This window comes from Malania oleifera, chromosome 13 (assembly GCF_029873635.1).
Source record: "Malania oleifera isolate guangnan ecotype guangnan chromosome 13, ASM2987363v1, whole genome shotgun sequence".
Lineage (NCBI taxonomy): Eukaryota > Viridiplantae > Streptophyta > Magnoliopsida > Santalales > Ximeniaceae > Malania > Malania oleifera.
Window position 1 is genome coordinate 28,786,290 of NC_080429.1, and position 72,089 is coordinate 28,858,378.

Genomic DNA, 72,089 nt, shown 5'->3' on the forward strand with positions numbered 1-72,089 from the left:
CTTTTTTAATTTTTGAATAATTTTTAAAAAATCCTAAGATCTAAGGAAAATTTTTCTAAGATAATTATAAAATTTAAAAATATATACAAACATTTAATTATCAAGCTTGCCCTTACACTCTTAGAATGAACTCAACTACATTTATAATCTGGCCAATGGATCAAATGGTAAAGCCCATTAAACCCCTAAAATGCCCTCCTCACCATACTTCCTATATTTTGTTAATCCAATGTTGAATCAACTCAGCCCACAAGGTAAGCCCCATCACTCTTTTTCCAACCCATTATAAATTCTCAACCCAGTCGGCCCAAATGGAACCCAGCCCAACCCATTACGAAAACCATTCTGGCCTGAGTTCCAAACGACGTCGTTTCTTTTCTCCCTTTCTTTCTCCCCTCACCGTCATTGTTAGGCAGCTCACAGCTGGGGAAAAAGGAAAAACAATGGCGCTGCGACTGTTTCATCCTCTTCGCCATTCATTCCTCACTCAAGCTCGTTCGATTCAGTCCATCCGCCGCCACAGATTCTCACTTCTAAGTTCCATTTCAGTGCCCAACGATTCCCACAAGGTTCTGATTCCTCTTCTGCCTCGTTTCTCTCTTTTCTTCTATGCTCCACAGGCTTGGGAACAAAAAAAAAAACAAGTCAGATTCTCAGTGAGCGTCTTACGCTTTTTGGGTTTTTTAAAATAGGAAAAAAATTACCCAACTGATCTGAATAGTCATTTGAGATAATAGTGTGTTGAAATTCAAAATTTTTATTTTCGTGTTTTTCTGAAATTTCTCTGCAACTAGATAGTGCATTTAACGTTATTAACCTCAAAGTGGGTCCGGATTGTTTTATCTGCTTTTGTGTGCTTGTGTGCATGCTTTGGTGGTTGAGGAATTTCTGTGCTCTTTGCTTGGCTGTAGTGAACATGAAATGATTGAAAATTCCTTAGCCAGTGACTTAAATTCTTCGAGTCTTTTAGAAGGAATGACTAAGATTCTGCTTGCTTCATTAGAAAATGAAATCTTTGGAAAAGGTTGCTTGTCAATACTGTTTGATTTTGAGGGTTCTGCAATGATTGTGATATTGAGATGTGTTATGCCTTGTTCTTCCGGTTGTATCTTATATAGGTAGTGCCGTTGAAGTATAACTGTATAAGTACCAAATGAGATGAGTAATGTTCTTGGAACCACAAATAGCTATTACCTGTTGGATATCAAGCTCAAAAGAGGAAACTATGTCCATCATTGTGGAAAATTTCCCACAAAGAATTGGTGTGATTTCTGCTGCGAACAGAACTGCAAAAGAATAAACAAATTTACTTTTGTGTGTTTGGGGGAGAGATTCAAAATTATAGTGTGCATCTGTCTCAAAATTTTCTTTTCAATTTATCCTTCTAACTTGCAACCTAACAGATAGGAAAATAAAGCAGAAACTCGTATTACATCATTTAAGGTTCTTAATAACTATTTGCCAGTATTGCATTCTAATTGCTTGATCTACATTTTCCACCCATTATTAACTGCCCAATAAGTCCTTATAGTCTTGGCTTACAAGTTCTGCAGCTAATAATGGAAGTAAAGGAGAAACTTGAAAAAGATCATCATGATCTTCCTCTTGGCAAAAATGGCAGAGATGATGACAACATGATCCTCTGGTTTCTAAAAGATCGGAGATTTTCTGTTGAAGATGCTGCAGCAAAACTAGCTAAGGCCATTGTATCCACAAACTGAACATGCAATATTTGTTTTCTGTATTCGTACTTGGTAGTGTATTTTAATATTATTATTTTATTTATTATCTTGGAAAAAGCATGGAATGAGCTATTTATCTGCATTTAATTAGGTCATTCATTCATGTATCTTATAAATTCATAAGATTAATTATGTAAGTGTATCTTAAAATTAGGTATGTACCTATTTAATATTTATACATCTTATTTATTAAGTGCATGGAGAATGAAAATGTCATTTGTGCCTATAAATAGAACCTTAAGGCATTGGCAATACACACCAACCTCTTCATATCATTCTCATCATGTCATCCTTCTTTCAAGTTTAGAGAGTTTGATAAGCAAAGAAAGATGATTTTTTTTTTTTTTTTTGTGTGTGGAGCTTTTGGACTCCTTCATCCTTCTTTCAAGTTTAGAGAGTTTGATAAGCAAAGAAAGATGATTTTTTTTTTTTTTTTTTTTGTGTGTGGAGCTTTGGACTCCTTCATTTGTACAAAATGGGAGAGATTTATACAATTCAAATCGGGTTGTTGTATCATGGGAAAGGCAAATCTTGAGGATTTTTGTTGCACCGGTTCGTGGGCTAAGCCAAAAACCACAAAGGGCTTGAATTTCCTTAAAGAGAGCGAGATATCCATGTCTTAGCCTATTTGTGAATCGTGTTTATATTTGTATTTTTATTTGTGTTTATTATTTTTATTTTATTAAATTTCCTAACAATTTTAAAAAATTCAAAATATGGAGCCTACAGTTGAGAAACTGAATGAAAATGTTGGAGATCTCAACAAGTCTTTTTGGTTTAAAGGAGCCCACTTCAAGATATTGAAAGGCAAGGTACTCTTCTACCTTCGTCTCCTCAAAGTTGCTTATATTCTCACCAAGAAGGATAAAAAAAAAAAAAAATCGATACCGAAAAAATAAATGAAGATGAGTTGGTTGATCACCATGAAAAATTGAAACAATACGAAAAAATGAGTATAAATGTCGGTATTACATTTTAAATTGTCTACCCGATCATTTTTATGATTATTATGATACTACTTACTCCCCCGTAAAGAAAATTTAGAAGACTCTGCAAAATAAATATGATACTGAGGAGGCAAGGGCAAAAAAATAAGCATCTAGCTGATTTTTTTGCTATCAAATGGTGGACGAAAAATCAATTGTGGAGCAAGCACAAGACTTTCAAATGATGGTGGCGGAGGTTACATTGGAAGGGATCAAGATTGGAGACAATTTCATTGTGCCTGGAATTATTGACAAGTTATCCCCATCTTGGAGAGAATTCCAGAAGAGCATGCGCAAAAAAGCATTCTTGACATCCATATGATGCAGTGGCCACTCACTAGAAGTAGCAATAGCCAAAATCATACAAAGAGTAGTCATCGTGGCCACAGGAGCAAAGATCTCTTCATAATTGACACCATATTCCTGATTATTCCCATGTGCAACAAGGTGAACTGTGTAACGATCCATACCTCCATCATATCAGACCTTGACTGAGTAAACCCATTTACAACCCAGAGGAACAATGGTGGGAGAACAAGGCTCAATGCCCCAAGTGTGATTGACCTCTAGAACGACAATTTCTTCCTGCATAGCTTGTCACCAACAATCATGCTTGGCAGCGTGTGAGTAGGAAGTGGGAATATCTAAATTGGACAATGCAACAGTAAGAGCTGAAACAGAGTTATTAGAACTTCAAGACAGAAACCCATGCCTGTCTGGGGGTACAAACAGTCGAGATGAGCGACGTACCAAAGGCTCTGGAGGTGCTACAACTGATTGAATCTGGAGCGTGGTAGGATCAGATATCAGATGAGCTACCGGAAGAGACTGTTGATGGGGGCGCCGTGTATGCATAATACCTGGTTTAAAACAAGAACTAACTGGATGAGGATTTGAGAACTGCTCCTCAAAGGAGGGGAGAATCACAGTAGGAGAGGAGGATACAGAGGACATAGGAAAGAAATGTTAATTTTCAAAGAAAATAACATTCCTAGAAATGCATGTACGATGTAATGTAGGATCATAGCAAACAAATCCCTTTTGAAACACATTGTATCCCAAGAATGCACATCAAATAGATTGAGCAAATAATTTATGTCGCTTGTGAGGAGGTAATGAATAAAATATACACAACCAAAGGTACGGAGGTTATCGTAACTAGGTTGCTTAGCAAATAAACGAAAATAGGGAGACTCCTTAGTAGGACTTGAGAAGGTAAACAATTAATCAAGTAAGTAGCAGTTTTCAGAGCCTCAACCCAAAACAAGGATGGAACAAAGGATTCCAGTAAGAGAGTACGTACCACATCTAGGAGATGACGATTTTTTTGTTTGACTACTCCATTCTGTTGGGGAGTAGCAAAACATGAACATTGATGAATAATGCCTTTAGAAGCCACTAAAACTCAGTAGACACATATTCACCACCATAATCTGTGTGTAATGTCTTAATAGAAGCAAAAAATTAATTGTCAACATACGCTAAAAACTCAGTGAAAGTACGAAAAACCTCAGATATAGAGCGAAGAAAGTATACCCAATTAAATCTGCTATGATCATCAATGAAAGTCACATAGTATTTAAATTTTTCATGTGAACTAACCGGGAAAGGTCCCCAAACATCACTATGGATAAGCTCAAACACACATACAAAGGGAAGGGAAGAGTTTTGCTTTTACCAAGTTTGCAAGAGACACACTCAAGAGATAAAGAAGTACATTCTTTATTACCAAGTAAACCAGAGTTTAATATATGAGATAAGATATGAATATTGGGATGGCCTAAACGATGATGCCACACCATACTAAGATCTGAAACATTATTACAAGAAAAAGACTTAATAGAAGAAACTATAGAACGTGCTGGAACAGGCAAAAGTAGTGGAAACAAGCGCCCCACTTTAGGTCCCTTCGCGATCGGCTCCCTCATTATCTGGTCCTACACAACACAACCATTACCAGAAAAATTAACAGCACAATTGTTATCAACTAATTGACCAACAGAAATAAGATTCGTGGAAATTTGAGGAGCAAGAAACACATTAGTGAACTTAGAAGAGGCATCTCCGACAGCAGCTATTGGCAAAGAACTATCATTGGCAGTCTGAATAGCAGATTGACCAGCACAGGGCTGAACATGACACAAGGTAGTGAGATTATTCGTCATGTGATTAGAGGCACCCAAGTCCACATACCAAAGATTAGTAGAATTGTTACCTTGGAGCCCTATTGCTGATAATGCCGAAATTAGCATTTGTTGCACCATTTCAGGTGTGCAGTAATTCGCTGGAGGAGGTGCGGGAACAAAGAAGTCACTTGAAGAAGAGTCAAGGGCCGCAAAAGTCACTATGGGAGGTACACTAAAAGAAGTCTGGAATTCCTGGGCCTAATGATTTTGCGGGCGGATACGACATTATTTGATAATGTGACCCTTCTTCTTGCAATAAGAGCAAACTTTTTTGGAACAATTAGCAACGATATGTCCAAATTCTTTGCAGCAAAAACACTGCAAAGTGCTAGAATGCGCAAGCGGGCCTCGTCATTGAGCAGCATAAGCCACAGAGACAGACCTGGAACTACCATGAGATTGTGCCAGAGTAATTTGAGTACTAAGCCGTTGTTCTTCACAAAGTAACTCACTAAAACAAACATCCAGAGAAGGAACAAGAGAGCGATTTAGCAGAGATGAGCGAACAGATTCATACTCGAGGCAGAGTTTCATAAGAAACTGATCACGATGACTAGCCTCGTGAAGACGCTGAATAATGGGAAGAGAAGCTACATGAATATCCGCAATAACCAAATCAGAATATTCATTCCAAAGAGTCAGAAACCCCAAATAATAGTCTTGGATGGAACGATTGTTATGTTGAAACATGGCAATCACATGCTCTAACTAAAAACGACGGGCACCGTTACCTTGATGATATATTGTTTTTAAATAAGTCCACATGGATTAAGCGGTGCAATAAGGTCGCAAGTTGGGGACAATACGTGGCTCAATCGAGCCAATAAGTCAAGACATAATCCGAGCATCAAGCACAGCTCATGAAGGACAAGCTCCAGACTCCTTGGATTTATTTGGATTGGGTGCACAATCTGTGTCATCAATATGACATTATGACCCCAAATATCTTTTCCCTTCAGGAAAAGTTCAAACTGAAAAGCCCACGTAGAATAATTGTTGCCCATAAACTTGGTACGCACAGGTGGGAAGTTCATGCTAAATAATGGAGACAATCGAGAAATCCAAAAAAAAAAAGCAGACTATGCCGAAAGAAATAGACCACCAGAAAATCTAGAAACCCAAAATAAACAACGCAGGTACGAAGAAAAACCAAGAACAACCTCCCTGCACTAAAAAATTAAATCTTGAACCAAAAAACTGCACTAAAAATTAAATCTTGAACCAAAAATCTGCTGTGCCGAGAAGATAAGTGCCAGAAACAGCAACAAAAAGCTGTTGCCTACATGCCGAGAGTCACAAATAGCAACAGAAACTGGAGAAATAAGTGGCAAACCAGAAATCTGTTGCGCCTGCTTGCCGAAAGTCACAAACAGCAACAAAAACTGGAGAAATAAGTGGCAAACCAGAAATCTGCTGTGCCTGCTTGCCGAAAGTCACAAACAGCAACAGAAAATTGTTGCCTGCTTGCCGAGAATCACAAGGACATAAATTGAAGAAATAAATGGCAACCCAAAAACCTGCTGTGCCGACAGCCACAAAAGTACCAAAAGAACAGAGAAAAATTCCAGAAGAGAAAATAAAACCACAACAGCCGTGAAACCGAGAAAACAAAAACTCAAAGGGAAAAAAAAAAAACTTAGCAGTCGGCTGGCTCTGATACCATGTCAAATAATTTGTGAATGCCCAAATGGATTGGCCTTGAGTTCTGTATATTATATATAGACTTTACAAGAATGCTATACATGGAAAGTAAATAAGGTCTAGCATGATTCTAGCCCTATACAAGTAAACTATAATTTGTCAAGCCCTACACATGTAAACTAAATATATGCCAACTATTCAAAATAATGAATTGAAATATAAGGAAATAAATGTGGGCTGAAGTAAGGAAAGAAATCTTTTGCTTTGCTGTTTGTTGTTCCGTTGACATTTACATCACTTGCTGCAATTTTTTGGAAAGAGGCTATAAATGATGAGATGGAATCTCTAATTTCCAATAAAACATGGAAATTAGTAGATTTAACATTGGGTTGCAAAACCATAGGGTGCAAATGGGTCCTTAAAAGGAAACTCAAGCTGGATGGGTCAATTCCATCCATTAGATAGTTAATTGCGATTGTTGTAATTTATAATCTACAAATTCATCAAATGGATGCAAAAACTGTTTTTTTACTTGGGGACCTAGATGAAAAAATTCATATTTATCAAATCCAAAGGTTTTATTGAGCCTAGCTAAGAAAAAAAAGTGTGCAAGTTAAATAAGCCGCTTTATGGCTTATAACAAATACCAAAATAGTGACATGAAAAGTTTGATTCCTGCATGATTGAGAGTGGATATAAAACCAATGAGTCTAACAAGTGTGTCTACTATAAATCTTGGGAAGATTCACATGTTATTATTAACCTTTACGTGGATGACTTGCTCATTTTTTGTTCAAATTTGCATGTCATAAATAAAACTAAAACTATGCTCAAAAAAACATTCTTAGATGAAAGATTTATGTGAGGCTAATGTTATTTTAGATATGAAAATTACAAGATCATGTGATGGTATATTTCTTGATCAATCGCATTACATTGAAAATTTTTTGAATAAATATGGCTATGATAAGTGCAAGCATGTTACTACTCCTTTTGATTCAAGTAATCACTTATTTCCTGTTGAGAATGAAAATGGAGTGGTTAATCAAAAAGAATATAATAGCATTATTGGTAGCCCCGAGATATGCAACTAATTTAACTAGACTTGACATTGCATATGCAACGGGAACACTTAGTAGATTTTCGAGCAAGTCGGGGAACATTGGAATGCTCTTGAACGTGTAATGAAATAATTTAGTTGGTACCAAAAATTATGACTTGTTTTTTACTAAGTATCCTGTTGTACTTAAAGGTTTTTGTGATGCTGATTGAAGTACTTTGTCAGGTGATTCTCTCTATCACTGGTTATATTTTTACTTTAGGCGGTGGTACTATTTGTTGGAAATCTAAAAAACAAACAATAATTGCTAACTCAACTATGAAAGTTGAGTTTATTCCTTTAGCATCAATTAGTGAGGAAGCAAGTTGGTTGAGAGATATATTGTTTAAAATTCCATTTTGGGAAAAATCAATAGCACCTATCCTAATAAATTGTGATAGTACTACTATAATTTGTAGAGCGAATAACCGTTATATAATGGTAAATCGAGCCATAAGAAGAAAAACACAGTACTATGAGATCATATTTGAGTAGTGGCATCATTAATGTGAGTTATATAAAATCTTCTGAAAATCTTGCAAATCCATTAACTAAGTCCTTAGCAAGAGAAAGAGTCTAGAATACATCGAGGGAGATGGGATTAAATCCCATAAAATTATGAACCACGTATGAGGATGCCCAACCCAAGGGTCAGAGATCCTATAATTGGGTTTAATGGGAAGAACAAATCATATGGTGGTCGTAAGAAATGCACTATTATTTTTAAACTCATCCCTATGGTATAAGTGCATTTATCCTGTAACGGATGAAGTTGAGTTTTTAAAACTCTTAATGATAATTTGTGTCTCTTATGAGTGGGGTGTAGAGTTACAGGAGCACCCTTGACAGATTTCACCTATGTGAGCATGAGAGTAGGGCCGCTTTCTATGAGAATTGGGCTTATTCTCAAATATGCTCATGAAACCGGGATTAGCACAAGGCCAAAACGTGCTAGCTGTTAAAGCTTATGTCAATACTTGAATGATTATGTGTGAGTAGTAATACTTTATTTTCCTTAAGCAGTCATAGTTCAGGTCTGAGACCACTACTGGCTCTAGAGTAAAGATTATTGTTCACTAAGTGAAGGTTCAATGTGGAGCACAGCTTCATTGTGCATCTTTGATTGTTAAACTCTCTACATGCATGGTACATACATAATATTTTGAAATGAGGGGAGGAATTGTTAGTGTATTTTAATATTATTATTTCATTTATTATCTTGGAAAAGAGCATGTATCTTGGAATGAGTTATGTATCTACATTCTACATTTAATTAGGTTATTCATTCATGTATCTCATAAATTTATAAGATTAATTATGTTAGTGTATCTTAAAATTAGGTGTGTACCTATTTAATATTTATACATCTTATTTATTAAGTGCATAGAAAATGAAAAAGTCATTTTGTGCCTATAAATAGAACCTTAAGGCAATGACGTTACACACCAATCTCTTCACATCATTCTCATCATGTCATCATTTTTTCAAGTCTAGAGAGTTTGACAAGCAAAGAAAGGTGTTTTTTTTTTTTATATTTAATTTTTTTTTTAGGAGCTTTGGACTCCTCTGTTTGTGCAGAATTGGAGGGAATTATATGATTCAAATCAAACTGTTGTATCTTGGGTAGACAAATCTTGAGGAGATTTGCTGCACTGGTTCATGAGCTAAGCCAAAAACCGCAGAGGGCTTGAATATCCTTAAAGAGAGCAAGATATGTGTGTCTGAGCCTATTTGTGAATCGTGTTTATATTTGTATTTTTATTTGTATTTAAGTTTTATTATTTTTATTTTATTAAATTTTCTAACAATACTTCAAATCTTTTTATCGCATTGGGATTTTTTAACTAGAATAGTGCAAGTGCTCATTGCTAACTAGACATTGAGATTTATTTTATTTATGTTCGAGGAATCACATACCTTTATGGAAAAAGTAAAGAGCTGCATCTTCTAGGATTCTCAAGTTTGTTTTTTCATTTTGTGATACATTCACAGCTGTATGTGCTCTGCATGCGAAAATATATCTTTATTGGGAAATCATGAATAGTTGTTATAGCTTGGATGTTTTCCAGTTTTCCTTCTACCCCTCTTAGAAATGGCGTCGAGAATTTGGTGTTTCTGCATTATCTGAGGAGTCAGTGAAGAGTTTAGCTGAAACTGGAAAAGCATATGTGCATGAATTTCATGATGTGCATGATAGACCAGTGCTCATAGTGGTAGCCTCCAGGCATTTTAGTGGAGTAAGTTTTAACATTAATAATTCTCAAAACTTTGTTGGCTCTTTTCCTTGAATTCAAATAATTCTTGTTTGTTTATAAGTTTTTGTTGCTCAAAAATATTGAATATTATCCCTGCGTCTTCTACTAAATATTCTATCCCTAAATTTTTATGCTGTCAGGATAGAATTACATGGGAGTGAAATTTTTGGGTGGTTAAAATCATTATTTGCAATTATAATGGTTTTTGTTTATTCTTCTATGCTTCACCCTCCTTTCTTCCCTTTTTCTTTTCGGAGGTAACTTTTTTACACAATGAGTAGATCACCCAGAGGATTGGAGGAGTCGTCAAACAAAAGGAGAACGGAGAAGGATGTTCTTCTAACCAGTGGTCAGAACAGTTAACATGGGGGATTATCTGATTCAAAAGAAGAGTCCCTAAATAAATTGTCACTGAATTTTCCCATTGGATATTTTGTATCTGATTAGGTTCAGTCAATACCAGTTACCGCACAATTGTAAAACGTTTTTCATTTTCTTGCAAACTTTGATGACTTTTTAATTAATCGTCATCCTGCTCACTTCTGTTTCGAAGGTTCATCAGAATTTTATTTCCTTGCAAATTATAGTGACTTCTTAATTAATTGTCAGCCTGACCAACAACTTGTGATTGGATGAATAGTTTTCATTCCGAAGGTTTTGCTTGTTCATTTGACATTTATTTTCATGAAATATTATTTAATAGATAAACCTTGTATGAGATCTCTAACTTTTTAGGTGTTTTTTCCGTGTGCCTTTTTAATTTGCGTTAAATGTGTTGGTCACTGATGCAGGATCCTGTTGAAAATCAGAAGCTTTGTGTGTTTTTAATTGAGAAGGCTTTGAGCAAACTCCCAGTTGGGAAAGAAGAAATACTTGGAATATTTGACCTTCGAGGATTTGGCCCTGAGAATGCAGATCTGCAGTTCATAACATTTTTGGTAATTTCAACAGATCTGCCACTGGGTGTCTGTTGGACAAATACTTACCTTCTTTTCAAATCCAAATTAAGTTGGTTGTGTGTATGTTGTGTTAAGGTGTGGGTGTGCTTACCAAAAACATCAATACCTTTTCAAAATTCATGTTAGAATTTTCTGCCAATTCTTTTAAGGAATATACTACCCTTTTGAAGTTCATGTTTGAATTTTCTGCCAATTCTTTTAAGGAATATATGAGTTGATTTTGTATTCTATTTTTGGCAGTTTGAAGCATTATACAATTACTACCCGAAGCGGTTGGGCCAAGTCCTCTTTGTGGAAGCTCCCTTTGTGTTTCAGCCTATTTGGCAGCTAGCAAAGCCCTTGTTAAAGTCATATGCTTCTCTGGTAAAGTATTTTCTGTGCTAGCAATGACTAGTATTTCTTGGTGCACTCTATAATCTGTGCACTATTTATTGTGTGGAAGGAACACGATAGAAAGCCTGACAGTGTGGGGTGTGTAACACACTATTGGTTGTTGCATTTTGTAATTATATCGTAGTTTGTTTGCAATCTGTTTCGTGATTTAGTCTCATGTATTATGCTTATTTGTTGCTCACTCGGAAACCGTACGCTGGATTTGGACTGAGGAGCAGCTGCAATTTGGTTAAAATTATGCATTTTTAACAAAGGCATGCTTTGGTTGGTCATCGTGCATGGAGGGGGAGGGGTAGGGGAAGCAAAATAGATGATGAAACAGGGGCAATTGTTTCAAGGATCAGAGTGTGGGAGTGCCCTGGGGAAGTTTTGTGGCATTGTCACAATTGTCACTAATCTTACTGCTCATTTAACTTATGATGCCTTCTCAACTATGTGTTTGAGACTCTTATTTTTGTGTGATTATCTAATAGGCCATGGTTATGATTTGGTTAACAATGTTTGTCTATTTTCACATGGAATCTGAGCATGGGAACAAATAATTTTGTTGCTGTTTGGTTATATGGTCCTTTTGATTGTGTTTTTCAATTCATTTTATTTATTAATCTATTTTATTCATTTTTCAAAGGTGAGATTTTGCTCTTTGGAGACTCTGAGGAAGGAATATTTTACAGAAGCAACCCTGCCAGCCAGGTTCAGAGATTGACAATATTATCACTAACTGAACATTCATGGCCTGGGGCATGGAAGTATTTGATATCAACCATTGGCTGAAATGGTTGATAATTGGAAAACAGGTGCACACTGTCATACATTTCCAGGCCTTGTCCAGGCAATTTTTCTCAGAGAATGAAGCAATTGTGACCTATATCAAGGTTCACCAGTATCAAAATTGGGACAAATTTGGTGGCGGCAGATTTTCATGGGTTCCAAGTTTTTCCAGGAGCCTAACCTTCCAAGAAAGGTGTTTGGAACTTATTAGCCATGCAAAAATGCATGAAAATAAACCACCCCCCACAAAACTAGGGAGAAGTAATTTCATTTTTCACCTTTCATGAAAAATTGATCTGTACCAGATTAAGTTTGATTCAATAACTCAACATGTAACTGCAAGTTGCATGCAAATGAGTTGCTGCCGAATGCAGAATGCAGAATGTAGAATGTTTGAGGTTTGTCTTGTGGAATGGGCTTGGGTGGTGCAGTCATGAGCAAGGACATTTTGGTTTTATCATAGTTTTCACTATATAAAATAAAATAGTTCTTGACCGAAGATGAGTTACTATGAGCATTTCTCACAAGTTGACAATTTATGTTATTTGATTGCCTTCAGTAAGGGATGATGAAGGCTCTACAGATATGAAATTGTTCTGTTCCAAAGTGATCTTGCCTCAAAATTCTTATTGCTCCAAATGAGACAATTTCATTACATTTAATCTGTGAGCAAAATCAGATGCACCAAGAAATTGAAAAATTACTCTCTTGCTTAACTAGTTTTGTGCAACACATTCTTTCACCGGCCATGCAAGTTCATAGAGCATGCTCTCGCAGTGGTAGGTTCGAATTTCATAAGCTGAAAACGACATGGCCAACGCTACTCATTTGCTTTTTTAGCTATTACCCAGGAAAAGAAAAGGGATAACTCATACTTCTGATTGATTAAGGCGAGTTGAAACATCATAAGATTGCATTAAAAAATTATTAAAAAATTGCTTTTTAAGGCTGCACATGGTTCAGTTGATAGAACTATAATCCTCAAACCGTTTCAAATGGAATCAAATTAGATGAATATTCAACAATTAATCAAAGTGAACCAAATTATTGGATTCAATTTACAATTTTAAACTTACCACTGATCAATTTTTTTCCTCCTTAATAATAGACATGTAAATTTTGAAGTTCAAACATTAATAAGAAGTCACAAATTTATGAACTTTAAATTAACATTCAACATAAATTTAGAAACACCTATTGATAAATTGAACATGGACGAAATTTATAATTCAAGTTCTAATTCTTGAAAATAATATCAAATTTTAGATTGCCAAAAACAATTTTTACTTATATATATATATATATATATATATATATATATATATATAAGTATAATAACATATTTATTTATAATACATCACTTCAATATGATAAACTGTGGTTGTTGAATTGGATTAATTGAAATGGAGCCATTAATCCAAAAAAAAAATGAGAACTCTGACGAGAAAATAGCTAACTGGTTTTTCGATTTTATTTGGTTCAATATTTCAATTTTTTCTTGCCCACCCGAAAACTACATTGTGAACTTCAAGTAATCAAATATTTTTCAGTATTACTAACAATTATAATGATTTGTTTGGGAATATTCATACCAAATAAGATCATACCTTACTAAAGTTTTATTTTATAAGTTAATTCGTCTTTTATGAGGCAGGCTACAGAATTAGCCACACCAAAGTGATTCTGGGATAACACCAACAATGCGCAATGATATTTTGCAACTCAGAAATCATGATGGACAATCTCATTTGCATGGATGCTTCAAACGCCAAGCCCCATAATTGAGTCAAAAACCAAACTTGTACTACTTGAGGAAGAACAAAAACTGTTCTAGCAGGAAATGTAAAATCTCTGCACTGGCAGCAAGCAAAGGCTCACTTCAAGAGATGTCCTGTGCTCATTTGGCATTAAGCATGGGCTTAAAAGTTGTGTTAACAGGTAAGAGTCATAAGAAACAGTTTTGGATTGAGTTGCCACGAAACCTACTGACTTTGAACAAGAGGAATGTAGGCAGCTGGCTTCTCATTTTCCAGAAGAAAATGGTGCAAAATGTGAAGGTATGATAGTGAAGTGAAATGCCATTGAATTCCAACTAAAGCTATATAGGAGACGCCCAAGACCAGAAAATGAGGTGAACACAAGGTGGCCCTGTTCCCATTTGTAAGCAATGTGCAAAATATTGATAGGGAATAATGTCAAAAGAGTGATTATTTCTACACCAAAACACATGTTGATCATAATCAGGTCGGCTAAAGTCAGCAATTCTGAGGATGAGATCGTCCTCCATGCCCCTGCTAAAGGCAAACTTTGGCTTCTCTTGTAACCAACACTTTTCTTTTGGATACAACTCTTATGACCATCTCAACAAGGAACAAAAGCAACAATCAACAAAACCAATGATCAACAATGAGGGAAATTCTGATCAGTGTTGAGAAGACATGGGAAGCCAATTTTTACTAAGAACAATGATCCAAAAATTATTCCAAGCTTATTTCTTACATGTTCAACACTTTCAGCTTCTTTTCCTTGAGAAAAGCATTCCATTCAACGGGTTTACGAGCTCCCCCTTCATAGGCAACATACTTGGGCAATTTCTTTCCATATGAGAGAAATGTTCCCCCACTAGTTACTGCCTTGCAAACAGCTGTTGCTTGATACCCATCACTGAAATTCAAACCTGCAGAAGGGCTTAGCTCACCAGCCAAACGCTTCATATACCTACAACCAGAAAACATCACAAATGAGGGCACGGAAAACCAAAACAATACCAGGTCTATCGAGCATGGTGTGTGCGCACAGGCATGCGTGTGTGTGTGTGTGTGAGAGAGAGAGAGAGAGAGAGGAAAATAAGTCAACCAAGGAAGTACATATAAATTTTTAATTTCATTATAATAGATTGCGAGTTTCTGAAAGTCATAGTAAATTTCACAACATAAGCCTATCTGCCTTCCTACTCTCCTCTTTTAAGCACTCTAACACCTGAAGAGTTCCATGTGTAAAAACAATATATTGAAATGATGAACAGCATCAGTTTACCAAAAAATCAATACCAAAGACTATTGATACTATTTTCATGATAAAACTGACAGTTAACAACTCAATATAACAGCGTAGTGCTTAGAAAACATACATTATTTCAGCGTCACTGTGATGCATTTTTCTGCCTGGAAAATGTTCAAACATTTAATCACTTCAATGTAAAATAATAATAACACAAACTCCTCTCACTCAACAGTTAACAGCCTCAGAATCTCTCTCCCGTGCCTTCCTGTCTCCCTATTATACTCTTAAGTTTCCCGACCCACTCTGGCAGCTGCCACACCCCACTCGCACCCCTTTTGTGTGCAGGTGTGGGTTTTTCTGTTTTCTTTCTTTGGGGTGCGGTGGTTTTTTTTTTTTTTTGTGGGGGGGGGGGGGGGGGGGGAGTTCATGATTCACCAATTTAAGATCATTTTATATTTCAAAAATTAAGAAAAATTTAAATAGTTTGATCTCAATTAGAAAAAAATTAGTTTGAACCAAAAAATTAAAATCATACTGGTTTATATTAAATTAGGATTTATATTACACACATAAATCATATATGCCAATTTCTAATAATAATAATAATAACAATAAAGTAAATGTACTTAACATTCTACATAAACAAAGTATGCTATTATATATAAAATGTTATTTACTGAGGAAAAAGTAGAAATTTAAATGCCATAACTTAAAATCCTCGTCGAGTGATTATAAATGCACACAACACTTATTGCAAGTGAACCATATGTTGGATTCTTCGTGTGCACTTGGTAGGGGAGAAGGGTAAAGAACATAAAAAAACCTAATAGGTGAGGAGAGATGAGACAAGAAAGTAGTATCTTTCCACTTGTCTGCTTTAATGAGAGAGTGAAGAAATAGGGGGGAAAAAAGTTAATTGTCATTTACAAGAATATCCCCCACATGACCACTTCTTAAAATTGCTTAAGGGTGTTTTTATCTTTTTCTTTTTTCACAATTTCTCTCAATTTCTCTCCAATTTGGGGAAAAAACAAAGTGGGTCCTTTTCAAATAGGTTAATACCTTCTAAACCTTCAATGGAGGAGGTGGCACGTAAGTTAAATTCCAGAGGCAAAATTCTGTCCTTAACCTTTTTAACATCTTTGGGGACCTCCTCTTCAAATAGGTTAATACCTTCTAAACCTTCTAATGGAGGAGGCAGCACATAAGTTAAATTCCAGAGATGATCAATGGAAGAATCGAAAAAATATCCACACTGTTGCCAAATATGACATTTTTCACATTCAAAATCACTCCCTATGCTGTCCTCATCTGAAACATCTCCCAGTCTCTTACTTACTCAATTTCGTCCTCTCATTGATTGGTTCTTCCCGTATACTTAATACCCACTTTGAAATTTATAATTTTATGTGTTTCCTCACTAGATAATTCTCGCTTATCTTCAATAAGTTTCCTCCCTTCAAAACCCATCTGCATTTCCTTACGATGAGCGTACACCTTACCACTTGAATTATCTGAATGGACACCCTTTTCAGCTTGATTGCAACCAAACCAAAAATGAAATCCTAGTTTTCAAAATCACCATAATTAAAATTCTTAGAACCAAACTCCCCCCTTACATTCCTAGAGCTCCCCCTATGTCATTATCCTTTAGCTGAGGAGAAGAAACATACCTATTAGTTCTTCCTCTTTCCATTGCCTACACTATACTTTTTCCAGAGCATCCCTCATCATGGCCATCAAAGATGTTATTAGAAGAAGAGCATAATATTGGATCACCTTGTACGCCATTCAGAGATGGATGTTGTTCGGTTTGTTGCTCCTTTGAAGGACAATGACCCCTCGTGGGCAAAGAGGCTCCCTTATGTTCAGGAGACTGTAGAGACTCTTGGGACTTCCAAGTTAAGTGGCCCATTTGCTCTTCTAATGAAGCTTCCCCACTACCCAAGCCCAATTTTAAATAAAATTACTGCTTTGGGCCTCCTTAACCAATAGGCCCAACAGAGAGTTCAATAGACTCTTATTATTTTCGAACAGTCGGCCCAAATCAATGATAATTGACAATAAGAAAGGCCCAGCCCACTCTATCTTCATCAACCTATCTTCCACACAAGAAATCCTAGCCATCTCAATCTTCATCTTCCCATCATCCACACAAGAAACCCTCGCCACCTCTATTTTCAACTACTTAGCCCGCAACATCACCTTCAACATCGTCAATTGTTCTTGAGAAGCTAACTAAATGAACTCCTCTTGCTATCTTCCCCGCAACAAGCACAAACCATCTCCTGCATATTCTTAGAAGCATATCGACCTCCATCATTGCCTACACTTCCAGAAAAAACTTGGCTCCATAAACCACATCTTTTGAGGAGGAAGAACTTTTGAGGAGGAGAAAGTTAAGGCAATTGTGCTTGGGATGGAAAGGGATAAAGCTTCAAGTCCATATGGGTTTAATTTGGCTTTTTGAATTAATATATTAACAATGCTTATTTTAGGCCTATTAGTATAGTGACTAGTATGTTTACGATCATTGCTAAATTACTAGCTAATAGGTTTACTGTGGTGTTAGATGATACTATTTAATGCTCAAAGTGCATTTGTGGGGCTAGGCAATTTGTGGATGCTATTTTGGTTGCCAATAAGGCTGTAGAGGAGGTTCATAGGAAGAGGGAGAAGGACATTCTTTTCAAATTGGATTTTGAAAAAGCTTATGATAGGGTTAGATGGAATTTTTTAGATAAAGTGTTGACTAGAAAAGGGTTTAGGGAGAGATGGAGGACTTGGATGAGGGGTTGCTCGTCTAATGCTTTTTCCTTAGTCATTGTGAATGGAGAAACTAAATCTTGGTTTAAAGCATCCAGAGGTGTTAGACAAGGGAATACATTATCTCCTTTTTTGTTTGGTTTCGTTGAGAAGAATGGTGGAGAAGACAGTTGGTAAGTGTTTAGTTAAAGGGCTGGAAGTGGCTAGTGAGGGGGTTTGTGTGTCCTGTCTTCAGTTTGCAAATGATACTTCGTTTTTCATTCATGATCATAGATATTCTTTTTTGAATATTTTGACACTTTAAATATTTGAGAGGGTTTCTAGGCTTAAAATTTATTTGGGAAAGAGATGTACAGCAACCATCAATTTGACATCTAGTAGGTCGAGGAGTTGACTTTGTTAGTGGGTTGTGGTATTTTGGATCGACCCTTGTCTTATCCAGGTGTCTCGTAGCAAGGTAATAGTAGCCTAAGCGTTTGGATGGGTGGAAAGGTGCATTATTTTCTTTAGGGGGCAGTATTACTACTATTCAGGCTTGTCTTGCTAGTATCCCTCTTTAATATTTGTCAGTTTTTAGGATTTCAGCGAGGATGGCCAATAAAATTGAGAAGATCATGCGAGATTTCCTTTGGTCAGGGATTGGGGATAAGAGAGATCATCTTGTTAGCTGAAAGACTATTTGTAGGTCCAGGTTGGAGGGGGTTTGGATCTTGGTAAGTTGGTATCTAAAAACACTGCTCATTTGGCAAAATGGTTATGGCATTTTCCCCTAGAGGAGTCCTCTCCTTGGCATAGAGTCATTAGAAGTAAATAATGGTTGGGATATCAATTTAGGAATTAGATGTTCTTCGAAAAGCCCATGGAAGTGTATTTTTCAAGTCTAACCCCTCTTTGTTCCTCATATTAAGTTTGTCTTGGGTAATGGTTCTTGTATTTGTTTTTGGGAAAACTTCTGAGTGGTAATGGGACTTTCATTTCCATAGAACTCTTATTGATAGAGAGGTAAACGAGTAGTCTTCCTTGTTGATGTTATTGGGGATTTGTTGTCCTTCCTTTGGGGTGGATGGTCATTCTTGGTCTTTAGACTCTTCGGGGGATTATTCCAGCAAATCTTTTTGTGACTACTTGATTAATGCTAATATTTCTTTTCCATTCAATAGAATTATTTGGAAGGCCAAAGTTCCCTCAAAGATCAAGGCTTTTATTTGGTCGGTTGTTCTTAATAAAGTAAACACTAACAATCTGTTGCAGCGTAGGAGACCTTCAAGGGCACTTTCTCCTAATATATGTTTTCTTTGCCTTGATAGTTTGAAAACGGTGTCCCATTTGTTTTTTCACTGCTTTTCTTGGAATATATGGAGTAAGCTACTTGGTCTTTTCGAAGAAAATTGAGCTTGTCCAAAGTTGGTAGAGGATTTCTGGTCACTTCCTTCATTGATTTTGGTAAAAGGCAGGCACTCATGCTTTGTGCATGAGTGTGGTGTTTGCAGTTCTGTGGGGTTTATGGATTGAAAGAAATGCTTGTATATTTATGGAAAAAAGCTAAATGAATCTTCATTATGGGAGAAGATTCATTATTGGCCTCACTTGGTGCGCTTCTGTTGGTTGTTTTGAGGTTTTCTTGTATCCAACGAGATTGGTTGGTTGGCTTTGTCAGTCTAATTGTCTGATTTTCATTTTTTTTTTTGTTTTAATTTTTATTTTCTCTATTTTCTTTCTTCTGTTTTGGAGGATTTCTTGTCTTCCTTGTACATTCTTCTTTTTCTAATATATAATCATCTCCTTTTTCTATCAAAAAAATAATTAACAAACTCATGAGACTAAAATTTATTTGTTCATACAATTAAGTATTAATGTTTCAGTATTTTCATATATTAAAAAAAAAAAAAAAGTAAGGTTTATTACATGAATATACCCACAAGTGTTGAAATAGCCCTAGATAAATCTGTGCAGGCAATTCTCTAATTTTTTTTCCCACAAAAGAACATGATCTACTTTCAAATTAAGAATTGTAAATTACACCAGCAGGGACAAAATTATACCTGTTTTCTATTTCAATCGCATAACTTCCATTTTTCCAATTGAAATGTAAAAGGCATGCATAAATTACAATGTTTGGGAATTTTGTCAAATAACCAAGGTATAATGGAAAGCCATCAAAAATGGCACGTCGCCGAGCAAAACCCATCCAAATGCCCAAGAGCCAACCCTTCTTTTATCCATCCTCATCTATTCCTTTTCCCTCCAAGCCTAAAATTTGCAGGGAGAGAAATTAATGAGAGAAAGAGAGAGTGCAATTCAAGAATATATTTACCAAGGCCCAAAAAAAGAGAAGCATACCAATTTCATAGCCAAAAAAAATATTGTATAAAAAAAATCTAATTGTCCACAGATTCCTGCAACCAACGCCATGGTTCTTGATGCCTATGGTAGTATCATCTTCATCAACCCTTGGGAATGTCCAAAAACAAAGCACAGAACAAAAGTGTAGCATTCCAAAGATCTCTCAACCATCACAATCCTATATCCTAGGTGACCAACCAAACCCCATATTGACCATTGAAGCCACTCAAGTATCAATATATGAAAGTTGAAAGTTCCAAGCTACATTATAAATATACCCCAAAATTAATCTCAACTGAACTAAAAAAAATTTTATGGCAAGGCAAGAATTGGAGTGGTGGGCATTGTGGACTCAAACTTGACAAAGGTTTGTTTCGCTTCCCTACTCCATTTGAATGCATCCTTTTTTAGTAGAGCAACTAGTGGAGCGCTAGTTGTTTGACAAACTTGTGGTAGTAACCAGCCAATTCGAAAAATCCTCGCAACATTTTTATTGTTTGTACAATAGGCCAGTCTGTCATCACTTGTGTTTTAGAAGGGTCAACTGAAACACCTTCTTGGGAAACAGTATGCCCAAGGTATTCCACATGTGGTCGAGCAAAATAGCATTTACATTTCTTAACAAATGGATGATGCTCACAAAGAGTGGTGAATACAGTTTGCAAATGGCCTAAATGATCTGGCAATAGAGGAATGCAGTGATTATGTGTTCACTGAGGTGACAATCCTTGTGGCTTCGCAAATAGGTCAAAAAATTCTAAAATAAGAGATTCTAGCTCTTCATCTTGGCCGGATTGATGTTGTAACTCCTCTAGTACTTGAAGTTGTACCAAGCAACCATGTTGCTCCTTTTTAGGGACCTTCTCTAAATGATGGCTTGAAACTGTAGTGATATTATCACAGTGTTTGTCTTTAAGAGTCAATCTCTGGCCATTGACGGTGAACTTCATAACAGTTTAGAGAAATTCCAACTATATCACCTAAAGTCCTTTACCATTCAATACCCAAAACAGCTTCATAGTTTTCTAGTGGCAACAAAAAGAAATCAATATGCAGCCTACAATTTGCATAGTAAGTTTAACTTTCATACACTTGCTCTGACATGTCAAGGTCCCTCCATTTGCAACCCTCACATCAAACTTTTCACATTGCTCCACGGGATAGGCTAGTCATTTAGCAATTTTAGTGTCCATGAAATTATTAGGGCTACATGTATCAATTAAGATAGTGACAAGTTGGTGTTATAGGAAGCCACTAATTTTCAGGGTTTGAGGATTAGTATAACCAACTAAAGCATGAACTAAAGAAGTGATAGATTCATCGTTATCATCAGATTCCATACCTTCCTTATCTGAATAAGGGATGTCATCTTCAACCTCTTTTGGCACCTCTACTGGTTCAATCATCAAGAGTTGTCCTTTTTTGCAACAATTTCCTCTATGCCACTTTTCATCACAATGCTAGCACAAACTTTTGTCATTCGCTTTTAAGTTCCTCTTAAGTCAATCATTTGGAAGGAGAATTGTGAGGAGTATACAAGTCGAGTCAAGTTGACATAGTAAAATATTCGAACTCGACTCGACTTGAAAATGTTAAGCTCAAAAATCAGTTTGAACTCAATCGATTTCATAATTGTAAAACTCGAACTCGACTCAGCTACAAGTTCATAAAACTCGAGCTTGACACGATTAAACTCAACTCGATTATAAATTAAAATTTAATACATATGTAAATATATATAATGTACATATAATGTTAAATATATTTATAAAATATATATTATATAATATATTTAATATGAAAATAATAAAATTAAAACTTGATTAAGCTCAAAACTCAACTCGAGTACTATTACTAAGCTCAAACTCAACTCGAACTCAAATAGAATCGAGTCGAGCTGAGTTAGGGGACGAGTCGAGTCCAAGTATCTCACAAGTACACTTGACTCACTTACACCTCTAGTGAGGAGCGGGCGGTGCGATAGTGTTGCTAACATTCTTCTTGCTAATGGTCTTGTGAGAGTGATATCGTTCTTCTCCCAACTTCTCTTCTTCTAACCATGCAAAGGAAACTGCAGCAGTCATAGTCCGTGATCGATGCACTTTGACCTCACGCCGAATGCCAAGTAGGAGGCCTTCAATAAAAGTACCACAAATTGGCTTTCATTACAATGTTTAGTCTTGCTTGATAGCTGCTCAAATCTTATCTAATTCTCCAAGGTAGTGCCAATTTGGCATATTTTAGCGAGCTCTCCATCGATATTCTAATGTCTAGTGGGCCCAAATTGGCGAAGTAATCCAAAAACAAATTTTGCCCATAAAGGCATTCTATAACAAGCCTCAAACGAATCATACCATTGAATAGAATCACCATCCAAACTAATAGAAGCAATCTCAACTTTAGATATTTTTGGAATGCAGTGAAAAGAGAAAATATTTGTCACCCTTAGAAACCCAACCGATAAGGTCATCATTGTCCCACCGAGGAAATTCCACTTTCATATGTAAAGGACCATGATCACACTCTCCTTGGTAACCTCCTTCACACTTGTATGGCTGCCCCCTATGATTAGCTGATGTAGAGACATCATCTTCTCTCTCTTTATGGGAAGATGTAATGAGTAGATTAGAGAGTGATGCTAGGATCTCTCTTTAGCCTAGGGTTCCATTCGGGACACTGCTAAATTTGCCGAGTCCATTGTGTATGAGTGAAGATCAACAATTCCACGATCTTGCTTTTGTCAAAGAGTTAACGGCATCCAAAAGAACCCCAACTTTGATACCAAATGATAAGTGATGTAGGACGGTTCTAAGTAGCCCTAGTCCTATGGTTGACCCTCTTTGCAGCACACACACAATATCACAATCTACGGGAAGAATTGAATTAACCAAGCATGAACATCACAAGCATATTCTAATGATCACAATTTGTTGAGATTTTGAAAACATATATGATTTGGTTTAAAAGCCCTTAGTTGATCATTTCATTCAAGTAATCAAGTTCACTTTAAAAGATGTAATATTAGAAGTCTTAGATCACAAGTCCTAGCATACAAATCAAATATCCCTAAGAAAAATATTAGCAAGCATGTTTATGTTGAAAATCTATGAAAATTCAAAGAGAATGAATAAAGTTTTTCAATCAAGGATTCGGGTATAGTTTTAAGGCTTACAAGGTACTTTTAGGGGCTGTTTTAAATGATCACAAACAAGGAATTGAAACGAGCTTACCAAAAGGATCGGAATGACAAACACCAAGACACACGAGTACTCGATCGCACAACAAACAAGCTTGTTGATCCTCAGGAATCTTGAGACAATAATGAAACTTGAGGCAGGTTGTGGCTGAGAGCTATGAAAGAGGAGTGGGCTTGTAGCATTGATGATGATGTTGATATTGTTGTGGTCTCTCACCACCCAATCTCCGGGGAGAGTCTCACACTACTCACTCACAAGGAGAGGAACAAGATTCACAAGTTCAAGCAAAGGCTTCTTTTTCAATTGATAATGCAAAGATCCCTTTTACAATACAAGCGATGGCATATTTATAGCCTTACATGAGTATGCACGTGACTTGCACATGGCTTCTTAAGAGATTAAATAAAATACAAAAGTAAAATAAAACATTTAAAACATAAGTAATGAGGTTCCTAGGAAATAGTTTGTCATAGGAAATAGGTGCCTAGGGACTAGAATAAATATGATAGGGGAGTCTAGGAACTTAAAATGAAATAAATGCTTCTTGAAAAAATAAGACTTTGACTTGCAAGTTGTCATGCTTCTTGAAAAACCAAGACTCTTTGACTTGCAAGTTGGCATACTCTTTCCAACCTAACTTCCAAGAGAAGCTTCAATTGCCACAATTAAAGTTCATATCTAATGGTGGACTTCAGGTGATCGTTCACGTGTCACAATGTCCACAAAAGATACTCAAGGTGCAAGTTGATCCCCATCAATAAGACCCTAGGGTTTTATCGTGGAGAAATTGGGGAAATTTAAAGAATGGACAATAGTAAGAGAAATTAGGTTTGATCACTTCGAGGGGGTCTGCCTCCAAATTAGCCAAAAGCTTTGAATTATGTTGTTGCCTCATTGATTGAATCAATGCCAAAAGCCCCCTAGGGGTCACATATATATAGGGTAGAGAAACTTGCTCCTATCATGACTATAAAATATCCTCTCAAATTCTAATTAATTTGGGAATCCTAACAAACATTAAATAGAATCCCAATTGATTTGGGAATCATAACACATTAACTAGAAATCCCTATTGATTTGGGAACCCTAACAACATTAAATAATCCTAATATTAAATAGAATCCTAATTAATTTGGGAATCATATTAATTAAAAAGCCCAATTTATTTAGGAATCCTAAAATACAAATTGTGACAAATAAGGATCAAACTTAAGATCTGCGCATGGATATAACAATTAACAACTACTAAGACATCAAATTTAAAGCTCAGAAATCAGAATACCATTCTAACATTCCAAACATGTCATGTCACAGTAAATAGAATAATGCCTCTTCCTTCAAATAGAAGGCTTTCTTGTCACACACCAAGAGTTCCATTGTATCCAGAAGTCATCACTCATAACAGCCCTATCACATGATTCTATGGTTACAACTACTAATTCATCAAATCCTTAGTCCAAATTTCTATTAATAACCAGCCTGCCTCCCAAATCAGTGCAGGGAAACCATATGGATATATGTTCTTTAGAAAGAAATAAAGCTTCTTCTGAATCCAACAGTAGTTATAAGCTCAGATTCCAAGAGGGTCAAATGATAATGTAGTTATCCACTAGGTTTAGTTCCAAACATAACACCCTAAGGGATAAGGAAAATTCTCCCAATCACCAAGAAAGCAGATTCATCCGATTGTGTCAGAGATAATGCTAAAAAATCACACAAAAAGAACCACTGGTTACAAAAAACTGTGCATGATCTAAATACAACATCCCTACAATCATCGTGGAAGAAGTAGATTAATAGCCCCATATTCAGAAAAAGAATGAACCACACACGCATGCATTGGGGTGGAGAAAGTACCATGTTTTCGTGTAGCTCTCAGGTACAACTATATCCCCACCAAGGGCCTTGAGCTCCTCAATTATATCAGGGGTCCCGGGCTTGTCATCAATAATGCTTACGGTTTGAAGCTTACGCTCTTTCGCCAGTTGAATCACGGCTTTCCCAATTTCACTATCCCCACAGTTCTGCACTACAGTCGCACCTACACATCACCAAATTCACCATCCAAAATCTAACCATCAGATACGCTCCAAAACACTTGCACAAATGCTTAAACTACTCAGAATTTGTTCTCTCCCAAATTACGATAGCAGATCCATTTCGAAGACTCTGCAACCCATTCGATAACTAAGAAATTAAATGAGAATCTTAAAACACAGATGTTCAAATATTGGATCTTTCAATGGGCCAAACAGAACAATTTGACTTCAATCAAGCGAGACTTCACTTTCATTCAGAAGCCGTGATACAAAACCAAGATTACCTGGCTTTAAGGAGAGAGCATCCAACATAGAAGCAACGCTCTTTCTCACAGAAGCAGGATCCGACGTGGCTGAGAATCCTCGGATTCCGGCGAGGAGAGCGGGGTTCCGGGAGCCGGCAGCTAGAAACTTGCGACCCGAGGACAGCATATTTTCTCTCGATTTCTCGCCCAGGAGAGAAAATGTCGGAGTGAAAATATTACAGTAGAGCTTGTTCAAGGCGAGTATGGTTGCAGTATTGGTACCGTTTTTGGGCTAAGGTGCAGCCCGGCCCATCTTTCACTTGTGTATCATGGGCCCAAAACAAGCCCATGGAGAAATTGTAGAGGGCCCGGCCCATCTCCTCCCACGGCCTGGAAGCACGTTGGTAATATGAATTTGTTTTTCATTTTTAATAATTTTTATAAATTTAATTAAGTGAAAATAAATTAAGCACATAATCATCTATGGGGATCAACCCTGAAGAAAGGAAGAAAACAGAAAATAAACAGAGGGTAAAAGATGAAAATGAATTCTTGTTGAATGTTCCTTTTCTCTTTTTCAATCATAAACTCAGCATAGTGTCGTGTATATATATACAAGGAGGAGGAAACCATAATATTCTCTATAACAAACTTAACAAAAAATATAATAAAAAATGGAATATCAGTAACAGAAAGTATTCGTTTGAACTGAAAGTTATTCCTGAACTGAGGGTGGTTGTGTATTGCTAATACGCCCCTGCGAGCCAAACATGTGTGGAAGAATAGTGAGGCTCGAACAGAGAGAGGCAAATCTAGAAGCAGATAAAGGTTTTGTGAAAATATCAGCGAGTTAATCCTTACTTGAAAAAAAAAGAAACCTGAAAAACGTCTACTTGAATTCGATTGCGAACAAAATGATAGTCAACATCAACATGTTTAGTTCGAGAATGCATTACTAGATTCATAAACAAGTAGGTTGCTCCCAAGTTATCACAAAAAAAAGTTGGAGAGGTGGACAAGAAAACACTCAATTCAAATAATAAAGATTGTAACCACAGTAGTCCACAAGTGGCATGAGCTAGGGCCTTGTACTCAACCTTTGTGCTGGATCTGGCAATGGTAGATTGCTTCTTTGAGCTCCATGAAACTAAGTTGCCAACATAAAAGACACATTAACCTCTAGTTGATTTTCTGTCATAGGGACACCCTGCCCAGTCGGCATTGGTGTAGGCAGCCAGGGATGAAGTGTTGGAAAGTTGCAACAGTAAACCATAATGCAGAGTATATTTTAAATAGCATAAAATGCGCTTAACACTCTGCCAGTGAGATACGCATGGAGCATGCATGAACTGACCAACACGATTGACAGAGAAAGCAAGGTTCGGTCTGGTGAAAAGTAAGTACTGTAAGCTGCCCACTACACTTCGATATAGTGTAGGATCTGGAATAGGAGTGGAGTCAAAAAGCAGACAATTTTTGGAGGAAGACATAGGGCTGGTGACTGGTTTGCAGTTCATCATGTTTTTCTTGTTGAGTAAATCAAAGATATATTTCCGTTGAAAAAGCATGAGCCCAACAGAGGTACAATGACATTCAACACCCAAGAAGTAGTGTAAAGATCCTAGATCCTCAATAGGAAAATCAGAGGTCAAAACAAATATGAAATGAGAGATAGCACTCGAACTGGAGCCTATAATCACAATATCATCGACATAGATAAGGAAGTAAACTGTTACTAATTGTTGCTGATAAATGAATAAAGAGGTATCTGATTTTGAAACAACAAATCCTAGTTCTAGCAGCCGAGAGCTAAGCCTAGCATACCAGGCTTGAGGAGCCTGTTTAAGGCCATAGAGAGCACGATTGAGTTCGCATACATAGTGAGGAAATTGTGGATGAATAAACCCGGGAGGTTGAGTCATGAAAACTTGCTCATCTAAATTGCCATGTAAAAAGGCATTCTGAACATCCAATTGATGAATCGACCAGCAAGACGAGACTGCAATGGAGAGAACTAACCTGATTGTAGTAGGTTTGATCACAAGACTAAAAGTTTCATTGTAATCCAAACCTTCAAGTTGGCTATAACCTTTGGCAACCAGTCGTGCTTTGCGTTTCTCAATGGAGCCATTAGACAAATGTCTTGTCTTAAAAATCCAGCGACAGCCAACGACATTTTGATTGGGGGCAAGAGGAATAAGAGGCCATGTATTGGTGGACCTCAGGGCATCAAACTCAACCTGCATCGCATGCCTCCATTCAGGAAATTTGGAGGCCTGAGTAACAGAAGTGGGCTCCTTTGGAACAATAACGGCAGTGGTATGGGCGCGAGGTGGCGGCCAAGGAATGGTGCCATCAGTTTGGATTTTAGGGCAGGATTTTTGTGATCAGGCTCTTGTTTGCATGGGATGAAAGGATGCGGAAGGAATTGTGGAGGGAGAATAAAAAGAAAGTGAAGGAGAGTGTGGAAACGATGACGAGTCGAGGGAAGCCCTAGAAACAGGAATGGATTGCCAAGTAAAAGAAGCGGGAGCAAGTGAGACTAGCGGCAGCTAGGTTTGGGAGCGAGGGATGGAAGAGTGGGTTAAAGGCCCAATGTTATTGGGAGGAGGTGATGGGCCAGGCCGAGTTGGGGATGTAGTAGCGGGGGAAGATCTAATGGGCGGAATGAAAGGAGGTAGTGAAGTGTGAGACTGAGTGGGCTGAGCTGGACGATGCTGAAGTGAGCTGAAACTAGAAGTAGAAAATGGAAAAAAAATTTCATCAAATAAAACATCCCGGGAGATGTACATACGGCCAGTAGGAACATGAAAGCACAAATAACCATGATGAGAAGAACTATATCCAAGAAAAACACAAGGAAGAGATCTGAAGTCTAGTTTGTGTTGATTATATGGCCTAAGATTAGGCCAACATTGACAACCGAAGGTTTTAAAAAAAAATGTAGTCGGGTATGCGATGAAATAAAACCTCAAATGGTGATTTGTTATTTAAGGTGGGGGAGGGTAGACGATTGATTAAGAAAGTGGCAGTAACAAAGGCATTGGACCAATAAGATTGAGGCAAAAAGGAATAAGCAAGAAGGGCAAAACCTGTTTCCACAATGTGCCTATGTTTTCTTTCAACCGAGCCATTCTGTGAATGAGCATGGGGATAAAAGATGCAATGAAAAATACGAAAGGACTTTAACACGTTATTAAGAGTTTGAAATTCACCACCCTAATCAGATTGTAATGAAAGGATTTTTGTATTAAGGAGAGTTTCTACATGGCATTTGAAAAACAAAAAAATAGAAGCTACATTAGATTTACATTTTAACGGAAAAATCCAAGTAAACCGATTGTAGTCATCAACAAAGGAAACATAATAACGAAAACCACCATGAGAGATCAACGGTGCAGGGCCCCAAAAATCCGATAAAATGAGATAAAGTGAGGCAGATGAAAGATGAGGTGAGCGACATATGGGAGTTGGTGAAGTTTAGCCTTGCAGCATAAAGAGCATAAACCCAAAGAGGAAGAGGATTTGGTGGGCAAAGACATTTGTGAGATGAGTTTATGTACTAATTGCATGGAAGGATGACCGAGATGAGTATGCCATTGAAAAGAGGAGACACACTCACCAATATGAGCTTGAGGGGATGAAGGTGGGAACACGTACATGCCATCTTTAGTAGAACCGCGAAGGAGAACCTGTTGAGTTTGTGAATCCTTCACACAAAAAAAGGAAGAGTGAAACTCAAAAAATACAGAATTATCCTCACATAATTTTCCGAACTGAAATTAAATTCATAGAAATTGATGGAACATGATAGAGTTTGGAGAGGAGAATACTGCCATTGGAGGACGAGATGGTGGAGCTGCCAACATGATGTATTGGGAGAGAAGAGCCATCACCAACACGAACTTGTTCATCACCTTTGTATTCAGATGGGTTAAGAGAGAGATTAGAAAAATCATGGGTGAAGTGGTGGGTAGTAGCAGAATCGGGGTACCAGTTAGGGTCTGTAGACATGGAAGAGGGTTGCTGAAATTGTGGGCTTGAAGTAAGGTGTGCTGAGAGGGAAGGTGGTGGGGGAGATTGGTAGCTATAATCAAATATGGGGTAATAGGAGATGGCAGTGTGGCCTCTTTCATGACAGACCTAACAGATGGGTCGATTAGGTGAAAAAGGAACTGGGGAGGAGGAGGGATGATGACCACCATGCCTGCCACAACCACCACGACCTCTGAAATTGCCCTTGACGTGTGAGGAGCCACAGTCGTGAGAGAAGCTGGTAGCAAATTTTGTTTGAGTGGAGTTAGCAGAAAATTCAGGAGATGCTGTAAGTGTGGAACTCTAATGGTTCAAATGTGCCTCATGAGTCAGGAGATGGCTGCATACTTGCGCAGGAATAAGTGGATCCACACGAGTAGTGATGGATGTAATAAGGGAGTCGTAGTCGGAGCCTAAACCAGCCAGGAGAAATGTAATGAAATCAGATAATGGAATGATTTTACCAGGCATGACAAGAGAGTCTTGAAGGAGCTTTGCACGACGATAGTATTCAGGAATGGATTCTAAACCCTTCTTGAGGGGGGTGAGCTAGAGTTGAACTTGCATAGTGCTAGCATTTGATTTTGCAGCAAACAAATCTTCAAGAGTTGTCCACACTTCACGGGAAGAAGTTGTTGTGAGGACATGTGCAATCAGTGTTTCAGAAAGAGATGAGATCAAAACACCGATGATAGCTTGATCCTGCTGTTGCCAAGCGAGAAACTCAGGAGATGGTGTGTTGTTTTTGCCGAACGAGTGAGGAGGGACATTAGAGCCATCTATGTATCCAAATAAGTTATGACCTTTGAGATAGGGTATGAGTTGTGTCTTCCACAGTAAATAATTGTCATGAGTTAACGTCACTGTAATCATATGGAAGGGAGAAGGAAGTGAAATAGCAGGAGGTTGCGTGTATGAAGAGGATGCAGTAGGAGACTCAGCCATGTTGTAGATGAGAAATTGGAGAAAATGGACGTGAGTCCTAACAAAACTTTGATACCATGAAGAAAGGAAGAAAACAGAAAATAAACAGAGGATAAAAGATAAAAATGAATTCTCGCTGAATGCTCCTTTTCTCTTTTCCAATCATAAACTAAGCACAGTATTGTATATATATATATATACAAGGAGGAGGAAACTAGAATATTCTCTGTAACAAACTTAACAAAAAATATAATAAAAAAAATGGAATATCAGTAACAGAAAGTATTTGTTTGAACTGAAAGTTATTCTTGAGCTGAGGGTAGTTGTGTATTGTTAATAAACCTCCTTCGTGTGTTTGAAGTTGAAGTATGTTTATTTTATGTAATTTTTGTTATTACTTCTCTAAAATTCCTTTATGAGCAAAATGTAATAATATACATTACCTAGAGCAATCATACAATTTTTCTTAAATTTTTTTTAAAAAAATATATTTTTCACATAAGAAACAAAAGGCATAAGAAAAAAGATGGACTGATATTAAAATGAAAAAAAAAATCACAAAAAGGAAAAAAGTACTGAATATTGAACAGGGATGAAACGGTAAATTCGGAGGCTGAGCTCATTGTGACTATAAGTTAGGACGTGCCAGAGGATTGAGCGTTTGTTCTGATTAGAAAGAGAGAGAGACTCAGAGAGACAGAGACAGAGAAATGGGGGAGGGAACGATCGCAGTTGCCGGCGTTTTCTCATTTCTATGCCTCGTCGGTCGATGTATTGCAATTGAAGTGCCACAGTATACAGTGATACACTCAGAATCGGACTTCGAGATCCGACTCTACAGAGAGTCTTCGTGGATGTCTGCTCCTACTCGAGACATCTCCTTCGATAAGGCCACCAGAAACGGCTTTCACAGGTACGCCAATTCATTGATGATTGATTGCTATCCGTTCGCTTGCTAAAGAAACCTAGGAAAAGAAAAAGAAACGAAAATGAAGAGTTTATAATTTTGGTTTCCATTAACCTTTAGGCCGAACTCTCGTGACTACTACAGCAGAAAACTTTAGAAATGGAAACCAGGATTTTATAGTTGTAGTTAATTGATTGTTGATTGCTACTAAATGGTTAGTTTGTTGATGATGTTTTGTCGTTAATTTGTTGATTTCTTTTTTATTTTTTTAAAAAATATAAATTGACGTCGTTATGAAAATACTCAAGACGAGGTGATGATGTGAATAACGGTGACTCCACCATATGAACAGAAAATAACAATGAAGTAGCGTGGTTTAAAAATAAAATATACATTGAGGTAGCATTTGGTTCACAGCTAGAGTTGGAGTCGGAATTGAAAACAGAATGTCAGATTCTTCTATCATATTTAATTCAACACAAAATCAGAAACGGAATTATATTATTGTGTTTGGTGTAAATGGACATCAGAATCGGAAATGAGTCTAATTTATCGATTATGACACTATATAATGTAAAAATTAAAACTTATGCTATTAATTTAATATGGAATAATATTATAAATATATAATTATTATATAAGAGTATTATATTAAATGATATAAAAATTAGTTTTTTTTACAGTAATATCAGTATTATCGTGTACTTGATTATACTTGCACATTGTATTTTATCATATTTTTTTATTAATGTTTGTTTTAACTATATTATTTATATTGAACTTCATCTTATATTTTATAATTGTTATTTTTAATATGTAATTTTTTAAATTTAGATAAAAATATTGGATATTATATTATTATAATAGAATATATTATATAATATAATAATATATAAGAAAGCAATAACCATATATCATATTTTATTTACAATAGTATTATATTCTTTTGTATACTATATATTTACAATTAATGATATTAATGTAATATTTGATTTTATTTTAATATTAGAAAACAATATAATAAACCAATCATCATATCACAATTATATCATGGTAGTTTATTATTTAATACTATTCTATTATTTTTTTACATGTTATAATATTATTACTAATAGAGACCCCATGCTATGCACGTGGTATGATTTCAAAATATAAGTCTTAAATCAAATTATTTCTAATTAAATTATAACATAGATCCTGTTGTATGCACGGTTATGGTTTTATATATAAGTTACAATTAAAATTATTAAACAAAGTTTCAACTTCATGCATTAAGTCAAAAAAAAAAAAAAAAAAAAAATAAAACATTGCTCAGAAATTAATAGAATTTGGCGACATATCTGTTGTATTTCAAATGTTACACATTTTAACCAGTAAAAATTCAAATACGTTTGATTCCAGGATGAACCTATATATTCAAACTTTAATACTCAATTTGAACTCTCAAACATAACCACCAAACAATCAAATCTACTCAAATTTATGCCTACATCGGTGCTAATTTTTCACAATTTTTTATTTTTTAAAAGCAGAATGTTATCATGTATTCGACATTTATGCAATAAAACAAGTACATGTAATTCAGAAAGTCAAAAAGAACTTTCACTAATTACTCAATGATTAAGTGTTAACTACATAGTTAACTATAGGTTGTCAAAACTTAAAAAATATTTCCTCTATATTTCAAACGTTTTACAATTTTTTTACCTAGAAAAAATTCATAAACAATTTTATATAATTCTCAATGATAACATAGTATTCACATGATTGTAAAATTTAGAAAATTTATTCTATCTCATTAGAGCTGATTAGAAACCAACAATCCAAGTCCATGGCAATGCTTCTTTGTGATTCTGCCCATTTTGCCCTCCTTGAATTCTCATTTTTGTTTGATTACACCGGGAATACACCACCTGTTAACCAAGTAATATTGCTATTGAATATTAATAAATAAATAAGTTTCAAGGACATAAATACTAGTAGAGTAGAATAAATGAAGAGGATTTCTGTATAGAAACATGAGCACTTGATATATCTTATGTCCAAACAAACGGATGTATAAAATTACCACAGGGCTTATGAATTTCATATTAATTTGAAGAAATGGAAATCCATTTGAACATTAAATCCTCTATAAAATATAATGCATATGTATATCATTAATGTACTACAATATTCATATTCCTTACTACTGCCCATTTGTATGATTTGCAAGTGTATCTTACAAATACTATATTTTGTGCTACTTGGAGTTGACTTTAGGCAACTACAATCCACTGTTCAAATCACCTAACCTTAAATCCTGATTTGCAGTTGTAGAAAGGTTACTCTGTATGAGTTCTAGGTGCATCAAATCAATCCTATTAACATTAAGGGCAAATCTCGTTAAAATCAAATTACCTTTATTAATTTATAGAATCCTTTCAATTGAAGGCACTGTATAATATATAGACTTGGAACTATGCCTAAATCATCCAAAATGAACCCTTCAAAAAAGATATATCGGTTTTCCTAAAAAAAAATTATAAATTATAATGGTAATTTCATAGAAGCTTCAAAAAGCAGAGCACATGAACAGCACTGAGTAAAGCAGAAGCTTTGAAAATGCTCCCAGAGATTATTTCCAAAGCACAAAAATAAGAGAATGAGAACATTGAAGATTTAAAAAGCAGAGCACATGAACAACACTGAAAATTCCAAAAACAAACTAGTAATTTCTAACTAAGCATAGAATAAATCTCTAAGAAACTGATGCAAATAGAAGAACAAAGTAAATTAAAACATTAAAAAATAAAAATAAATGCCCAATAAAATGTCAAAGAGATGAACCTTGATGAAGCTCATGGTGCTAGATTGCTTCAAGCCCAGCTAAGATGAAATCAATCTTCATCCTCCTTTTTGGGTATTTTTCTGTGTTTTTGAACCTTGCATATCTAGGTCTACTTTGCATATATCCTTGATCTCAAGGAAGATGAATGCATAACTGTCATGAGATCATAGATGCTGTGAGCGCGCAAGTGAACACTGAAATTTGTTAAATACATTTTTATTTTCAGTGAATGAAAAACTCAACAGTGCACAATAACAGTTTGCAAAAATATTTAAATGGATAGTTTGTATAAATATAGAGTGAGTGAAACTTAGCCTGATACTAAAACATGTTGTTATTAAAACTGTTTTAGTAGATAGTTTAAACATACTCATAAAGAAGAACAAAAAAGACAGCATCCTAAACTTAAAAGTAGAATCCAATTAAAAAAATTTATTTTACACCAATCCAATTAATATGCTTGAGCTAACTAACTGAAATATCACAATGAAATTTTTTAAGAATTCAGACTGTGAATTTAGTAGGACATATTCAAACAAAATGAATAATTCCAAATCTTTAATCCCAAGTAATTGAACTATTGTTATCATAAGAGATACATGGTTTTATTTCTATTATTTATATATCACCTTGCTCTTCGACGTGCATTTGGACTAACCGCAACTGAAATGCTCTGCCTCTCAAAATCCCCATATCATACAAAACCAGTAAATCGTGATTTGTTCTAAAACTTAAGTCAAGCATAGCAAAAATTCCAAATTTCAATCAGTGACAAAAAAGAGGAAAATTAATGGGAGTACTCGCTTAATCCAAAATTGAAGGGAATAATCTCTTTTGTACTCATAAAAAAATTGATTGGATCAACCTCTTAGATTTAAAATCCAAAAAAAAAAATTAGAAGGGTAAGATCATAAAAAAATTCCTATCAACTGAGAGGAGAACAAAATAGGGAACTTCGGCATTTAAAGAGAGAGTTCTTTAGTTGGTGGTTGGTGGCATTTGATGGAGTGGTTTAGGAGGCCAATATTTCAATCTCCCTTCAAGGTAGGATCAGTAGCCATCAAATAGTAACAGTAAAAATAAAAATAAAAATAAAAATAAAAACATTTACACTTGTAAATAACCTAGACCCTATTTTATTTTCCCTAACTTTAGTCATCGCTGACAACCACCAAGCATCTACCACAACTATTTTGGGTTGGCTACCCATTAAATTGAATGTATAAGAAATATTATTAATATTTGTAGAAATTAGTTTCACAAATCCCATTCTATACATTAAGTGATGGAAATGATGGACAATAGTACACAATTGAAATCAAATGAAAAGGATCATTAGAAGAAAGCGAATGGAACTCACAAGTAGATGTCGAAGATTCACTTAAGAGTGGAATAGATATATTCAGGATCGTCTAGTTGCCACAATTCCCTCATAGACATGACAACATGCTTGAACGACTGCCTTATCTTGGTTTCTTCTACTACAGATAGCGGGAGCTAGGCAAGAAATGAAGTAGAGCATTGTAGCTTGATCTTAGTCATCTGTCAATAGAGAGACAATGGAAGGGGATGGGAGGGGCAGAGTTTGTCATTTGTTCCACTGGATAGGATAACAAAAAAAGGAAAATAGGAAAGGGGGCTAAATCATGCTATGATCCCCTCTTCCCCGGACCCTGCATACACAACAGTTTTGTGCATCGAGTTGCCTTTATATATATGTATATATAAAATTCCTACCTTAAATTAAAGGGATTAAAGGAGAATCGATCAATGATGACAAGGAGAGGAATGGAAAAGGGGGCTAAAATCATGAGAGCAAGAGAGAGACGGATGGAGAAGTTGCCAGAGGGAGGAATTGGAAAGGAGGCTTAAATCATGGGTTTCATTGGATTGGCAATGTAATACATGCTCCGAGATAGAGGGAGTGGGAGAGAGTCAATGGGAAAAATTTTTAGCCAATAGCTGATCAGCACTTTAAAAATCAGCGAATCAAAAAATAAAATTTTAATTTAAAAATAAAAAATGTCGAAAAATTCAGATCAGCATTTGGAGGCTTCTGAAGCCAAATTGATGTCTTTGAATATATAAGTGTTAGGACCGGAGGAGCCTATGGGTGGGCTTGATACACATGGGTGAACACGAACTTGACCCAAAAGCTTGAGTCTATTAGGTCTTGGGCCCAACCATGTATATAAGTACCCATCATCCACTCAAATTTTCCAATGTAGGATAACTTCACAAGTGGAATTGTCAACAATAAGTATAGATACATAATAAATATTAATAATAATTGTTATAATATTTATATTAAAATACGGTATTAGATATCTATATTTAATGGTATCATAATATTAATATTATTTTATATAAAATTTTATATTTTTAATACACATGCATGCGCCTCTATTTATTGTACAATAGTATTATATTCTTTTGTATATTATATCATTATAAAATTCTATTATTATATATTTATAATTAATGATGTTATTAAATCAATGATATTAATAATTAATATTTTTTTATTTGAAAGTTATAAATAATAATATGACAAATAAAGAATCATGCCACAATTATATCATATATATATATATATATATATATATATATATATATATATACATGTATGTATGTATGTATGTATATGTATTATAGGGAGTAGGGTAATATATATTTTATTTTCAAGAATTGGAATTTGTTTCCAAACTAAGAGGCATTAATCAAAAGGAAGGCTAAAAGGGGAATCTCATTCATACATGGAATAGGAATTGCAATGAGATTACTGCAAACCATATGCTAGGAATTGGAGTCGGTGATTCTGATTCCGATTCCTAGAGTTAATTCCCAATACCAAACTCCACTTAATATTGTCATTGCAAATTGGTCGACCAATCACAACATGCTCATCAATTGGTATATCGAATTGCTAATTGGCATCCTAGAACATGACTGTGGCCTTGTCAACTTGTAAGTGAAATGTGTGCATCTGGGTCCTCCAACACTGAATGAAGGCCGTTTTAAAATGATGATCCGAGTAGAAAAAACAAACCCGTGTGACTTCATGAAAAGTATCCTTTGTAAGAGTGGAAGATTGCACAGGTATCAATGTGTTGCATCCTGTGTCTTTCATATCTTTATGGACATATTCCTATCCTGCTCATGAAGTGCTTCAATCATATGACCCTTGCTCCATGACTGCAGTATATGGTGGATGCAGACATTAGCAGAAATAATTGGATGCATAAACAACTGAACAAAATGAACAAGTTAATAAACAAATGCGTAAATATTGTGCAAAAATAGTTGGGTTGTTAGAGGAAATGTCACAACCAAGCATACTGTTTATAGATAGTGACAATCCATAATATGTCATCTGATTTTATTTAGGCATGACTGCTGGTTGTGTTCTCCACACACGCCACATTATTGCTTACTTGTTGTTTCTCTTTGGTCCATAAAATTAGTAACTCATGTTGACTTTGGACGCCACTTTCCCATCAATGATCTTAGGTTTGGATACAATGCCACGATAAGTTCATGCTAGTAGTCTTCATGTGGAACTAATTTAAACGGTGACTTCTAACATGTGTAATTTTGCACGAGAGTATCACAAGTGATAATAAACTATCCCTAATCGATGGCAATGTTACTGCGTGTAGACATCATATGAGAAAACAACAATCTTTATGACAATCATTGTTTCATGTGCATGTATACTTGCCTGTGCAGATGCTGCGGACATGATTCTCCTCGTTCATGTTGAGAGATTGACATGCCGTCTTAATTCAAAAAATGCATGTTCTTGTAATCTCATGAGCACTTGTGCCTTGTTGCTAATGCTGTAGGAGCCTTGAGGCATGGGATGTCCTCAGGCTCCTCCTTTGTCTAATAGCTGCCTCCTCAATGTCCTTACTGGTCTTCTTGATCCTTTCCATGATCTTGTAAAATTTTCAAGGTTGTGCTATGAAGCTTGCCTAGACGCCTACTGTTGGATGCATGATCTTGTTGACCCTTTCCACCATATGCCAGACCACCTGCCAAATACTGATTGATGTCAATCAATTCTTTCTTCACAATCACAAAAGAAAGCATTAATATCAGTTCATTATGGTTGACCCTCTTGGCAATGAGCACCATGTTCTTGTACCTTCCATATAGATGTGTCGCATTATTGCTGATAACTAACCTACAGTACCAAAGCCATTAATAGTATGTATAAGTTGCCAATATAAGAAGAATTTCTATAGTATTTGGCACGCCAACTATAGTAGTCAAAGGCGGGTGCACCAAGGCAATGCCTTTTGCGCCTCATAGAGTTTGATACAAGGCGGCATGCATGAAGTGTAGCGAGTGCAGGGCATGCCTCATTTATTTTTTCACTTATGATTCATTTTATTTTTCCTCTTTTAGTCCAAGCCTTCCTAATTGTGTTATTTGCATCTACAACAACAAAACCAAGCCTTGTCGGCTATATGAATCCTTTTCCACCAATTTATGTGATCATGAATCATTTCTTTTGACAGATTTAGGGCTATTAAATCCTTACTCACTATCTCTTTCCAAGTTATTTTAGGTCTACCCCTACTCCTTCTACTGCCCTCCACAATAACTAACTCACTCTTCCTCACTAGCGCACTATCTCGCTTACGTTGCAAGTGTCTATACCATTTGAGTCGTCCCTCCCTTATCAAATCTTCTATAGGAGTTACACCTAACTTACCATGAATATGTTCATTCTTTAATTTATATTTCAATGTTATACCACTCATCTATCTAAGCATTCTCATCTCGACAACTTTTACTTTTTGGATATTTTGTTTCTTTGTTGCCAAACATTCCGATCCATATCGCATAGTTGGTCTTATAGCTGCCCTATAAAACTTCTCTTTTAATTTTAAGGGTATTCTACAATCACACTTCCCCATTTTACCCAACCAGCTTTAACTCTATGCATTACATCATCTTCAATTTCTCCTTCAGCTTGCATAATAGATTCAAGGTATCGAAATCTACAAGTGCTATTTATTACTTCATCATCAAGTTTAACTTTGTCTCCAATATTTCTCCTACTATTGTTGAAATTACCTTTCATATATTCTGTCCTATTTCTACTTATCCTAAAGCCTCTAGATTCCAAAGCTTCTCTCAATAATTGTAACTCAACCTCTACTCAGCCCCTAGTTTCATCAATTATTACAATATCATCTACAAACAACATACACCATGGAACCTCATTTTGAATACTCTTGGCCTGTTGGTCCTTCACTAAGGCAAAAAAATAAGAGATCAAAGAATAAAAAGGCAGCCAGGTGGAAAAGCTCCCGCATATGCAGGGTCTGGGGAAGGGTTGGACCAATTGTTAAAAATAAAAAATAAAAAGTTAGAAGCACTGGATCACATCTATTATATCTTGCAGATGCAAGTCTCTCAACTCTTGGGAATTCTCACGAGTGATAACTGATTGAAAGCCTACCCTTGTTTCTCATGAGTGATTAACCAGACAGATTGACCTCTGATCAACCAAATAAATCAATTTCTTCTTCTTCTTCTTCTTCTTCTTCTGGTCTGCTCTGCTGTAAGCTGATGTGACCCCCCCTTCTTTATGTTCTTTTTTTTTTTTTTTTCCTCGAGTTTCTGCTACTTTTTGTGGCCTGCTCTGCTGCTCTCAGTCAGAGTTGCTGGAATTTCTCTTACTTATTTCCTGGAATTTCTACTGCATTTTGTTCTTCTTGTTCGACCAGCAAACCCCTTTCCTTCTTTCTCTCCTTTTCTTTATTTTTACTGTTATTTTTTTTGGAAATTCTGCTGCTTTTTATTTTTATTTTTTTACTATGCTTGCTAGTCTGTATTTTCTATGCATTTATGTTCTAGTATTGGATATTTTAGCATTTTTAAATTCAAATATTATTGCTAATGCATTTACAAATCAAGAATCCATCATATAATACATCTTACATACAATTTCAATAAATATGCATCTCATCTTCATGAAGCGTTTGTCTTCACCTCGCACCTAGGCTCCATTTGCCCTTTACACCTCAATGCCCCTTGCACCTTTGGCTACCCTAATGTCAACAAATTTCTGCTACTTTTTGTGGCCTGCTCTGCTGCTCTTAGTCAGAGTTGCTGGAATTTCTCTTACTTATTTCCTGGAATTTCTTCTGCATTTTGTTCTTCTTGATTGACCAGCAGACCCCTTCCTTCTTTCTCTCCTCTTCTTTATTTTTACTGTTACTTTTTTGGAAATTCTGCTGCTTTTTATTTTTATTTTTTTAACTATGTTTGCTAGTCTGTATTTTATATGCACTTATGTTCTCGTATTGGATATTTTAGCATTTTTAAATTCAAATATTAGTGCTAATGCATTTACAAATCAAGAATCCATCATATAATACATTTTACATACAATTTTAATAAATATGCACCTCACCTTCATGAAGCATTTGTCTTCACCTTGCACCTAGGCTCCATGTACCTTTTACACCTCAATGTCCCTTGCGCCTTTGGCTACCCTAACGTCAACAAAAAATTTATATATATATAAGAGTAAGTTGGTGTTCTATATAATATAAATATAGTGTGTGTGAATGAAAAAGGGAAAGTAGAGATATATATTGATTTATGAAAGAGTAGTTTTTTTTCCCCATTGTAAGGAGAGAGAGAGAGTTGCTCACGGTAAGAAAGAGGGGGACAGAGCACAAGACCCGGGACAGAGAGGGAGTAAACAGAGGATGGGAATATGGGATTTGGGGGGTGGAGGAGGGCATGGGAAAAGTGGGAGCCTCTGACCAGGCTGGGACAATTATTATTATTATTATTATTATTAAAGTGTGAATTCATTAATAGGTCACCGGGTGAGTGCCACCCATTTACAGGCAAAGAAAAAAAAGAGAGGAACAAAAGTGGTGAATCAACTGTGACATAAGCTATCCAAGAAATTGAGAATTGTGTATGACAGTCTCTACAGCCACTAAACAAACTTGTAAGTGTTGTAAGCCATCTGACCTTGAGGATTGTGTGAGAAGTAGTTGTTCCTTCAAAAGCTCCAGGATTTCTCCCTTTCCACAATATCCAAGAAATAGTGAGTGGGATCAAGGACAAAATTTTTTCTTTTCCCTAATTGTGTCCTTCCAGACCCAGATTTCCTTTACCACATTTTCAGCAGTGGCCCAACGCTGACTGGTAGGAGCAGTAGCCAGATTCCAAAAAATACTCGTCTAGGGGCAGTGAAGTAGAAAATGGTCCACAGTTTCCACATCTTTTTTGCATAGAAAGCATCTTTTGACCTAAGTGAAACCCCTTTTCTGAAGGTTATTGAGAGTGAGTACCTTCGCCAAAGTTGCCTCCCAACTCCCAAGCCAAGAAAAAAACACCAATTTTGGTTGGCACTTGAGTTCTCCAAATAACTTTCCATGGGAAGTTGAGCCCAGCTTCAGAGGGTCCAGCTACTTGTAGAAGGAACTGGTCGTGAAGTAGCCATTTTTGTTGAGCTTCCATGTAGGCACATTTGGATTGTTCCAATTGGGGACATTACTGTATAAGTAACTTTAGAAATCAGCAATGAAGATGTCCCAAAGTGTCCCATTGATGAAGTGGTCAGCATACACTCACCAAAGCGTCTTTATTGCTGGCTAGATTAAAAATAGGAGGAAATTGGCAGCTAAGAGTGGATGATCCACACCAGGTGTCGTGCCAAAAGTAGATGTTGTTCCCATTCTAGCATGAAAATGGATGGAAATGGAATCAAGCTTCCAATCATGGGAATTTCTCACGAAGGAAATGTCCAAAAGTGTCCCATTGATGAAGCGGTCAGCATTCATACTCACCAAAGCATTTTATTGCAGGCTAGATTGGAAAGAGGAGGAAATTGACAACTAAGAGTGGATGAGCCACACCAGGTGTCATGCCAAAAAGTAGATGTTGTCCCCATTTCTAACATGGAAATGGCTGGAAATGGAAGGGAAGAAATATTCCCACCCTTTTCTGATTCACCTTCCTAACACTTTCCCCATAAGAATGCCTTCATTCTTTAGATGCCCACCCATTGTGATAAAGGTCATACTTGATGGCAGTAATCTTTCTCCATAGTACCTTGTTCATGAATCTCTAAACCCATTTACTGAAGAAGGCCTTCTTGAAAAAGGCTTGAGTGATTTAAGACCCAAGCCACCTCCTGGAATTGGTTTTCGAACAACTTCCTGTTTATCTAATTGGAACTTGAAAACCTCCCATGTATTTACCAAAGAATCTTTTTTGAATGTCTTTCAGTATTTTGGCCACAGAACAATGAATGGAAAGAGCAACATGAAGTAAGCTAGGAGGTTGAAGAGAGTGCTTTTGATGAGAGTGAGTTTGCAAGTTCAAACTGCAATTCCTGCCAATGAAGAATTTGCATGCTGTGAATGCCTTCCTCCCCAAATTCCAATTTGCATTTTGAAAATGTAGGACCATACCTAGTTACATATTATGTTTCAAAACATACTTATTTTGGTAAAAGCATTTTAAAGAAGCCCTAAATTGTTTTTCCTTTTTTAAACAAAAAAGTCCAATCAGCATCCTATCATGGGACGGGATAAGTTTGAATTTCTAATCAATTAAAATGAAAATATTCAATTGTAAATTAGTCACACAAATCATTTTTTAAATATTATTGACCTTTAATTAATCTCATCGCTGCTATGATTTTGAGCTGGTAGTTTTGTTCCTTGCCCCTATTTGCAGACCAATCCCAATGTCCCTTCTTGAACTAATACATATAATTGACTCTGCCTGATTCTAGACTTATTTTATCTATCTTCTTAAGTTGTATCAAACTTAATTCTTCTTGACTTGTGTGCTACTCCTGCCTTAGCAAGCATCACTCTGCAGGAATTTATCTGGGGGAACCTTTAAAACCTTTTGTTGAGCTAGATTTATATTTTATCTAGTGGAGATGTCGTAGTTTAGGCATTAGTGGCCTGTTTAGTTGTAGAGAACAGTTTTGATTTTCCATTTTAAATTTTTGAAAGAATTATAAAAATGCCTGTTATTTTTTAGTTTTCTAAGATTTGCATTAAGAACTTTAAAAAAACTTGTTCTATTTAATAACATCTCTTCTTTTTCGATCAAAAAAGATTTGTATTAAAAAGGTAGAAAATTAAGGGTTTGTTAGTTGTAGAAAACAGTTTTAATTTTTCATTTCTAGATTTTCAAATAATTACAAAAAAAGGACACATTGTTTTTCAATTTTCCAAAAATTATATAGGAAATTAGAAATGTAGAAAAAGATAAAAAAGATGTTTTCCAACTTTCCTATATAAATTTAAAAATAAGAAATCTGGATGGCACTTTTTTAATTAGTTGAAAATTTGAAAATGGAAAACTAAACTATGCCAAAAATTTTTATTGTTTTCCAAATTTTTATACAAATGCTGCAAAGCTGAAAAATAAACTGGATATTTTTGTAATTCTTTGGAATGCTAAAAATGAAAAATGAAAGCTATTTTCCTCAACTAAACAGGCCCTAGAAAGCTTTATGGGTTTTTCAAGACTAAAGGGTACATTAGAGGAACATGAACTTTAGTTGCCAACAAATAGAAATCGCTGAAAGTTATCTTTCAGTCTGGAATATAGTCTGCATAAACAATCGCCAAGAAAATATAGGCTTCATCTAGCGATGTTTAATCAAGAATTTCATTTTGGCTTTTGTGTACAATACTTGCAGGCAGCTAGGCAGTTGTTGAAACTAGGGATGCAAAATTATTCATGGTGTTTTTCTTTAGAATTGATAATCTTACAGATGAATTGTGGTTAGGAAGAGCATACATTGCAAGTCCAAATAAAAACATTTTAGGGCCATCTTAGGTTCCTTGTTCTGGTATTTCATTACGTGATGGTTATTGAGTATGTTGCCCATGAAAGATTGGTGAGATCTGAGTGTTGCATAATCAACAAATTTAAATTAAACTGACATTTAACCATAAGACGACAAGAATACCTGCTGCACATGGAGTTTTCTATATGGTAGACAGCATACACTTTTGAAATAGAAAGATTCATGACAATTTAGGAGTTAATCCCTAGACCATGAAGTAGGAACCTATCAAGATTGTTGTACATAAGATGGAAGAACAAGAGTTGTCTGTTGGGAAAAATTATATATAAACTAATTCTCACAAGTAAATCAATGGCGCAATGCAAAAATAAATAAAATGAGACATAACAAATTTAACGTGGTTCCCTCAAATGTTGAGGTACGTCCATGGGGCACGGCATCCAAATCCACTATCACCAAAATTGTACAAAGTGGATACAAAAGACACAAGCCTTATAAATACACAAGGGTGTATAACAAATATAGCAAGATGAAATGACCTCACCAAAATGATGTGAACAAAGCTCCCAAAAAAATAACCAAAAGAGCACAACCAAAAAATACCAATATGCTGATAATACACAGCCGGAACAGCAGCAGGTTGCTGCAGTGGAGAAGACGACCAGCGCGGTTGCTGGCGTGAGGTGCTGGTGCTGCAGACATGAGAAGATGCAACCGGCGTGGGCGTGATGATGAGCTAGGTGAGGTTCTGTGTGCGAGGCACTGCTAACATGAGGATGCTAGGCTGGTGCAAGAAAATGGAAAAGGAAGAGGAGGAGATGCCCGGCTGCGCATGAGGCTTGCTGCTGCAGGCGTGAGAGCTGCTTTCTTGAGAAACCAACAAGCATTTAAAAAAGAACATCACTTTCCAATTGTTGGGCCCCACAAGGAGGGAAACCCAACAAATCTCCCCCTCCCGACTTATGGGGACAACTCCACCAATATTGCCAAAACTCTACACTTCACATGCTTGTCTCTAGATAATACTTTTGTCATCATATCCAAACCATTATCATCGGTGTGAATTTTGTCAAGTTGCTACAATTTCTTATCCAACACATCCCGAATCCAATGATATCTAACATCAATATGTTTTGACTTTGAATGGAAGATAGAATTCTTACTCAAATGAATTGCACTTTAGCTATCACAAAAAAGAACATATCTTTCTTGTTCCATGCCCATCTCTTTCAAGAATCTCTTCAACCAAAGCAATTCTTTGCAAGATTCCGTAATGGCAATAAATTCGGCTTCCATAGTAGATAAACACATTTCTGTAATTTTGATTGTCATGTCACAGCTCCCCTTGCAAAGGTCATCAAATAATCCGAAGTGGATTTTCTAGAATCAACATCACTGGTTATGTCGGCATTCGTGAATCCATGGAGCATAGATTTACCATTTCCAAAACCAAACACACCTTTGAAGTGCCTTTAAGGTATTGGAGAATCCATTTTACCGCTAACCAACGCTCCTTTTCCTGGATCAGAGAGAAACTGACTAACAACTCCAACAACATGAGCTAAATCCGGTCTTGTGCAAACCATTGCATACATTAAGGAACCAACGGCCAAAGTATAAGGAATTTTCTTCATCTTTTTCTTGTCTTTCTCACTTGTAGGACTTTATTTTGTACTAAGCTTGAAGTGACTAGCAAGTGGGCAACCAATGGGTTTTGCTTTATCCATATTGAACCTCTCAAGCACTTTTTCAATATACCTTTCTTGAGACAACCAAATTTGTCCTTTTTCACAATCACGAATAATTCTCATGCCAAGAATTTGCTTTGCCCGTCTCAAGTCTTTCATAGTAAAAGACTTGCTCAACTCCAACTTCAACTTGTCAATCTTGGAAGAGTCTTGTCCTACAATGAGCATATCATCAATATAGAGTGAGAGAATAATATAAGTGCCATCCATAATTTTTTTCACAAACACACAATCATCAGAAGTGGTTTTTGAGTAACCATGACCAATCATGAAAGAATCAAATTTATTGTACCATCTTCGAGGTGCTTGCTTCAACCCATACAAATTTTTCTTTAATTTGCACACTAAATTTTCTTTCCCTTTCTATTTGAAGCCTTTCGGTTGTTCCATGTAAATTTCCCTTTCCAAGTCACCATGTAAGAAAGCGGTTTTCACATCTAGTTGTTCAACTTCTAAATTCAAGTTTGCTGCCATGCTAAGAACAACCCGAATAGATGACATCTTCACAATCGGTGAGAATATTTCATCAAATTCAATTCCCTTTTTTCTGACCAAAGCCTTTTACCACAAGCCTAGTCTTGTACTGAAGATTCTTTCCATCAATTTTTAACCTAAACACCCATTTGTTTTTCAAAGCTTTCTTTCCAGGAGGAAGTTTAACCAAATCATAAGTGTGATTGTCAACTATGGACTTCATTTCCTTTTGCATAGCCTCCATCCATTCAGCTTTATTTTCATGGTTCATGGTTTCTTGATAGCTTTCAGGCTCCCCTTGATCTGTTAGAGTAACACAATCACTTGATGGATATTTAGTTGAAGGTCTTGGCTCTCTTAAAGACCTTCTCAATGGAGCTTGCTCTTGAACTTGTTGCTCCCCCTCATTTTCATCTTCAACATCATTAGGAATTTCATTATTTCTAACATCTTCAAGAGGTGGAAGAACATCTTCCATATTTTCATCATGTGCCAAAGGTGGAGAAGGTGACTCTAAGTCAACAAAGTCATTCCCATTAGATTGTGGTTGCTCAACCGTGTCAAAGTCTTCAATTGTTTGATCTTAAAAAAATACAACATCCCGGCTTCTAACAATTTTCTTGTCAATCGGATCCCACAATCTGTATCCAAATTCATCATGCCCATAGCCAAGAAAAATACATTGCATTGTCTTGTCATCAAGTTTGGATCTTTCATCTTTTGGAATGTGAACAAATGCACGACAACCAAACACTTTCAAATGATCATAAGTGACATCCTTACCTTTCCAAATTTTTTCAGGAACTTCACCAAGTAAAGGAGTTGAAGGAGACAAATTAATCAAGTCCATCGCCGTCCTGATTGCTTCACCCCAAAATGATTTTGGCAACTTTGCATGAGAGAGCATACATCTCATTCTCTCTAGTATGGTGCGGTTCATCCTTTCGGCAATTCCATTTTGTTGGGGGATTTTCTTGATGGTCTTTTGATGTCTAATGCCTTGGCTATAACAATATGCATCAAATGGGCTAATGTACTCTCCACCATTATCTGAGCGCACACATTTCACCTTCTTTCCAGTCTCCCTTTCAACTTTAACCTGAAAATGCTTAAACACATCTAAAACTTGATCTTTAGATTTCAAAGTGTAAGCCCAAACTTTTTTTGAACAATCATCAATAAAAGTAACAAAATAAAGTACACCACCATGAGACTTAACTTTCAAAGGACCACATATATCGGAATGTATCAAATCTTGAACATTAGATTTTTTAGTAACAAATTTTGTACGAAAAGGAGCTCTATGTTGCTTACCGGCCAAACAATGAACACAAGCTTTAAGAAGGCTACCTTTCATTCCGCGTAGGAGCTTCTTTTTGAACAAAAATTGCATTCCTTTTTCACTCATGTGCCCAAGCTGCTTATGCCACAAATCAGTGGAAGAGTGACTCTCAATTGCATTCACAACATTACCAATTTTACCTTGCATCATGTATAGGGTACTATTCTTCTTGCCTTTAGCCACCACCAAGAGCTTCCATTTTCCATCACCAAAATGGTTGTCAAACCCTTCATCATCAAGCTTTTCGGTAGATATCAAATTTAGTCGAATGTCGGGTACATGTCTTATGTCTTTGAGCACTAACTTACATCCAAGATTTGTTTTCAAGCAAACATTTCCCATGCTAACAATTTTTGACAAACCTTCATTTCCCATCCGAATAACTCCATAACTTCCTTTGGAATAGGAAGTGAAGAAATCTTCCCAAGAAGTGATATGGAATGACGCACTGGAATCAATAACCCTATCAGTCTCTTGACTTGTCAAATTAATACAATTTTCATTACAAACAACCATAAGATCACCATCAGATGCAATTGAAGTTGTGTTTTCATGCTTTTTCTCGAAATTTTTTTCTTTGTTTTGCTCCTTGAATTTCAATTTTTACACTCCTGCTTCATATGCCCTTTCTTATGACAATAGTGGCACTCAATATCTTTTTTCGAAACTGAGATAGACCGGTCTCTTGATTTATCATTACGGTGAGAAGCTCTACTCTTACTTCTACCTCTCCCTCGATTTTCTGTCACAAGTGCCTCTGAATGAGCCAATTGATTTTCTTCTAATTTCTTCATTCAACAAGCTGCTAATTACTTGGTTCATAGTAACAATTCCATCGGGAGCCGAATTACTGTCACAACCAAAGTCTCCCAACTTTCCGGCAAAGAGTTAAGAAGTATTAGGGCCTGCAACTCATCATCAAAAACTATTTTCATAGTAGCAAGTTGATTGATAATATTTTTCATCTCATTCAGATACTCAGTAATAAGATCACCATCTTTATATTTCAAGTTCACTAATTTTTGAAAAAGAAAAGCTTTATTTGTAGTCGACTTTCTATCGTAAAGACCCTCTATTTTTTTCCACAATTCATGTGCCGAAGTTTCGGTAGAAACATGATGAAAAATACTATCATCAATCCATTGTCGGATGACACCAACTGTTTTTCTATTAAGCCTATTTCACTCATCATCACTCGTGTCTTAAGGGTTTCAACTATCACCCTCAATAGGTCCATCCAAATCTTTACAAAATAAAAGATCTTGCATTTTTGTTTTTCAAGTTACCCAATTACTTCCATTGAAGCTAATCATACGACAAACATTACCATCCATGATTTACACAAATCTAATGAGTCCAAATAACACGGCTCTGATACCATTTGTTTGGAAAAATTATATATAAACTAATTCCCACGAGTAAATCAATGGCGTAATGCAAAAATAAATAAAATGAGACACAACAAATTTAACGTGGTTTCCTCAAATGTTGAGGTATGTCTACAGGGTACAACATCCAAATCCACATCATCAAAATTGTACAAAGTGGATACAAAAGGCACAAGCCTTATAACAAATTTAGTAAGATGAAATGACCTCACCAAAATGATGTGAACAAAGCTCCCAAAAAAATAACCAAAAGAACACAACCAGAAAATACCAATATGCTGATAATACACAGCCGGCACAGCAGCAAGTTGCTGCTGCGGAGAAGATGACCGGCACAGTTGCTGGCATGAGTTGCTGGTGCTGCAGACGTGAGAAGATGCAACCGGCGTGGGCGTGATGATGAGCTAGGTGAGGTTCTGTGTGAGAGGCGCTGCTAATGTGAGGATGCTAGGCTGGTGCAAGAAAATGGAGAAGGAAGAGGAGGAGACACCCAGCCTCGCGTGAGGCTTGCTGCTGCAGGCGTGAGAGCAGCATTTAAAAAAGAACACCACTTTCCAATTGTTGGGCCCCACAAGGAGAGAAACGCAACATTATCTTTGGGGGTCTCAAATGTGAGGAAAATAACAAAAGAGTGGATTACCCTGAGGAAAGATGTGAAAACAAGTTATTAAGTGAAGGTTTAACCTTTAATATGGTGGGAAAATGATCAAAGAGTGGATAAACCCATGGTTTGCTGCAGTTGCCAGTTGGCATAGTGGACTTGTAGCAAATGATTATAGTGTAAATTTTTTTTTTTTTGTGACACCATTCAGGGTGGTTGACACCCTTTGGGCTGGCATCCCCTTGATGCGCTTTCAGTACAGTACCCCTTACTGATCAAAAAAGAGGCGGGGGGGGGGGGGGGGGGGGGGCGGACAACAACCGTGAGTTGGAGTAAGTTATATGGGAATACAAGAACATTTTCTCTCTCTCCGTGAACCTGCCTGTCCCTTTTTTTTGCCTGGAAATATGCATCTGTAAATTACCAATTGAAAGTTTTTCTTCTAAATTCCTTTAGACCCACATATAGTGTCATTCTTAATCTGTTCTTAAATTTGGGTATCCTGTTAATTGTTCAATTTTAATTCAGCAAAATATGCATAAACCATTTAATTTATATTACTATAAAGACCCAGCTATGCCAGAAAGTTACAGGTCTCTTTCATTCTTAGACTGTTCATTCACAATGCATATGAAAGCAAGTTAAAATTGAATCTGGAGTTGACACTGCTTTTTGGAGTTCCCTCTCTTTTATTTTTTTTTGGCACTTAGAAGTAGAAGTAGACAGTAATAAATATTCAATGGCTCCGTGACTTGTATGCATCCATTTATATTGATATTATTATATTGAAGTAATGGCGAGTTACAATGCGAATGTGATTACATGAACCCATCCATCTATAATATGGGAAGTGCATCTTGAAAAGGGAAGGCAACTTTTACTTTGGACATTTTTAGCAAATGATATGCATATTCAATATACAATGACTATTGACAAATTCTAGAATTGTTTGGTACTTTATTCATATCTTGCTATCCATGAAAAATGAGGCAACAAACATTCTGTTTCTGATTTGGGAGGATCCAATTTGCTTGTCTAGGACTTCTCATTCTTGTTTTCATCACAGGTTATTCCAGTACATCCAAGGTGCCAATTTGAACTTCTCTCGAATATCAATGACAGCACCTGTCTTGACAAGCATTGTACCAGATGCCGGACCCCTTCACTCATCGGCATACTACATCCGATTTTACCTACCTGTGAAGTTCCATACCGACCCACCCGTTCCTCTTCCTGAACTGAACCTGAAGGCCAATACATGGGCAAGCCACTGCATTGCGGTAAGGAAGTTCTCCGGATTTGCAAAGGATAGTAACATTGTCTCAGAGGCAGAGAAGCTTGCTGTCAGCTTGAGCAAGTCTCCGTGGGCAAACTCGACTTCACCTGAAAGCAAGTACGCTTACTCCATTGCACAGTACAATTCGCCATTAAGGATCATTGGGCGCTTGAATGAAGTCTGGGTGGAAATTAATGGATCGGGATTGAATGGATGTGAATCCACTGGAGTAGCTACTTACTGAGCTTGTCCAAAATGAGTGGGCACTGCGCCATATTAACCTTCAGCTTTCGTGGGCATGCAGCTGCTGTGCTAAAAATAAAAAACTTGCGCCAATGTATATATTGGTTCCCCTCTCTGTTTGTGTATATATATACCAATATATATATATATATACACATAATAGTTGGTTTGCCCCTCTCTGTGTGATAACATCATGGTGCCTGCTAATGAGTCTTTTATTGGCTCCTTGCGTGGAAAACATACCTTTACATATTTATAAAATCTCACCAGCAATTAATAGGATTCCTTTCTGATTGGAAAAGAGAAAAAGGAAAAAACGCTTTTTGTATTTTGTGGCAACTTTCTAGGAAGGTTATCCCTTTGAGTGATGATACTTCAGTTTGGTTTCTTTGGTTTTTTTCCAGTCCAGTTGATTAAAGTTGAATGGAGTTCTGGTTATTTGTGAAACAGAGATTATTGGCAACATTGGGTTTGTGGGAAAAAGTGCATAAACAAAAGTAACACAGGTTGCAGCAGTCTTGATTTCAAACATTTCTTACAGTGCTTCAACTTATAGTTGTAGTGTAGCTGCAGGATAGGCCCCTCACATGGGCTGGAGCTGACTGATCCACCTTTTTAAGCTTAGATCTAGCAAAGCAGGTTGGTTCAGATAATCGGACTGAACATATTATTGGATGAGGGAATTATAATTCATTATCAATTCAACTAAGCAATGGATTTATGTGAGTGGTATAGGATGGTCCATGATTTATAATGAATAATTCATCATTTCCAATCCAATTATAACTTTTTTAACCATATGATGAGTAATTCATGTCGTAATAATAATAACCAAAGTTATTTTTAAAATTATAATATAGTAAATTTTTAAACATTTATTAATCAATCACAAAAGTAGAAACTTATACTACCCAATAATTATGGCAAGTTATTAAAGAAAAATAATTTGAGACTTGTTTTAATCATGAGAATTGAACATTAGAGCTTGAGTTTGAGTGGGAGCATGGCTAGATCCAAATATTCGTGCAAGAATTGAGAGTGTGGGGCTGGAATTGACGAACTGGGCCTATAGATTATCTATGGATTTAGATATGCCAACAAAATTTTTAAAACTAAACCTAATATATTCAATGTGCGAATCAATTATGAGTCGATTTACGTAGATCAAATTTATTTAGATTAATGGATTTATATCCATTTTGTCAGGTATAAACAAGCTACAAGAAATGATATATAGAAGGTAAAAATTTTTAAAATATAGAAAAAAGAAAAATAAAAATAAAAAAATTCATCTGGAGCCCATCCTATTTTCTTCGGAGGCATACCAAACACTTGATACAATAATTATCATATCCCGTCCAACCTAATACTATTCAATGAATCAATTTTTTATATAATTTAATATGGCTTTTGACCTATGCAATTAAATAATATCATTTTCGTACTTCCATTCTAGGCTTGTCCTATCATTGACAATTACTTAAAATTCTTAAAATGCCCTATTAATGCTTAATTTTTAGATCTAAATATTATTTTTCTAGTTCTCGGAAAGTTATGATCCCACAGTTTGATCTTACAATCCAATGCCCCAAAACTCCCAGCTTTAACAACACTGCTTCAATAAACCAAAACATAAAAATTAAATTAAATCAAATCAAATTTGTCACTATGGATGTACAAAATACCGAAAAATAAAAAATCAAATCGAAATCGAACCGAAATCACAAGCCGTTTGATTTTTCAGTATTCAGTTTCGGTTTCGGTCTTAGAAAATGTAAACTGTTGATTTTGGTTTTCAAAATATAACTGAACTGAAAAAACCAATTTAAATTTAAATTATATATAAAAATTAATATAATTACTTAATTAGTATGTTAATACATGATTGGTCCATTTAATACTTGGAAATCAAAATATCCAATAAATTCTCAACAATCGGTCAAAAACTGAAAAAACTGTAATCGAACCGTTGAAAGTTCGGTTCTCTAGGGGATAATAAATTCGGTTCGATTTCAGTTTGGGAAGACTAAAAACCGCAAGGTTCGATTCGATTTTCGATTTGGCCCCATAACTAAACCGTAAGAAACCGATTACACCCCTATTTCTCACTTTGTTTTTTTTTTCATTCCATCTATTATTTTAGTTTTTTTGGCCCACAAAACATTCTCTTTTTCATTCAATTTATTGTTCCACATTATTTCAACCCATTCCATTCCATTGTGTATTGATATTCTCTTATAGAGGATCCTGATAACCTGTAACCCTTCAACCGTTTGAGTTTTGTTGGAAGACACCTATGTATTATTCGTCCAATACTTGCTCACCAAAAATTAGTAAGTCTATTCAGAGACAACTTGTAAAAATGAAGATAGTACCTGAATAATCATTGAAGCAATGTCAAAAATGATGCTCTCAGAATCCAATTCAACACAAAACATGTATGAAGGGGGTTATTTATATTGTATTAAAAAGGAAATAAATGAATATTCTCAGAATCCAATTCAACACAAAAAAATGTATGGTGTGCTCCTTATATTGTGTTAAAAAGGAATAAATGAATCATACTTGTACAAAAGAAAGGTACAAAAATTAAATTGCTCACAAAACTAACCACTTCTATATGTGCAGCTGATCTTAGTTTGGACATTGCTTTGGATAAATGTAAGATGGCAAAGATGCTCCAACACGAACAGCCGATTGCTTCTTGCCCAGCATAGGAAGCTTGATTTGACTATAGTAAACGAAAAACAGAAGGCATAGAAGTAAAACAAATATCAAAATGGGTGAAAATATGACCTTTTTAATTTTTGGTGATAAAATGCCAGTATCAATTTTGGTGGTACTTGCTAAGTATTCCCTTTCAACCAATGCAGCTCCTAATGTCCAGGAAATGTCTGCAGGACCAAAAATTATCTCTGCATTGCCTATGCTGAGGGCATCATCAATGAGAGAAACCACGTAGGGCACCCGAAAACAATACTGTTCAGCATAAATTTGGTTTCTAGAAACGCTTTTGTCAGCCCATGACCTTAAACATAACTGCTGGCCTCTCCCCAAAATATCTGTCAAATTTGCTCTTAGACTCAAGTTTAACTCGCTGTACACAGCAAAGAACCCAGATAACGCATGAAATTGTGTAGCCAAGTGGGAAACTGCAGTCAAATTAAGTATACTAGTGCCTGCAAAAAAAAGAGGAGGAAATTAAAATTAGATCTGGAAAAATAAATTTATAAAAATCCACTTGTGTGTGGACAAAATAGGTAGTCATCCTAAGAGCTTCTCATCATGCATGTTAAGTTCAATGGTGAAATGTCTGTGATAAAGTGTGGCATGCCTCGACTCAAAAGCACATCGATGACAGAAGATACTGCTACTCATTCATGGACAAATTTCTTTCAAGTATCGTCTGCATTGGAATTTGGAATGACCTGGCCTGTAAAATATTCCAAAACCCATTTGACGGTCCATCTTTTGGTCACCCTAGTGCTGCAGGACCTCCATCCCGACCAAAAAAGGATAAATCCTTATAACCTACTCAAGTCATATTATTCAACTACCCCCACTTACAATCACATGCTTGGGAAGCAAGCATGGAGGTCCCGCAGCACTAGGGTGAAGCCCAGGCCCAGTTTGGGCCTCCGATGAAGGAAGTAATGCATGTTCAACAAATTCAAAAATAGTGTGTGTGTGCCCGCTGCACGCGCGCGCGCGCGTGTGTGAGTGAGTGAGTGAGTGAGAGAGAAGAGAGAGAGAAGAGTGGGCAGGTGATATCAGATTAGCTAAACTAGAAATAAGTAAACCTACAGATTCAAGCTATTCCTTGATCTTTATCTAATGAATTGGGGATTGTAAATGTTCAGCTGGGGGCAACCATATGTCAGATTATGATATTATGCACATGAAGCACATGACAAAGTGCATTGCTTTTGTATGGAATTTCAATCCAAGTCATATATTATTTTCATCTAGACTCTACAAAATATTGCCTCCTTAAGTGCTGGATATTCCCAATTATTTCTATAAAAAAGTGTTCATGAATATAGTTGCACATGCTGTTGCTCATACACAAAAGATAGACAAATTAGAAAGGTACATTAAAAAAAATTATATAAAACTCTTGGGAATGAGCCAACATCAACTGATCAAAGGGGGACCATCCTTGTTGGGTAGTTTAAATTTAGGGCAAACGACACTCTCGTGAGGTTTGGTAAAAAGATAAAACTCCTCTTAGATTTCAAAAATGCCACAGACCTCCCTTGAAGTTTGCCAAAAAGACACAAATCTCCCCTCAAAAAACTTATCTTTTTGCAAAATACAAAGAGAAGTTTGAGTCTTTTTGGCAAATCTCAGAGGAGGTCCCTGAAATCCTTGAAATCTCAAGGGAGGTCATTGTCTTTTTGCCAAATTTCGGAGGATGTCAATGTCTTTTGCCCTTAAATCTATTAACTTCAAGTAACAATATGTTTTTTTTAGAAAAAAGAATAGCGTTAACTTTCTCATATGCCAATACTTGGATTATCCTCAAGTTGAAGACCCTCACAGATAAGAGGGAGGAGGTAGCTAAAAAATGAGCAAGACTAGTAAGGAACTACAATGTCTTCAAAAATTTAATGGAAAATATGGAGATCCAAGATTCAAATTTTACCCCAAAAAAATAAGGATTTAATTGAAAAATGGCCTTGAGAGGGAAGGGAGGAACATTTTTTTTTTTTTTTGGAAGTGGTGATAAGGATCTTCAAATATTTAATGGAACAACTGGCTTTTGATAGAGCAAGGTGGCAAAAAAGGATTCATGAATAATGGATTTGTTGAGTTGGGTAGAATTAAGAAGGCTCCTGATTATATAACCCCAAACACAACGCAAAACTAAGACAATAAAAAATAAAGCAAAATAAAACTATCTATTCCTACTCTCAGTTGAAGACTTGAAGCAATGAAGTTATTGGAAAAACTTTCACGATGCCCCATCATTAGAAGTTGCAAAGCCATTAAAAATGTTTAGAATGTCTACATTTTTATCTACTGGATGGAGAATAAGTGATGGTGTGACCTTGTTATACAATCATATCATCACACTGAGAAGAGAATTTCACTTTAGAGATTGTGCCACCTGTTAGTGATGACCAATCTGAACTACTTGAATTAGAGGCAGCAGCCCTTGCCAGTCCATGGCATTGCTTCCAGTCTGGATCTCCAACAAGATCTATTGAAGCTGATTCATTATCCCACAACTTACCACCTGTATTCGGCCAACTGGTAGAATTTAGTCTAATGCAATCAGAGCAATTATGGTTCTGCACAAACCCAGAACTAAGACAAGGATGCCTCAGCTCAAATCTACCACTAGCACTTCTTCTGAGGGATTGCACTTGACTGAGCATAATAACTGTCCTATCAAATGCCTTATTTAGACCAAACGCTGGGAATGAGTATGCCAGGATCTTATGCTCAACCAGACCAATCTTTGATCTCACATATTGCTCATCTTCCATTGGCTCATCCACTTCCACCACCACCTGCAATGACGAACCTCCCAAATCAAGCAGTCCCAAAGTCGGCAACCTTGAGGAATTTCCAAGCATTCCCATTTTATAGTTCAGAGCAACCCAGCCATAGTAAGCTTCTTCCTTCCCATTCAACACCCTTATCCAACTTTTCCTGTTGACAAACTTGTGTTCCTTTACAATAGCCTCCACAGCCTCCAAAATCCACTTAGCATCTTCAATTGGCAACCTCCTTAAACCAGCAGTAGCTAGAACAAAAATGGGAGTGTCTCCATGCCTTCCCTCTGGCACCCATTGTTCTGCCAATAGAATCAATGGCTCCAAAGATGCTCTCACTCCGGAAAGATTGCCGACAAATTTATCTAAGCCAGGCTCTGTCTGCATGCAGTGGTACTGACAACCACTCTTCCAAAGAGGGGTCTCTGTTGAATTACCAGGATACTCATGAACCAACACAGGCAGGTCCCAGTCACTTTCATCCTTCATCGTCCACTCATACGCGTTCACTCTCGTCCCCGTGCTTCCACAGTCTATAACCACACTAAAGTATGACTTTCTTAGCACCTTGCCCACCCCACCGATATCAAAGGCATGATAAACCCCAACCAGTAATAGCACAACTAGAATGAAGATAATGCTAATTTTCAAGACTCGTCTATATTGAAAAAACCCCATGAATGATGGCTTAAATTTTGAAGGAGATCTGGGTTCCATAGGCAAATCATCACCATAAATCAATTCCAAATTCCTCGATTTTCTACTCCCTCTTTACCTCCAAATCATTTCCAAAACGCACCAAGGAAAATACAGCACGATAAGAATCCAAATGAGCTGTGAAAATTAAATGTTTTGGATCAAATTATACTTGATATGAGCAGTTCAGGCACTCCTCAGTGGTCAACAGGACGCTGTTCAAGCACAGATTCCAAATAACTCACAGATGAAAAAAATCTAATATAATATATACGCAGCACCAACCAAAGATAGATGCATATTTCAACATATCTGAATGCATGCTGAATCGTTGTTCTAAACGATCTGAACCCAGTCATAGAAAACTTCCATTAAATTCACGTACCTTATGCGTCTCTAAGACCATGGATCTCTCTCTCTCTCTCTCTCTCTGTGAGCAAGAGAGACTGGAAGAAGTGTGATGGAGTCCATTCTCCATAGCCTTAAACCCGGATCCGAACAACGGTCCGATCCGGTAAAGACATTGGATCAGTTAACGGGTCAAACTTGTGTGAAGCGTGTAGGGATGAGCAAACGATCGGTTCAGTCAAATTCGATTAATTAACCGAATTAACCGAAATTTTCGGTTAATGAGAACTATTAACCGAACTGACCAAATAGAGGGTTATCACCGAACCGAACTCGACCGAATTACTTTTTTGGGTAATTTGGTTAACCCAATTTAACCGAATTAATTTGAAATTAATTAATAGAAACATAATATAATTATAAATTTTTTACCAAATATTAATTAACATAATAACAAATTAACATATACTAATTAATATAATAACAAATTAGCATATACTAATTAACATATTAACAAATTAACATATACTAATTTATATTTAAATTTTAATTAATTATTAAATCGGTTATTTCAGTTAACCGAATTAACATTCCTCTTAACTGAACCAATTAATTGATTAACCAAACTTTGTAAAACCATAACCGAACTGACCGATCCTGTGATTTTAATCAAACCAAACCGACCAATTTCGATCGGTCAATTCGGTTAATTCGGATTTTCCCAAATTATGCTCACCCCTAGAAGCATGTGTTGGACTCAAGCCAACAAGATGGGAAATACATGAACAAAAGATGCAAAGCATATGGTAAATTCTATGGTCATTGGCTACTTCATTGAACTTTCACATTAATTTTAATTACTTTATGTGATAGACTTAGCAAATTAATTTTATTTTATTATAAAGAGTAGTCACGATCTCATTGTTAGGTGATCCAGGGTCATCTCAACCCTGAAAGCTAGCTCATGGGGTGAGACTTTTCCTCACACTTAATAACTAATCATCAACCCCTTCCACAACCAATGTTGGATAACCCCAACAATCTACCCCTCACACATTATGCTTCAAATCGAGGGCACCACGTACCCGGCATCCCGAGGAGAATGTTGAACCATGGCTCTAATACCAGTGTTAGGTGGTTTAGGGATTTCTCAACCTCAAAAGCTAGCTCATGGGATGAAATTTTCCCTCACACTTAATAACTTACCACCACCCCCTTCTACAAACGATGTGGGATAACCCTAACACTGATTTCTCATAAGCATGTTACTATTTTGATTCCTTTATGTGATAAACTTATCAAAATAATTTTATTATAATATAAGGAGCAATGACTATCTCATTTCTCATAAGTATGCTCATTTGACATTTCAGTCAATGGTTGTAACTAGTTACACCTAATTTACAACTCATTCGATTCGGTGAAATAGATATTCATTAGAATAAAATTGAATGTGGTTTAAATTTCAGGAATCAAAAGAATAATTATTTCTTATATATTGCTAATTATTTCATTCAATATGTAATAAAAAAGAAATATAAATGCTCATGATGAAATTTGGAAATAGTTATTTTTATCTATTCCTTAATATAAACTCATAAAATGTTTTATATTGTTATTTGACTTACAGTAACAATATAATTTATTGTATAACTAATTATAACTAACCTACTAAAACTAATATATTCTTAGGAATAGTGATTTCACAAACCAAATGTAACTTTAGTATGTTTATTCACCTCTCTTGCTTAATATGAAGATGGACATTTTTCTTTTCTTTTTGCAAGTTTAGTATTGGGAGCAATTTTTCGTGAGTATTACTCATCTCATTCATCTTAAGTTTTTTTTTTTGGGTAAAATTTTGGTGTAACAATGCCCCCAAAATGTAGGAAATGACATAGAATACAATCATTGTATGAGAAAAAAATTTTGTGAAAGACATTTGTCTCTCTTAGTTTTTATAAAATTGTATGGTAAGTCATAAAAAAATAATATGTTCAAATTTTTTTTTTTACCTTTTTTATTTCAAATTTGAAATTGTCTTTTACCTCTTGTCATCATGTTGTCGAAAATGGTGTCTTCAATTTATTTTATTTATTTTTTAAATTTGAGATTGTTTTTTTATCTTTTGTCATTAAATTGTCAAAGCAAATAATAACAAAAAATTTTCCCAATTTATATATATATATTCTTAATCCACATGTTGTGCCCGTGTTGGAGGTCCCATCACTATTGTAATGAGATTGTCCTTTGATGTAATTGGTGTAATCCCAAGAGGATGGTGAATTGAGTATTTAAAAACATTTGGCTAATTTGAGCATTGTGCCGATTCACCACAAAACATATTCCACTTAAAGAATGAGCGTGTATGTAAAATGATTTACCAATTAATGCGAACATACACGAGTGCAGCATATCTTATTTAAATTAAATATGTGCATGCAAATAAGTTTAATAGTAAATAAACAAGTATACACAAATGAAAATTAAAGTGCGAAAATTTAAACGAGATAGACACACACACACACGATTTGTTATCGATGTTTGGCCAAACCAGCCTACGTCCCCGCCTTGGACATACCTCCCAAGGATTTTACTATTCTTGCTTACTTAAACGGGCGGAGTAAAAACCGTTTACAACCTCTCCTTATAGGACAAGGAATACCCTAGCTCAATTATAGGGCTGAGCCACAATTTATACAGTCTCTCCTTACGGGGCGAGGAATACCTTAACTCAATTACCAAGTTGAGTCCAACTGGTTTCCCTTACAAGGCGGAGACACCCCAATTCAATTTATTGGGCTGAACCAAACCTGTCTCCTTTACAGGGCAAAGACTCCCTGGTTCAATTTACGAGTTGAACCCAACCAATACAATAAAAATATTTTTGTATATGTGAAAATGCTTCTAAATACGAGCAAAGATGTACAACTTTAAAGCTCAATGCACTCTCAAATATGATATGAAATATGCTCAAGAGAGTAAGGGTGTTTTTCTCAAAAATATTTTTCAATCTTTGAAAAAGATGTGTATGACAAATACTCAAAGATTTGACCCTTAAGAAAATTTTCTCTCCAAAAATTATTTTTCAAAGAATAACAGGAGAACCTAGGGTTTGTACGTTCTTTGATTAAAAATGAAGTATGCAATGAGTACCTCAAAGATCTTCAAATCCTCAAATGAAATCTCTAAAGAATATTTTCAAAATGAAGCATAGGAGATTTTAAAGTTTTAGCTCAAAAAGGATTTGTGCAACGGTCGACTGAGGGCTTTATGTATAAAACAGGCTAGTCGACCGAGGTCATTAAAATTTCAATTTTGCCCTCAAGGCATGGTCAGTCGGCTGCGGCTTTTAAAACTAGAGAAGGCCAGTCGACCGAGGATAGTTAAAAACTTAAGATTTTGCCCTATATTGACCTTAAAACATTTAAAAACCTTTAGTGTGATTTTGGCATTTAAGAAAAAGGTTTATCTTTAAAAGATTTGGCTTCCTAAGGTCTGTCTAAGGTTATTCTGAGAATTCATTCACATCATGCATGAGATGCATTATTACAGACCAAATCTAAAACAAAATGCATTGCAAATAAAAATAATAAACATGTCTTCTTCTTTCCCTCTTCATTTTCCCATGGAATATGCCAGAAGTATGTGCTATTTAAGTTCCTCATGGTTTCCATTTCAATCCCCTTATGTGTATGTTGAATTATATACCTGTTCACAAGCTAAGTACACATATAAGATACTTGTGTTTTGTCAGCATCAAAATAGGGATCGGACTCAAAAAGTCAACAATCTCCTCCTTTTTTATGATGACAAACGCACCAGAGTAAAATGGACACAGCCTAAAAGGAGCCCTAACAATATGCATAATTTAAAAATAAACAATAGAGCTTAAGCATTTGCATGAAAGAAAACATTGACAATTTAACATGCATTTAGTTTAGCATTAAGACAAAGTAAAGCTAAAATATTTACCCTATTTAAAAATATTTGCCCTAAAAAAATTTCCCCTTTTGGTCATAAAATCATTTATCATTTTGCTCATAAAATTCTCCCCCTTTTGACATCAGCAAAAAAAGACTAAGTTAAGTATAAAGCAATATGATCATTTAAAACAGACTTAACTTAAGAGAACTCCCCTTTTTGATAAAAAAAATAAATTCAATTTGCTTTAGAAAACTCTCTCTCTCTCTTTTGGGCATTTATACACACAAAATGATATAACTGGTCATTAAGAAAAAAGGACATGATAAACAAGGTCAGACCAGAAATATCCTCAAACTATTGCATTTTATGCATTATATAAGACCCACAAAAATTGGAATTTAAAGCATGCAGCATATGAAAGAGTAGGTTTGAGTATAAAAACGGTCTAACTAGTTCACATGCATTTCATGTATAATCAATGAACCTGTAAGGACCCAAGAAAATAAAATAATAAAAGAAATGGAAAAAAGAAGTTTTTGGGTTGATTAAGGAGTAAATCAGCAATGGTTTTTTGGAGGAAACAGAAAATCGGCAGCAGTTTAGGCTTTTTATTGCGGGTCAGTAAAGGGTAAACGGTAAGAACCAAGCCAGCTAAATAGAAAATCGGCATTGGTTTTCTGAGAGACCAAGAAAATCGACGACGATTTTTGTTAGCAGAGCTGAAACTATAAACAACCGAGATGTTGACCTCATAGGTCATACTCGGTTTTGATAATGACAAATACTCAAGTATTTGATGGTTATCGAGTTTGTGTGCAGGTATATATTAGCAGATCAATTGATGACACATAAAGACTCAAAGTATAAAGACCCTGAAGTTTTATTTTTTTGTAATTTATATTATTGTTCAATTCGGGTCAGTAATAGTAAATATAGGTAAAGGTCTGTAATAATCTTTGCATGTCATGCATTTAGGTAATTGTAAGCTCAAGACCTTAGAAAGACCTTAGAGATTCAGTCAACCGATGCCAAGTTTTTGGGACTAACTCAAAGACCTTAGAAATACCCAAGGTTCTAGCACTTACACGTAAAATAGTCCCCAAGATCACATATAATATCAGGGGAATAAATTGAATAAAATCAAGACTTAAAGGTAAAAATCCAAAGGCATTCGGGCGACCAAACCTAGCAGTTCAAATTGCCTTGGTCGACTGAACTGTGGATCGGTCAACATGTAGACCTGAGTTCGGCAAATCAAACTAAAATACACATACCGTCCACGGTCGACCGAACCGCTGATCTGACCTTTCCCCACCAACTCGGCAGCCCAAAGTTCACATTCAAAATGGCCTCAGGTGACCGAACACATGAGTTCGGTTAACCAAACTTTAGACCAGGCAACTGAAATGCAGACCTTTTGAAAATCATCTCGATTTAGCCAATCGAACCTTGACTCGGGCACTCGAACCTTCAAAAATAAATTTTTTGACTAAGTCTGTTCGGGCGACCGAACCTTAGTTCAGCCACTCAAAAACTCTCGGGTTATTTTATTTTTACTGCGGTTAAGCACGGTTAAATGGGATTGATATTTATTAATGGCTTTAAAACAATTTTAATAATTCCCCCTTTTCCTTAACGGTTATAATTTGCCCTACTTCTATAAATGGGGCCTCATTTGTGAAGATTAGAGATAGATTAGCAAGATCATTAACGAAAAATCCTCTCAAATTTAAAAAAGTCTATTTTGCCTATACTACTTCCAAATACTCTCACTTACTCATTTCCTTGATCATTCAAGCATTGTGAGAGTTCCTAAATGTGCTAGTGCTTTATTTTATATTACTTAAAACTCTCATCTTTGTGGTTGTTGATTGTTTGATTTTTAAGAGTTAAGCAAGAGTGTTTCCCACAGATTCAACTTGATAAATCTTGTGTTGGGAAAACTCATTAACTTGAGGATCTTAACATTGTCATTACAAGATTTCCTAAAATAATAATTTTTGTGCGCAAAGAATTTTTACAAGCTATATTTCAAACAAATCTTGTGCTTATTTCATTGAGGAAAATCTTTTGAGTTAGTTTGAATATTTTTATCAGCATCTTTGAAACCCTAATCTGAATATTGAGATTTGTTATATCTTGTTTCAAATAAATAGTTTGTTTGTACACTCTTGAGCATATTTGAGATTATACATTACTGAGTGTTGATAGCACACATACACATCACTGAGCTTACAATTCCTATACTGTTGGTGTGCATTGATTTGTGATTGTGCTTAGTGGTACATATCAGCTTGTGTAAGAAGCATATTTTTGTGTACGCAAAGTTTTATATTCGTTATATTCCAGGGGTGGGCCTGAAGAGGGAGACTAGCCCCGTTGAATAGTTCCAAATTGGCTTAGACCCGGTTAGGAAAGCTAGGTGCACCATTCTGGTAAGGTGTAGGTTGAGGTTAGCCCCGTGAATTGACCTAGTTGTAACTGGTGCCGCTCCACCTGTGAAGTGAGCTTATAGTGGAATCCTTGTGCTGGTGAGCCAAGGCAGGGACGTAGGCACTTTGGAAGAACCTCGATAATATTTCTTATGCATGCTTTTAATTTCTGCATTTTAAATTCCAACACATGAATGTTTGTATTTTACTATTGTGAATGATTGGGTTTATAATTGCATAGACAAAACCTAGGTTGAGTAATAATGTTGCTAGATTAGTTGAACCTAGGAGAGAAATTTTAATTACCCAATTCACCCCCCCTCTTGGGAATACACCAAAGTTAACACGAGAGCCATTATAAAAATCAAAACAAAATTATCTCTTCTCTCCCTCATGCAAACCCATGACCCTCCAACTTTCCATCATTGATTCCAGCTCCGTTAAGTCTTATTTTAACGATCAGGAACCACCACGGCGTTCCTGTGAAGATTCTCTACAATCCACATAGAGCAAATTTTTGGTTTGAGGATCCAGGGTACCATCCCAAAACTGAGGTAAGGGTATTAAATATTGGTTTAATGGTTAATATGGAGTATATAGGGTTTATGCAATGATAAAATAGCGTTCTATTGAGATTTGGGTTGATAAACTCGGGTTTCTGAATTAGGATTCGGGTGAGTGCCGCAGGCGATGTTTCGGGGTTTCTGCGGGCGTAATCTAAGAAAACAGGTAAAGGGAATTAATTATGGTAGGTTTTTATTAAATTCTAAACCGGTTAATTTGGGTATACAAAACATATATACTTAGGTATGATTTATTTGAACAGATGGGCATTTGGAAAATATTGACCTTTGATATAATTTATATATATATATGGAAAAGAAATTGTGTGGCAGGAATACAACTTTCATAATTTAATTGGTTGATGTGAGTACAGAATGATGAAATTTGTTGTTGGATTGTAAACATTGGTTAGCTGTGAGTACAATTATTGGTGAATAATGATTGCTTGAGAATACTGGCTGCTTGAGATTGCTGCGTGATAAATAATGTGGTGTGTGTATATGGGTCATTTTGTGTGGTTATTCATGTGTATCACAATATACGTTGGCAGGCCTGAGGAGTTCGTTATATTGCCTAGATGTAATCACGATACGTTGGCAGGCCTGAGGAGTTTGTATATTATCATTATATATTGGGGTAGAGCATTGACAGGCCTGAGAAGGTTGTTCTACTAATATACTACAGGTAGGTCATGGGGATTGGTACTGGTGGTTAGTGGTGCCTGTGTGGGCCACGATATGTTTCTGTGTGATGTTAGTCCTGTGTGGACCGTGTAATCTATGTGATGTTAGTCTTGTGTGGACCGTATATTTTGTGAAGATGTCAATCTTGTGTGGACCGTGTATTTCGTATGAATGAGAGTCATGTGTGGACAGTGTTATCCTATGTGGATAGTTTGTGTGGAATGTGGTCTCATAAGATAAATGGTATGTTAATTTAATTATATGTATATTTATGGCAAGGTAAAACTTTTTGCTAAGAGATTGCTGAAAAAGGCGAGTGCCCTGATATTTTCAGTTTGGTACCATAGCAGAGGGAAGCTACTTGTATGGGCGGGTAACTTTCCTTATTCTTGGATACTTTGCTTATATACATAACCCGAGAGCTTATTGAGTAAGGTGAGTGCCCTAATATTAGTATTAGAGTAAAGGGAAGCTACTTGTATGGGCGGGTAATCTTCCCTATTCTCGGGTATTATTATTATTAAAAATATTTATGAATGCGTGTATGATATCAGATGATAGCATTGTTGTTAATGGTACATTTTATCAGCTGCTATGGTTAATGAAACACAAATGAATATATGTTTTATATTTATTTAAACTCTTTGCCACACACTGTTATGATTTGTTCTTCCTTACTGAGATGTGTCTCACCCTAGTGGATGATCATATTTTCACGTCCATTAGGAGATCGAGCTTAGGGCTCTGGCAAGGTAGCATTTTGGTAATTTTAGGGAGTTTGTAAAAACAGATTATATATAATTTATGTTTTTGAAATACTGGTATGTAATATAAACAAATGGTGGTAGTTGTTAATGGGATATATATAGATAGACTCTGATATTTAATTAGAGGTTGTTTATCTTATTTCCGTTGCATGATTGTGGTGTTTGATATCAGAAACAGGTAATTGAAACACGTAACCTTTAGGCTCCACTTGGCGGATTCGGAGCATTACAGAACCAGTTATGCAACACCCTTAAATTTTTTTTGATATATATATATATTTATATAAACTTCATGACACAAAATTTGTTTTAGTAGCACATGTCATGAGTTCATTTAAGCACACAAGCAAGAAATAAGATATATTTTATATACTCATTTCTTGCAATTAATATATATCCCCTTATGATTATCAATAAATACTGTGGACTGTGCTTGCTGAAAAAGAAACTTTAAAGATCATGCGAACAATGTTTTTCTGGTTTGGCATTTAAGAGCATTCCAAAGTATAACAAAAAAAACAACCATATGGATCCTAAAAATATCAGAATAATTTTGAAAAAAAAAACAAGGATCACATGGTAGAACCTAAGACACGGTGGAAAAATAAATTTCAATAAAATCATCATAATTAAGCACATGGCACTATGAATTCAAAGCAAATCTAAGTTGTAGAGACCCGAACCAGCAAAATAAGGAAAATAAATAAAAAAAGGAAAAAGGGGATTTTAGTTGGCTTAGGGTTTATTGATGAAGTCCATGTTCTCGTCAATGAAGGCCCTTATGTGGTTCGTCACCGAAATTCAAAGCATCATCGATGAAGAGATCTAGAATGACCGAAAATATCAGGCTTAGGGTTTGTCGATGAAGCCCTTCTTTCGTCGATGAATGGCCTTCTATAGTTCGTCGATGAAGGCGCCATTTCTTTGACGAAGTTGACTGGGTCAAGGGTCTATAAATAGATTTTCAATTGCTTCTTCATTAAGAAATGGAAATCTCTCTCTCTCTCTCTCTCTCTCTAACCACTAGCCACACACTCTCTCTCTTCAATCTTTCGCCGATCTTTGCTCGTTTCGACGATCGGAAGTTACCACGAGGATCAGGGAGTGAATATCTACAAGTCTAATGGAGTGGATTCTTGATCTCGGAAAAAATTTAGGGTTAGATTTTTGAGCATCTCGGGTCATTTTCAGGAAATAGGTAAGGGGATTATATTATGTTAGCTATGTTTATGTTACGGTACCATAGCTATATATATGTAGGGGTGCAACCACATGTCTCAGATAGAGTGTGGATGGGAAAGACGATTGGTGGCCTGGGTAAAGTACTCCCCGATGTAAAAATTATGGGGCCCCATCCGATGTAGTAATTCTGGATGACTCAGCCTTCAGGTATAGAGAGAGTAGGCACCATCATACTACTTTATGTTTGACTTAGCATTATTCAGTCGACTATTTGCTAGGTCCAGCCTTCGGGCCGCACAACCTGTCATGGAGGGAGTTCCGAAGCTAAACGTCCATGGTCGACCGACCCGATAAATCCCTTGAAAAATGAGCAGCTCCGAAGCTATCCCAAGTATAGGAATTCTATCGTGTAATACTTAGCCCAAGGGCCAGATCGTCTCCTCGGGGAATGCAATTTAATCTCAAATTTTACGTAATTCCAATCAGAAAATAAAAAACAAAAAGGCACTGAACACAGTTCATATTCGAGTTTTTCAGGATGTTTGACATTTCTTTTGATAAATTAAACGAACATGCAATTTAAATTCTAAATCCTAACACGCACTGAATTTAACAACGAGAACACTGAGAAATGGAAATCCTACATCCAATACCCAAGTAAGAATTGAAACACGTGTTGAACTACGAAATAAAAACTAAAGATGATAACTTTCCTACATAATTAAAGCACGTAATTCTAAAAAGTCAACCAACCACAATTTTAAATAAAAACTAATTTTAATGTGATCAAAAACTTAGACAGAAATTCAAAACTTTAAGAACTAAATAGTAAACGAAACATGGTAAAAAAAATCAGACTTTAATAAAATTAAACTTAAACTAAATTGAACTCAACAAAATTTAAATTTCAAAGAAGACCACTGATTTTAATTTCTAAAGAAGATATATTTTTTTTCCTTTTTCATATGTTATCCTTTTTTTTTCCAAGAACTAAACCGAATTCCAAAAAATAAAAAAATTAACTCAAGCAGTGATTGCGTATAATGCTAATATTAACTAAGAAAGAAATAAAATAATATTTTTAGCACTAGCACCCAAACAAAATTAAAACTTTAATGAAACTTCTAATAAAAAAAATTACAACTATCCAACTAATTAAAAACTTAAAATAAAACAATTAAATGAAAGGAAGAAGAAAGAAAGAAAGATTGAGGAGGAGAAGAAAAGCTGGTCGTTTGTTGGAAAAATTGCAGCAAGGAGCAGAGGTTGAAACAACAGCAGGTAGGGGAGCTCCTCAGCTTCAGCACAGCAGTAGCAACTAGCAACTATGGTAGGACTCCTTGGGTTGGCAGCAACGCAGTTGTTCTCCTACAGCACACGACACAGCAAGGGACTTTGGTGAGTAGCAATAGGGAAAAACCTCCAGCACACAGCACAGCAGGGGACTTTGATGAGTAGCAACATGGAAGAAATAGGGAGCAGCCATATGCAGTAGCAGCTGCAAACAAGGAGGAGCACAGCAGCATCAGCAGCTTTAGCTGGTCCTCTCGACTTGCAGACAGTAAGGAGGATTGGGTTGGAGCCTTGGAGCATCAGAGAAGCTTCCAAAAAAATAGCAGCAGGAGGACTCCATGGCTTTAGCAGAACAGTGGCAGGAGGATTCCATGGCTGGAACAAGTTCTCGGTTGCAGTGCAACAGCGAGGAAGGGAAAAGGAGAAGGAAAGAAGAAGAAAGGAAGAGGAAAGGGGAACCGAGAGGGAGAGGGAAGAGAGGAGAAGGATAATAGAGTTGAGAGAGTTGTAATGGAAGTAGGAAGCTGAGGGAGAGAGAGGAGCAAGAAGCAAAGGGAAAGGAGAAGAGGAAAAAGAAGAGAGGGGGTCGGGTGCTTCACCAAGAGGAAGAAAAAAAAAGAATTATATAAGGGAGAAAGGGGGCCAGCCCTATCCATGCACATGGAAGATCCAGACCTGGCTGCATGATCGGGTCACATCAGATATTCATTTATTTTATTTTATTTTACTTAATTTTATTTTGTTTTTACTTCTCTTTTTTTTTTCCAGCAAATAAGGGCAATTTTGACCATCTTAGAGCCTGTATCGCTCAAAGCTAAAAGCATGAAAGTTGTAGATAATCTTCTCATCTTTTTCAAGAATTTTGAATCGTCTCAATCGAAACTCAGATGAAAAAATTTTGCACAAATTACGAAGTGGTACCTTTTTTAGCTCCTAATAATTGCCCCACGATAAAAAAAATACCAAAAATTCATAAATTATTCAATAAAATCCAAATATTATAAATATGATACCGTGCTAAAATATTGAGAGTAATTAGGTATTTAATTAAAAATATAAACCTCAATACATGAATTAAAGCACCTAATTATGCAATTTAAGTGCGTAATCACACCCCCCAACTAACGTTTTGCTAGTTTCTAACTAATAACGTGAATGAATTCCAAGGAGGTGCCCACAAATACTAACTCCAACAAACATGAAATGAATACACATGCACAACCATACCGTTTCACATACAGGAATATAACCAAATTTCACACCAGCTCGTCCATATTCAATGCACACAACTTTGAAGCACGTCACTCATGCAAGTTTCATCAGTATATAGCAATTAAGAACAGTATACTCACATGAAGTTAACCAATAGTACAATTCAGAGTTAATGCGGTCATATAAATACGAGAAAAAACAGGTGAAATCTCAAGGAATGTGTGATGTGTGTGACTCGTTACACCTAAGATACCAGTGGACACCTACAGAACGATCGTTTTGACTCGACCTAACTGGTATACCCTAAAAAACACTAAAAAAGAATGGGTTTGTAATGACCCCGACTCGTCATGTGGGTCTGGAGTGCTACTTTAGTGACGTCAGCGTACCTGATACCTTATTCATCAAATATAAAATACACATACACAGTGGAAATAAAATATAAAATCCTCAAATTACATTACCAGAGTTCTAACTATCTTTATACACAAAAGTATCCATTTTCATATAACACCATCCCATAAAACTAAACAAAATTAAAATCTCTATTTGCACACTACCTACATAAATTTACACCACTAACCCGACTCCTCTAGCCCGCTAGACCCGATCTCTAGGATTTCTTAAAAAGACAGTTTGTAAAGTAGGGGTGAGGCGCAGCTCAGTAAGGGAAAGACTAAATTAATGTCAGTGTGTGGCCAGTATGCATTTAGTGTACAAAAAATAACCAGCACCAAGCAGTTAAACATATTTATAAAAACATTCTTATTTCACACTCACACACACAATTAGTCGAGGATAGGGAAGATTACCCGCCCATACAAGTAGCTTCCCTCTGCTATAGTACAATTACTACTACCAGGGCACTCACCTTTCTTAGTAAGCCCTCGAAGTTATCTTATTAATTAACCATATTCACATAAATTAACAGATATGCATATAAGACACTCCCTGTGACAAACACGCCTTACATCCCTATGGCACGGGTTGTGTGACCCGAAGGCTGGACTAATGTCTTGGGGGATCCACCTAGACAATAGTCATCCATACTCTCTGCTAACATACTCCGTGGGTACACGCAGCTACAACTGCTGGTCCAATTGCGCTCACCCAAGGGTGCATTCTCCTCATGTAGGCAAATCGGACAAGGCCATCCTACACCTCTTAGCACAGGTGTGGGCGCACAAGGCCACATTACAAATCTCTAGCAACGGTACTGTGCTCACACTACACTAGTCCCCAGGGTTCCTAAAGCATATCATGTAATTTAAATAATAGAAAATATCATTTAAAACATTAATTCACATATATTTCCTGTTATTCCAAAAACCCGGCCCCGACTAAAAATACAATCCGACATATAGCCATCAATTAAAACTCGGCCCTCGGCCGTCAAATAATAATCCTGGCCCTTGGCCAATCAAACAATACCCGGCCACTAGCTATTAGTTCAAACCCCTACATTTCATAAACAATTACAGTATTTTCACAAGCATTTCCAGTATTTTTCACAACAATTCCAGTATTTCAAAATCCCAAATCCAGATATACAATAATCATACAAATTAAATCATCTACCACACAATTTTCCACATTCTAATATATCTATATAGATAAACACATTTTATTCAAAAATATCATATCGTATATCCTACGTTTGTAAAACCCATTTCGAACGGTTGGTTTTCAAAATAGTATTTAAATTCTCAAATGAATAAATAAATAAATATATTAATTTAATCGGTTCAAATTAAATAAAATTCCTAACTTAACTTAATCCCCTTACCTGATTCCTGCAAAATGTCCGCTAACACCCTAGCCTACGCCCCAAGTGTTCAAAAATCCCTAAACCCTGGAATTCAAATTTCACCATATTATTTGTCATAATTCTTAGAACAACTTTCCCTAAAATTTACCTAAGTTTTGAATACCCTAAATAGTCTAATAAAAGCCTAAATTATCAAACTTACCCCCGATTTAGGATTGGTACCCCGGAACTCCAATTCGAAAACTCGCTTTGACTAGATTGTAGAGAATCTTCCCACGAGTCTCGTGGCAATTTTCGTTCGTTAATGGGACTTATAATTTAAGAGAAATTGAGGTAAGTTTGAGATTTCGTCTTACCCCAAGAGATATGTCTACGCTGCTCCTACGACAAATCCGCTCCAGTAGAAATGTCGGTGGCAGTGAGCAGAGTCCAACGAAATTTTTGGATTTTTGATTGGCCGAATAACGGAGACGGAATGAAGGAGAGTGGGAGAGAGGGAACAAGGAGCT

At 36.1% G+C, this 72,089-nt stretch overlaps 4 protein-coding genes across 7 annotated transcripts; 2 read left to right on the top strand and 2 right to left on the bottom strand.

Moving 5' to 3' along the window:
- The first annotated feature begins 375 nt into the window (after nucleotides 1-375).
- Nucleotides 376-12,531, top strand: LOC131146583 (CRAL-TRIO domain-containing protein C3H8.02). Its single transcript, XM_058096259.1, has 6 exons — nucleotides 376-569; nucleotides 1,554-1,706; nucleotides 9,745-9,891; nucleotides 10,701-10,847; nucleotides 11,109-11,231; nucleotides 11,890-12,531. The coding sequence occupies exons 1-6, from the start codon at nucleotides 444-446 to the stop codon at nucleotides 11,965-11,967; spliced, it is 774 nt and encodes a 257-aa protein (XP_057952242.1). The 5' UTR covers nucleotides 376-443; the 3' UTR covers nucleotides 11,968-12,531.
- Nucleotides 12,532-14,189: 1,658 nt separating this feature from the next.
- LOC131146953 (uncharacterized) lies at nucleotides 14,190-25,937 on the bottom strand. The gene is made up of 3 exons (XM_058096823.1): nucleotides 25,665-25,937; nucleotides 25,199-25,382; nucleotides 14,190-14,750 (listed from the first exon to the last, which is right to left on the bottom strand). The coding sequence occupies exons 1-3, from the start codon at nucleotides 25,810-25,812 to the stop codon at nucleotides 14,528-14,530; spliced, it is 555 nt and encodes a 184-aa protein (XP_057952806.1). The 5' UTR covers nucleotides 25,813-25,937; the 3' UTR covers nucleotides 14,190-14,527.
- Nucleotides 25,938-31,232: 5,295 nt separating this feature from the next.
- Nucleotides 31,233-51,489, top strand: LOC131146955 (uncharacterized). The gene is made up of 2 exons (XM_058096829.1): nucleotides 31,233-31,497; nucleotides 50,755-51,489. The coding sequence occupies exons 1-2, from the start codon at nucleotides 31,295-31,297 to the stop codon at nucleotides 51,206-51,208; spliced, it is 657 nt and encodes a 218-aa protein (XP_057952812.1). The 5' UTR covers nucleotides 31,233-31,294; the 3' UTR covers nucleotides 51,209-51,489.
- On the bottom strand, nucleotides 38,043-57,863 carry LOC131146954 (probable apyrase 7). Of its 4 annotated transcripts, none has more exons than XM_058096827.1 (3): nucleotides 56,318-57,861; nucleotides 53,819-54,386; nucleotides 38,043-38,355 (listed from the first exon to the last, which is right to left on the bottom strand). In XM_058096827.1, exons 1-2 carry the CDS (start codon nucleotides 57,423-57,425, stop codon nucleotides 53,842-53,844), a joined length of 1,653 nt encoding a protein of 550 aa, XP_057952810.1. In that variant the 5' UTR covers nucleotides 57,426-57,861; the 3' UTR covers nucleotides 38,043-38,355; nucleotides 53,819-53,841. The 4 variants fall into 4 exon arrangements, with proteins under 4 accessions (XP_057952810.1, XP_057952809.1, XP_057952807.1 ...); XM_058096826.1 differs by lacking the exon at nucleotides 38,043-38,355 and adding an exon at nucleotides 40,752-40,833 and having other exon boundaries at nucleotides 56,318-57,850; XM_058096824.1 differs by lacking the exon at nucleotides 38,043-38,355 and adding an exon at nucleotides 53,309-53,582 and having other exon boundaries at nucleotides 56,318-57,839.
- Between the last annotated feature and the right edge of the window lie 14,226 nt (nucleotides 57,864-72,089).

Bases quoted from the DNA above. Each gene is read 5' to 3' on its own strand.
- LOC131146583 (XM_058096259.1), top strand. From the start codon at position 444: ATGGCGCTGCGACTGTTTCATCCTCTTCGCCATTCATTCCTCACTCAA. The intron at 1,707-9,744 runs GTATCCACAAAC...TACCCCTCTTAG, and splicing joins CAAAACTAGCTAAGGCCATT to AAATGGCGTCGAGAATTTGG. The intron at 11,232-11,889 runs GTAAAGTATTTT...CATTTTTCAAAG, and splicing joins TAAAGTCATATGCTTCTCTG to GTGAGATTTTGCTCTTTGGA.
- LOC131146953 (XM_058096823.1), bottom strand. From the start codon at position 25,812: ATGCTGTCCTCGGGTCGCAAGTTTCTAGCTGCCGGCTCCCGGAACCCC. The intron at 25,383-25,664 runs GTAATCTTGGTT...GGTGATGTGTAG, and splicing joins TGCTCTCTCCTTAAAGCCAG to GTGCGACTGTAGTGCAGAAC. The intron at 14,751-25,198 runs GTACTTTCTCCA...TTCTGGTTGTAG, and splicing joins GAGAGCTACACGAAAACATG to GTATATGAAGCGTTTGGCTG.
- LOC131146955 (XM_058096829.1), top strand. From the start codon at position 31,295: ATGGGGGAGGGAACGATCGCAGTTGCCGGCGTTTTCTCATTTCTATGC. The intron at 31,498-50,754 runs GTACGCCAATTC...TTTTCATCACAG, and splicing joins ACCAGAAACGGCTTTCACAG to GTTATTCCAGTACATCCAAG.
- LOC131146954 (XM_058096827.1), bottom strand. From the start codon at position 57,425: ATGGAACCCAGATCTCCTTCAAAATTTAAGCCATCATTCATGGGGTTT. The intron at 54,387-56,317 runs GTGGCACAATCT...TTTTTTTTGCAG, and splicing joins AGATTGGTCATCACTAACAG to GCACTAGTATACTTAATTTG.